Source organism: Astatotilapia calliptera, chromosome 12 (assembly GCF_900246225.1).
Source record: "Astatotilapia calliptera chromosome 12, fAstCal1.2, whole genome shotgun sequence".
Lineage (NCBI taxonomy): Eukaryota > Metazoa > Chordata > Actinopteri > Cichliformes > Cichlidae > Astatotilapia > Astatotilapia calliptera.
Window position 1 is genome coordinate 23516588 of NC_039313.1, and position 71713 is coordinate 23588300.

Below are 71713 nucleotides of genomic sequence, written 5' to 3' on the forward strand. Positions count from 1 at the left end.
CTGAAGTGAGATAGATAGAAGCACTGGTAGCACATTGTGTGATCTGACATGTCCTCCACACACTTTAACTGGTATTATTAAAGAACTTGACAGCGCGGGTTTGGCCTGGCAGGGCATGTTGGACACACTGCAGCAGATCAGATAGAAGACAGGGGAAATGCTTTAGCACCTCTGAAACAGTGAGGGGGGTGCGGTGGTGGTGGTGAAACAAAAACGTAATAAGGAGATGGGAATTACTGCTGAATTAAGCACCACTTTGATTGGGAACTGATTGACCGATGGTTGGCAAAACATGAAAGAATGACCTTGAATTCTCCAGCGCGAGTATGGATTGGCACACAGCATCTCTCCATCTCTCTCCCGCCTCCCCTGCTTTCCTCTCTCCACTCTCATGTCTGTCAAATACACACACACACGCACACGAACTACCACAAGTATAAGCCTACTCTGACAGAAGCGCATACATGTGTACACTACTGCTCCCTCTCGGCTTTTTCACACTCTCTTTAGTGAGAGTGGGGAGGGGGGGTTAAAAAAAATGAACACGCAGTCACGTACGACATGCCAGAGTCGAGAGAGCAACTTCAAAGTAAGGCAGATGCAGGGACAGCACCCTCTGAATAAATTTTCTGGCCACCAGTTGATCTGCCCCCGGGCTAAGATTGTGGCTGTTCGCATCTCTCCTGACCCCTCATCAGCTCTCAGTTAAAACCGATCCCGCTCCAACGAGGCAGTCGTACGGAGAAACGGGGATCCGTAGGTTAAAGTCAGAGAGATTAAATCTGCTTTCAGGTGCTGAGGGTGTGAAGAAATTAATTTTTATCAAAGCTGGATTGTTAGAATTTCGCAAAAAGGAAAAGAACAAAAAGAGAGATAGTGGTGAACAAATCAGCATGAAGGCCTTGGCACTATCACAAAACATATTAAAGATAGCTGACGTTTATCATCTTGCAAATATACTCGATGCTGTCCACAGTTTGACCGAGTGTGCTTTATTATCATGCTTGCTTCAACTATTGTGTGTGTCTGTGTGTGTGTGTGTGTGTGTGTGTGTGTGTGTGTGTGTGTGTGTGTGTGTGTGTGTGTAAGGTTGTCATTATTTAAGAGCTACTCCTGTTGGGCAACTGCTTATGCATGTCATTATTATTTTTCTGTGTTGACTTGTTTTAATATTTGATTTCTTTATTAATCATTCATAAGGCTATGGGGCACAAGTGTTGAATTATTGTAATTACACCTGCTGGGACATGCATAGTCTATTGCATCTTTGACACGTAATATCTTTAAGGGGGAGAAATCTGTATTTTTCCTCCACTTTAGGTTTTTTTTTTTGAGAAGGGGTATAGAAATATGCACACCAGAAACAAAGGGTGTGACTAAAAGGCTGCGAAACAGACTTCGGATAAACAAAATCATCAACTAACCGAAGCACAATTTGGAAAATTCACTCATACTTTTTTTCTGCATACTGTAGCCTCCTACATTTTCCACCCCTTTAAAAAAAAGCAAGGATCTGTAGCCCTGAGGGCAAATACTCACCTGTGTGTGTGTGTGTGTGTGTGTGTGTGTGTGTGTGTGTGTGTGTGTGTGTGTGTGTGTGTGTGTGCAAGTGCACTAGGTGCAGTATGCAACTACAGTATATGTTGCTTTTAACCGAATACAAATACACACACACACACACACACACACACACACACACACACACACACACACTGACAAGCACATACACAAACACTCAGTAGGAATCTGGGGATCTAATGAGGCCCGTGGAGACAACACTGCTGAATTGTCAGTCAGCCTTCAGCTTGCTGACACACAGTCAACAACATCAGTGACTGCTTTTCACAAGCAAGCGAAGAATGTCGAATTGCATCAGAAGTCAGGAAAAGTCTGAGGTCCGCTGGACTTGGAATAAGAAATGCCAAGATAACGTGAGGCATAAAGAAAGAAAAAGCTCCTGAAGAATGAAACCACTTTCCTAAGTGTGTTGCACCTCTGGATAACTTTAGCAACTCTCCATACTTTGCGAGAAAAACAAAACAAACTCAGCTCATTTCATTTGTCGTGGATTTAAAATTCATCCCCGTGTTTAAGATTTGTGAGGAGGTTACTTCATATCTTTTAAAAAAATGTAACCACTTCCCTTGTTCTTCCAAAGCTTGCAAAACCAGGCTCCAGTCCTGTTCCTCAAATCAACAATGGGGCAATGTGCTTGAGAGAGAGAGAGAGAGAGAGAGAGGGAGAGAGAGAGAGAGAGAGAGAGAGAAGTGAGCCAGGCATGTCACAGGAGGCCTGGATGTTCAGAGCCTTGTTGCCTCACTGTCATGCCTGGTAGCTGTGCCGTAATAGGCCGTGCTTTATCCCGGGTGTTATTGCGCTTTATTGTTTCAGGGCAGCGCAGACGTGCAATTTAAATAGAAGCGTGTAATTACGAGTTTGTCACTAAAAGCTGGCCTGTTATTTCCTCCTTCCCTGATGGAGGCGGCGTGGTCTCTGCTGCTTACCTGAACAATACTGGGAATATCATCTGGTCGCGTCACACGATAGACTGCTGCTGGTGTTTACTTAAACTATTAAAAGGCGATTAGGGTGACGCGCTGTTTGTGCTTTATTCGCATGTTTAAAACAAAGCGAGTCCACCTCGTAATTTGTCTATAATAATAATAATAATAATAATAATAATAATAATAATAATAATAATAATAATATATTGGGGTGGTGATTTATTTGTGGTCACGCAGCCCTCCAGTTAAAATGCCCCCCCTCATCACTTCATGGTCTGTATGGAGACTGCGCATTGGTGGCTTTAGGGTTAAGAATAGCTGATGTAGCCTACACGGCGGTGAATGAAGTGTCGGTTTTCAGCGCAAACTCCTCCTCTACGGACGGGCTTGCGCTTTTCTTCCACTTGAACAACCAAGTAGTTTTCAGAGCGCATTCCCCGGCAGCAATGTGGAGGGAAAGGGCGAGCACGTCCAGCTGAACCTTTTGTTTTTTTATACTTTTGCACGTCTTTTGTTATTTCTCTTTTTCTAGTTATGAACTTTGTTTACGTTGGGGGCCCACATAACAAATTGTCGGTTCTCGGGGAAAGCAAGCGAGTCCGAAGTGGAGAAAACTGCAGCCCGTGTCGTTGTTGTTTTTTTCCCCTTTTCTTTCCTCATTTTTTTCTTCTTTTTAAAAAAAAACTTGAGCAGTTCTCTTACGCATGGATATTAGGAGATGAAATCGGACGTGTTGCTCGTTCTTGAATAACCTCGCTGTCGCGCGTGCTGTAGTTTATGTGGTCTCCGGACTCTTGTAGGAGGAAAGAAAGTCCCATTCCTCAGCGGCACAAAAAGTAGAGACACACAGGGACCGTAAGTTGTCCACAACCTGCGAAGGAGACGAAACTTTGCCAAGTTTGCGGCGCATCCGGCCACCGACGCCAAGCTTTCATCGATTTTTTCTGTCGCTGTTGCAAACTTTTAATTGTGGATTATTAACTCAAGGCTCGACATGGCGCACGGGATCAAGTTCAGAGGATGAAAAAGGAGTTTTAAAATATGAACATTTTCTTGTAGTTTACTGCTCCAGTGGTTCGCTTGGACTACGCTGATCAGATAAAGAAAGAAAAAAAAAAGAAGAAAAGGTCAATTGTTGCGTTTGTTTTTCGTCCTCCTTGATACTCTCCACTCGTCTGCGAAAATGCCACAGTTAAACGGAGGTGGTGGGGACGATTTGGGGGCCAACGATGAAATGATATCGTTTAAAGACGAAGGGGAGCAGGAGGAAAAGATCTCCGAAAATGTGTCAGCGGAAAGGGATTTGGATGATGTGAAATCCTCCTTAGTGAACGAGTCGGAAAACAATAGCAGCTCATCAGACTCGGAGGTAAGTGCAGAGCACATTTTAAGTGCTCTCCGCGGGGCTCAGCATTAAAAGAAATGGGATTTAATAGCGCTGAAAGTTTCACTAGTTTCCCCCCTCCTCCTCCGTCTGTGTCTAATGTCCGTTGTAGCAAGCAGAGAGGCGCCCCCAAACCAGACCCGACTCAGAAAGTTATGAGAAAACAAGAGACTACTTCAGCGAAGGTAATGATAACAGTAATAATAATAATGATGATAATAATAAAAAGGAACTCTGGGTCTTTTGCATAGTGCAACTGGTAATTGTTGTGTCTTGCTTAACCATTTTCTTTATCCCTGCAGCACTGAGAAGACAGCAAGATGGTGGCTTTTTTAAGAGTCCACACTATCCTGGCTACCCGTTTCTCATGATCCCAGACCTCACCAATCCATACCTTTCTAATGGTTCGCTGTCTCCCAGTGCAAGAACAGTAAGTGTCTCTGCGGATGTGTTTCCCTCCCCTTGCTCTCTTTTCTTTGTTCCCTCTTACTCTGCAAAAAACTTTGGCCGTGCGTAAAAGTTCCTTGTGCACAACTCAGACCGCCATATTCCCTCCGAGTGGCCTCTCAAGGAGTACTAACTACTTCTTTGTTCTTTTTGGGGATATAAAATTCTCCCTACCACCCACCCCTCGCAAAGGCTCGCATATGAGAACTTCTTATTCAGATGGAAACCTCAGACACGTTGCTCAGTCTTTTTGAAAATAAGGAGCAACTTTGACAGTCCCTTACAAAAACTGTGCTGCAGCTTCACACTGGGTCTTCATTATATACTTAATAGTGGCCTCGCCTTACTAAAGCTGATGTTATCTAAAGTGCTGTTATTCCAGGGACTTGTATTTTGCAGTGCAGAGGCTAAAATGCCATTTTAGAATCGCAAGATATTCTCGTGTTGTTTTTACTTGCACCACATTTCTTTCTAATGTTTTTAGCTTCAGTGGCATTTCTTTTGATAGGCAGGCTAACTTCTTCTGTTGGCCTGCATATTAAAAGCTACTCTGCAAAAGGGGGGAAAAGGCTGTTGGTCAGGTCATATCCTACAGTAACAACAATGTAATACCTCACTCTGACACACACGGGAGGCATTTCACTGCACTGTGTCCCCCGACAGACGCTGTCCAGAGACTTTAAATGTCCAGATAAGGTTGACAGTCTTAAGCAAGTGTTGCTGATGCAGAGTTTGGAGTGTGTCATTTAACCTGTTGCATTGAGGCATTCCCAGCTTGTGAAGTTGTAAACATTTTATAGTGTTTAATACTGATTATTGGTTTGGTTGCTGCTTTTTTGTTGTTGTTGCAATTTTTCTTTTTTTGCAGTGCTTGGCTTCAAACATGACATTTTCACACAGCAGTGGGTAGCCAGTTAGTAATGCTGTGGACACTTAAGGTCAAACAGACACACATTTTAGGTAGTTTAATATTTGGAATCGGGAGACTGTTAAATGCAATGTAATTGGTGCTGCACAAACTTCCTTGAAATAATCTCTGCTTGTGAGCTCTGTTTTTCTTGAGATTGTCCATCCCCCAAGCCATGTCACCCCCCACCCCAAAAAAAGGAAAAAAAAAACAAAACAAGTACTTTCGTTAAGGCCTGGCAGGCATCTGACTGAAAAGACCCAGCCCCCCTTCCCTCCCCCTTTATCCTTTTCACTGTTCCTTGCCCACTCCCCTTGCCTCCCTGTACCTTCCATTCAATTAGAAAGGCGTTAGTTGACCATTGTTATTCTGAGCAGTCTTGATGGCTTCATTGGAGGTCTCCATTGGGGCTCATTAACTAAATGGCTACTCTCCTCACTCCATGTGATGCACGCTATCTTGTAGTTTGTCTATGTTGTTGGTTTTGGCCACCAGACTTTCCGAGGAGTGACGTCACAACCCAAGAGATAAACGTGCTCGAATAGAAGTGCATTAGAATACGTTTATTCCCCCCAAAGGAAACTGTGGTAGATGTATTTGGTGTAATTAAGAAACAAACCTAACGGCTTCAACTCTGTTATCTCGTCCCTTGCTTTGTTTTGTCATGCGTGTCTGGTATGAATGCCTCTCTCTTCCTGGTATTTTCTCTAGGAAAACAAGAGCGGAAAATTAATACAGCTTATTGCTTGTGGCAAAGTAACAAATAATTACAGGGGATTTTAAATTCTGAGGTATAATCCTCTATATTTGAAGAAAAAAAAAGAATGGGGTCAATAGGACAAAGTGGGCTGACTGTGTCAATCATCACTGTGGCAGAAAACAAGCAGGCAGACAATAGCTGGCATACTTAGCGGTCGTCTTAAGGTCTCCATATTGTACTGGGCTTTGGACTGGCTTCGTGGCTTAAATGTCGTGAATGTGATTGGGGAAAGGCTCAACATTTTTCTTTTTTTTTCACCTCTCATCGCGAGAGTCTGATTTATTTACACCTGTGGATCAAGTTTAGTGCAGATAGGTTTACAGAATAATATTTATCACACATGATGAGCTCTGCAGTAAAGCTTATCACGAATAATCATTCTGTGGAATATGCAGATAGGCTAGTGAGATTAAATTTCTTCCTACAGGGCAAATGAATTTGTTTTGTCACCTCTCCCGTCTTGACATAAAAACCATCCTGGTGCCCGCAAATACTTTTATGATCTTGTGCAGCTTGGAACGCCCTGCTGCTGGAACTGCCACATTTGTTTTACAAGCGCCCAGCAGTACGCGGTTGTACTTGTGCTGCATGAGACGCATTAAAGTTGCGTCTCTCACACAGATCGTGTGATTAGTGCCAGGCAACAAAATCCACCGTTTCCATTTCCTGGTGCAGACTAGGCAGCTTGATACCTTTGAGCGTAATGTAAATGTTTTTTTTTTTTTAGTTTTGTATGTATGCAAGACATTCATTTTCACATTTGCATGAAACTATTTATAACTCCTACTTGTGCTCTCCCAACCAGCTGCTTTTGTGTAGTAATGCTGCATGTGCATTCAGTGCATATAATAGACGTGAGGTGTTGCTCAAGAGTTGTCATGCAGTAATTTTACTCTGCAGTCTTGAAGGTTTTGAGCCCCTAACTTAAAAAAAAAAAAAAAATTGGGATGTGGCAACCCTATCATGAGCAATGAGAGACAGGCCTACATGGGATCAGCACAGAGTTCCCCTGAGGGCCAAGCATAACTGATTTAAAGCCTGCTCTGAGCTGACATTCCGCTGTAATCCACTGAGAGCTGAGGAGGAGGTTTTATGTTTGCAGAGATGTTCCACCAGACCTCTGCCTGCTGTGGGGCGCAGGACCGGAGCATTTGTTTTTTTAAATTTTTGTTTTGTTTTTTTACCCCTCTTTATCAAAGTTATCAGCACAAATCCAGCTAAATGTTTGCCAATTCACTGATTTGCATTGTGATCGAAGACTGTCAGATTTAACTTGGCGAAACACGCACTCCGCTCCACGCCACCGCCCCTTGTTGCCTTCATCAGCACTTTTAGATAACTCGGCCACTACATCACCATCATCCTCGCCGACGAGCGAAATGCCTCTTGTGTGTGAGAGGTGGCGAGAGAGTGTGAGCGAGGTTAGCCGCTCAAACATATCTTCATCAAATACACGGTGGGACACTCGAACTCCCGAGCATGATTGTTGAATAGAAAATGGTTTGAGATCGAGATATGAATGGAGAGCTTGTATAAGTCTGGACATGTCAGTGGCTACGATTGCATGCCGCATTGGCTCTCACCACCACCGCCACCCCCCCTCAATTCTTTCTGGTGCTTTTGGTGCTTAAAATGTGCAGACAAAGAAAAGTCAACACAGACATTGTCCCGCTGAATAAAAGGGCCTCTCCCTGCATAAGCAAAGCCTGTTTGTGTGGAGATGTCTTTTCATCAGGTGGCTCACTTGGCATTTCACTCACCTTGCTGCATGTGTGTGTGTGTGAATGAGCAAACATGCAACCATGCGTGCTGCACGTTTGTCTGTGCAGAGCCTGTGAGCGTCAGGAGGGTTGGGGGAGTGGGGGCGTTCAGGTGATGCTGTGTGGATATTTTGCAACAGAGGGAACAGTGTACGGGGCGCTCACATTCTCACAACGCTCAGTGTTGTATTCCTGAATGTTGGCGTGCAAATATTTTTATACCCAAGCGCTGTGTCAACACAGCTAACATTTTTGACTAGGTTTATAGTTTTTAAAGGATTTTTTTCCCTTCAAAGGCAAACACATCTACATCAATTTGGTGGCACTATCCAATTAGAAGGAGATCTCGATCGCCCGCAGAAATGCCATCACTGGCTGGGAGCTCTCGCCTGCAGTCATTTTGATAATGAACCCTCTGCTCGGACTTAAAGGAATTGAAAAACAATCATGATTTAGTTGCAGAAGAAGGGGAGAGATGTTTACATTCTCAGTTTCCACATAATGTGTGAATTGGTACATATGTCACGGCTGTATTTCTCAGCAATTAGCTTTTATATTGCACAGGGGTAATCAAGGTCAGTTCTAATTAGTGCAACACAAACCAGTGCAGCTAATAATATGTTGCAAATGTTCCAATTTACACAGAAACTAACCAACAAATCAGTAGATGTTATAACTTTATACCATCTCCAGCAGTGTCACATGCAAATCTTTTTTTTTGGGGGGGGGGGATGCATGCATCTGGCATTTGATTTTCAGCCCACGGATGCTTTCTTCCTACCATCCCTCACACACAACTGTGTGAAATGGTGTCAGTCCTGGTCTCTATCCTTCTCTCTCTAATCTCTGTGGAAAGCATGAGCTGGCGTCAATTCCTCCCGCTACCCCATAGCCTGCTGGTTCACTACCTAACCCACCCACTCGCCCGCCTGACATTAGAAATTCTGTTTATAGCGTTCTCTGGCTTCTCGAGCGCGGGGCCCATCAGGAGCATCTCAGCACCCTTTGAGGAAAGGATAACCAACATCTCCCCTCTCCAGCCGCAGACTCCCCATGTTCAGTGACATCAATGAATCCCTTTGATGTGCCAAGATGAATATGTGTGCGAGTGTTTTTTTTTTTTTTAAAAATCAATTTATGTGTTTTTCTCGTTTGCTGCGTTTGGCCAGAACTGCTGCTCAGTTTGGTACACTGCTTTTTCTCCTTTAAAAAGACCAAACAAAAAATGGGAGAACTTGTGTTTAAGTCGAGATACATTTGGCCAAACAGGTGAACACGTCTAGCGCTTCGGAGCGCACGCCGATGTCTCCGAAGCTCTAGTCTCGGAACACAAAACTCTTGTTGAAGAGTTAAATATAGGCGATAGGCGTTCCGGTGAACAAATAGAGAGTCATGTCTACACATGTCCTTACTTTGCGCTCAAACAATTGCAATGCTTAGCGGATAATCTCTGCATCATGAATCTATTGTGAGACTCAAATATAGTTTAGTTAGAAGCAATGGAAAACCAAAGCTTGCGTTCTTTGTCACTCATTTTTTTGGTTAAACTGTTACATATTAAAAAAAGCTGTTCTTAGTGCAAATTAAAGCTCGCATGAATCGTGTGCGTGTCTCTGTCCTCATAGAAACGGAGAAGGAGTTTTATTCTTAATACAGTTTGTCAGAGTTGGAGTCGGAGCAACTCTGTCGGATACCATTTTTAAATGACTAAATTACCTGTGCTAGACAAATGTCGGATGATATATCGGTCGGGCCTTAATTATGCCTGCATCTAACCATAATTATGTTTATGATCCAGCCAGTTGAATGAAGGTGGATTAACTGTGTAATCGCTTGTGTAATACGACAAAGAAAGGAGATGAACTTGTGATTTTTTTGTCTGGATTGGTTAAATTAGTCTTATCGGTTAACACCTCCAGTACACTGCTTCTCAGTGAAAACTGCAGATAAAATCATAATGATCCCTACCACAGCAGTCTAACTGGTAGATTAGGGTAGAGTGACTGTTTCTTTATATAAGTGTTTGTATGCCCATGCATACCCATAACCACTACTGTTTAGGTCGCATAAAGAAATGTTTTCCCTCTATAATTGTACCTTAAACTCCTCGCTAGTAAAATGTGATTGTACAGCAGGAAGACAAAAAAAAAAAGCTCTAAACAGGGTTTCATCAGTCTGGTATTCCAAGCAGCTGTTTTCAGTTTAAGCACTGCAGGCAGCAGCAGAGGGAGAGGGAGCAGGCATGAGGAGAGATTGTTGATGAGATGTGGTGGTAGAAGCATAAACTGGGGCAGATACGGGTGCTGCTATTCCTTTGCCTGTTATCCTGTGGTGGGCTGCCTTCCAGACCTTGAGGCACTCACTTATCTGAGGGATTCTGTCTCCCACAGAGCACAGCTTCTTCTTCGTAGACCACAATGCCTTACCATTACCTTACAGTCACAAGCCAGTCAACAACAGCAGGAGGATATCAGATCATGTGCATGTAGCATCAGTACTACTGAGATTTACACCAGGCCTCGCTTCGGTTCATATGCTGGGCACGGAAGTGCTCTGTGCGGCCCAATAAAGGCATGCGTATGCGTTGTACCAGTGAGGCTGTAGTGTCATACTAAATTAAGAAGTGGATGGACATCCTTCCAGAATGAGGTTAGTTGACTGCAAGCAGAGCAGCTGTTCTTCTGGTTGAGGTTATAAATCAGCAATGCCGCTTCCCACCGAGTTAAATGGTGGAGCAGGTTTAGGAGTGCTGTTGGAGCTCGTAGCCCACTGACAGATACATGTCACACATCCGCACGTTGCACCCGTACACAACCCGTGACCTGTTCCGCACTGACATTTTAAGAGTTGCTTTAACCCGTGCAGATTTTCACTTTACCCATAAAGCAAATGCATCTCTCACTTTGTCACGCATTTTAAGTTGCCGCATGATGATTTCTTGCACGTTGTTGTATTGAAATAGACCAAAACTTGCACGCGCTTGACTATAGAGCCATCGCTGTAACCGATAAGACTGACGCGCCATCTGCAAACTGAATTTAGCTCTGGTAGCTCGTAAGTAATGGATCGTATATGTAACTGTATAAATAAAGACGGAGAGCTAGTGTCACGTGTTTAATACATTTATTTAGACACACGCATATTAGCCTGGGGTAAATGTATGTCACAGAAGCATTATTTCACTCTGTTGTTTAAGCCATTATTGGAACATGTCCGTGTAAGCGTTAGTGGTTTACATTTTACCATTAAAAACTGTCTGCAACAGTACTTGTAAAAGAATTTATGCATTGCCACTTTATTGCAACAGTGTTTTTTAAGTGAAGTTCATAAAATGTTCATGAGAGCACGCCGATCTTAGATATCTAAAAAACAACAACCAGGAAACCCCATAAAGTTTGAATTTGAATTTGAATTTGTTTGTTAAATATCACACATTGACACTTTTCCCATGAGATCAGGCTGCCTGTCCTGATATTGGTATTACCGTAACTTAACCTTTGGGTGCCCCTCTCTTTCCCCGTTAGCCTCATAAACCAATTGTACTTGTTAAGAAGTCACAATGTTCTGCGGAGCAGCAAATTAGATTAAAGCCGAGCAAAGGCACAAGTCATCGAAAATGTGTAGCCTCCTTATCTCGGTCCAGACTTGTGGATCCTGTTAGAATAAACAGCAGGAGCAGCAGAAGCGTCTGATGGCCTGAGCTGTTTGCATCGCTCTCAGCCACAGGATATCCCTCTTCCCTGACCTTATCTGCTCAATTTAAAATTATGAGGTAATGTTCTTGATTAGTTATGAGTAAGGGATGTGATTGAGGGCCTTGTGCTCAGCAGACATAAGACACTCTTTACAGATAGCGGGATTCCCCTAACGCCTGCCCTCAGATAATCAGCATGATTAGGTTGCTTTGTGTTGAGAGTTTATCATTTGATATACTCAGCTTGGGTGCTTCTTTAAAGAAGTAAGTGTTGGCATGAGGTTGATCTTGTATCAGATGATAATCATGGATGTGGGGTAGGGTCAGGATCTCCATCGGAACAATTCACTACATATTTGACTGACTTATTTGCTTCAAATGTAGAGTAGCTACATTAGAAAAAAAAAAAAGATCTAATCAAGCCTATATGACATGGAATAGGCCAAGGAGCCCTTTTGTTTGATTTGTACATGGGTTAGAGGAGCTGGCTATTGGAAATCCCTGAAGCAGGCTTTAGGGGCAGGTCTGATTCTCGTGTGAAATGGGAAGGCTCTATAGCTCTCGGCTGACTTGACTGGGGCTGTATGGGTGTGTTGGCAGGGGGAGCGCCGGTCATGAATAGGGTCTTTGACTACCTCAGACTTGCCCTGAAAGGCAGGACAAAGACCCTAGGGCAACGGCTTAGAGCCTCACAGCTGAGCTACAGAATGCTTGGCCCAGTCTTCCTCCCTCCTTGCCTGATTTAAATACTACAGTGGCTTTCAGCATTCTGGCGACGGAGCGATCGCATTCACCGCAGCACATTTACCATCAACTTTTCCCTCTGTTTTTGTTTACAGTAAACCAATGCCAGAGTTGTTTACGTAATCCATTGTACAGAAATCCATCAGAGGTGCGGGTGAATATGCATCAGTGACTCTCTTTAAAACTGCCTGAAGACGGACTCATGCAGAATTTATTTTGCTGCAGACTAACTGTTGGCATATGTGTGTACCACTGCTAATCACAGCTCCACTCAGAGTTGTTAATTATGGCGCATTTTTGCCTATCCTCATGCAAGATGGAGATATTGGCAAGTAAACGGGATAAAACTCGCTGCGCACCTCTTAATCGCTCGATTATTTTTGACAGATCTGTGTGACTCTTCAGCTTTCGAAATTTGCAGATGGAGAATAAATAGCCATAAATCTTTTCTGCAGAGTTAATGGGGTTATTTGAGTCCTGTCCAGACACTCTCTCCCCACAGAGTGTCTAGTTTCAGATGTCACTCAGAGCTTTGTTTGCCCCCCTGGGTGAAGGGTTAGAGGTCAAGGTTCAGGGCCAGTTGGCTGAGTGGCCGCGAAAGCTCAGGCTTCCCCTCGGCATATCCGATCCCCTCCTCTACATCAGCCCAGCAGCCACAATGAAGGGATCAGTTTGCAGCATTTGTCTTTCCTTTTCATTACCCGAATGATTTTCGACTCATGTCAGAAGTGTAATTAAAAGAGTGCCTTTCACGGTTTTTGCAGTGAGTGGAAAACCATTCACTGCAATGTTACTGCGCTTGTTGTGAAGTTTCACTGCTTTTCCTGTTTTGTCCATTATTACCCCCCAAACCTCCCACCAATCTTTAACTGGGATTATTTGCATAATTTGAACATTTCTGTTAAGACCTTCTTAGCCTTTCTCAATTAAGAATCACACCTCAGCACAATCTCACCCGGCCTCAAATAATATTAATAATAATAATAATAAAAAAAACCTTCTCAGTTTCTTTGTTCAAAACACCTCAAAACTTTCAGCCTCCACCCACAATCTCAACTTTTCTCCCTGCCCCACCACCGCCACCACCCAAACATGTCCTCCAGCCAGGTTTATTATGCCGTTTCACGCAGACCAAAATTGCAGCTGCATGGAGAACAATCTGGAGCACATTAGCTCAGGCGCTGTGATTTATAAATTGTTTCTCAGGCCATAAATCCCTGCTGTAATTGTGCACAAGCACCCCCCCCCCCTCTCTCTCTCTCCAGTCACCCCCTCCTATTCTCTCCCTCTCTCTCTCTCTCTGAGCAGCTTACAGTCCTTGGGTTAACATTTAATTGTTTGCAGAAGTGTGCAGCTTGGATTGAGTGGAAGCTTGTTGCATTGTGGCACAGTATCGCAGAAACAGTTCTCCATGAAAGATAAACTTTCCTACTTTTTTAAAGGCTGTTTGTAAAACCCCCTTTTTTTCCCTGTCGCATGGTGTGAGCTAAACGTTCAGAATGGGATGTGAGCGTTTTTGTCTTCAGCTCCCTGTTACTGTGGTTCATGCTCTGCATTCCTGAATACTATGTAATTGTAAGGGGGCCTCTCCTCAACCCTGTCCCAGGGAATCTGATATTTACAGCAGCCCCTGATCATAATCACCTTGCCCCTCTCATTAGATTGCATTGAAAGTGAAAGATAGCAGCAGCTGTATTGTTTTAAGTAGCATGTCCAGCCTCGAGGTCTCAGTGGTCTGGTTAATGCCATGAAGATTTTTTTTTCTACAAAAAGTTGTGACAGCCTGTATGAATTAATATTAGTTGCTCAAAACTGGACATGTTTTCCCAAAATATGTAAAAAGTGATTTAGTCAATATTAAAATAAACTGATATTGGTTCTCTGCTCATGTTCCTGCTTCATTGTTTTGCTTTCAAGAGACCTGGTGAACCTTGAAGAGGTAAAGGACCTAATGACCCATCCTGCCTTGTGATTCCTCTATAGGCTTTTCTTTACACCGTGAACGTGTAGGTTTTGTCTGACGGGTTTCAAGCTTTTCAGAGTTTCAGAGATGTAAGAAGAGCCCTGCATGGGGACAAAGTTATAGACAAGCCTATTGCTAAATCGTGATTTAGCACTCAATATCAGCACGATGAAAATGAAGCTTGCAGACTGTAAGGAAATGACTTCTACAAATGTTTCAGGTATTAAAAAAAACAAAAAAAAAACCCGCTGGCAGTCTTCCAGACCTCCCTGCAGTCTGCTGACAGTACGCATAACTAATCCCGGGGAATGTCATGGCAATTTTGTGCTGTGTCACACATTGTGGAGGTTTGAGATTGCTTTTACTGTTCGATTCAAAAGCTACATTGTAGCACATGTAGCAAATTTCTTTCTTTTGTGCCAAACGATTTTTGAATATAGTTTGCATGACTGTTAGAGCTTAAAAACAGCGACATATAGATGGAAATGAATTGATTCCACGTCAAAGCGACTGATTCCACAGCTTTGCCACCTTAAATTATATGGCCTCAGTCCCTCTCTGAGTCCCCTGTGTTTGAGGACTGACTGTGGCTGAAACATACCTGTGGCATTTGAACGTGTGTGTGTGTGTGTGTGTGTGTGTGTGAGTAGGAGAGAGCCGGAGGAGAGTGGAGGGAGTGGAGTTTGCAGTGGGGTGATAGGGATGTCAGGTAGTAAAAACTGAGATGAGGCAGGGCCCAGAAGTCTGCGGGGCCTGGAGATTTGCGCTTTAGCACTCAAGAGAGCAAACACAGGAGGCATCTGCAGGCAGCTGTGTGTGTGTGTGTGTGTGTGTGTGTGTGTGTGTGTGTGTGTGTGTGTGTGTGTGTGTGTGTGTGTGTGTGTGTGTGTGTGTGTGTTTGGGGGGGTGGTTAGGGGCTGCTGCTGCTCAGGACAGGGGTTGGGGGAGTGGAGCTGGGTGGTGGTGAAGAGACAGAGGGGAGGGGGGTAGGACTTGCAGAGTGAACACAATCAGCCCTCTGTTTTCATAAGACTTGTGGTATGTGAGAGCAGAAACAAATGTGTTTAATTTAGGCTCTTTTTTTCCCCTCCTTCTCTCTCTCGCTCTCTCTCGCTTGCCTTCTCCACTACACCCACTTATGCCCACCTCAGTTTTTCAAAACTGACTGCCCCCCTTCACGACGCTTTGCTGCCTCTCCTCTAGCCCTGTCAGCTACTCTTGGGAAGTTAAAAAAAAAGAGAGAGAAAAACAATTGTGCTCTGTCAGTGAGAAAAAAAAGGTGCACTTTTAGACGTACGTGTGTTTACTCTCGGAGGCTGGGGGTAAATATTTATTTGCAATTTCTGGAAAAAGAAGAGAGGGGTTATTTTTATGTCTTCCCTGTGTATTTGGGAGTGATTACCACGCTGTGGTATTTGCCCCGTTCAGCGCGAGTGGGTGGGGGTGCATGCAGAACTTATTATTGCCTCCTAAACGCCTTGGCAAGAAAACGCAGCATTATATTGGTAACCCACGCTGTCTCCGGTCAATTTGTGTTTGGTCATAAATGAAAAATTCAGGTCTCACTTGTGTGTCATTGGCGTAGTGTTGACACACACACACACCTAGATTTGATTTCTAAGTCGAGCTTTACTGTAAACAACCAGCCGACTGCTGGTAACCACGTTGTGTTCTGGAGTTAATTATACAGACGTTTACAGCTGTGAATTTCAATGAAACGAGGCTACTCCCCAAACAATAAAAACGTTGCGTTCCTGCGCGACTGGACAAACAATGCCGCGGGTCGTTTAGCAGAAAGCATATCTTGGACATTAGAGGGCTAGCCTGTCTTGACATCGGATCATTGTGACATTAGCAGGGAGCCGTTTGTGACAATCGAAAGCAGATCTCCAAAGGTGCAGAAAACCACATAACTGACTTCACATAATTAACTTTGAATAGCTTTGCACCCTACTCTCTGTCTTTATGAGATGGCCTTGCTCTTACCAGATGTATAATTATTTTCTCCTGCGTCTAATTACACAGTGAGTTTTTATGTGACCTGCTGTTGTGCTCTGTAACAAAATTACTCACTTATTCCTGACTGTACCCTCACTTTAGCTTTAAACGGCTGATTAAAATTAGCTGAAATCCAAGGAGGAGAACAATGGCGGCTTCATTCTAACACACACATTGCAGTTAACGTTGGTTACACTCTAGATGCAGGAAGTAATAACTCAGGACCATGTCATGCTCAAGGAAGACAAAAAAAAAAAAAAAGAGTAGCCTCATGAAACAAATAATTGCTTGAGTTGCAAAAATGCAAACGCCTGCTTAAGTTGCAGCTCACTCACTGAGACAGAATGTTAAAGAAGCTTTTTATGGGGGTTTGTCTTGGCCTTGTATTCTGTTAATGCTGTTTTATTACTGAAACAGCAGTAAATTCACTCCAAGGACTTTTCAAATAAACCCGGTTTGCTGGTGAGTTTGGCCTTGTGCAGAATACACATGAGGTAGTCATATGACGGCATCGCTCATTGAGTAATTTAAAGCTGAGACCTTTTGAGAAAAGCGCAAACCCACGTATCTTGCCTGTTTTCGGAAGAGCACGTCATCGCTGCGTACGTCTGACATACAGTGCGTATCCTGCACGAACCGTCTTGGAAATGTCGGAAGAAGCTTGACGCTGCGCTGTCAGGACCTCCCCGGCGCTGCCTCCCTTCATCGCTTCTCGCTCCCCTTTTTTTGCACTAATAGTTCTTTTGTGTACAAGAGCATGTTAAGAGGCCAATGAGCCTGGCCTTAATAGGCCACGTCGTCATAGAAACCACAGCACTCTGGATGTCTGACCTTTGACCCAGTTTTTCTACTGGCTGTGAATAAGAGTGCAGGACGACCAACCGGGTCACAATAGAAGCCTGGCAAACTGAGGGAGTGCCCCTGTCATAGTCACTTAACTTCATTCCTCTGTGGGCTAATGGACACTTCAAATGTGGTAGCCATTAGCAGCATGCTATTTCCAGTGCAGCAACACGGGCTTCTCACGGTTAATGTAGTATAAACCAAGACGACAGGCTTCAACCCCAAAAGTTTTTTATGGGTGCCTAATGTAACTGTATTTATACTCCATGTATTCTGCAATAGAAATATCACCATAACTTACACTCTCACCAAACTAGGTTTTTTAAATCTTCCTCTAATTAACAACCTCCCTACCACCGCTACTAATGCATACTTACCTCATAGTGGACCAGTTGAAAAGTCCACATTCAGTGCAGGCAGTAGCCTCATTCGCAGACGGTATTGCGGGTATTACCAGCTGAGCCGCTTGTCATTTCCCCATCAATTACACGCTAATTAGCACAATGACTTCCAAGGTTTGCTTAACAATTGTCTGCGTAATTGTCCTTAATGTCGACAAACAATGGCGCTTAATGCAAACTCTGAGACAAAGGCGGGTGCTACCTATCACACTTTCCTTTGTGCCTTAAAGTCTTTAATTGTGTTTCATGCATAGATCAGGTTTAGGTGTCAATAGCCCCGCGTGGAGCAGGTGATATCAGCAGAGAAAACCTGGGAGGGACTGTTCCTGCCGGGAGTCTGACAGGGTTATTGTCTGAAGTTGCTGTTCATATGGGCCGGGGGGACGGTAATTAACACCTCAGCCAAACAGCAAGCTGTGTGGCCCATTTGTTTTCTGTTGGGGAGGAGGGTTAAAAGAAAACAATGGGGAGGAGTTCTCCACACAGTAGGTGATTGACATTATCTGCCGGGGTGATCCATGGAGGCATTCCTGCTGCTCGGCTATTCACCGCAAGTTGGGCGAAGCCGCTTTTACAAGCACCAGGCCGCGTCTGAGCTGCCACTTTATGCATATTCGCTCCTTTATTTGTTGCCTGTCTGACTGTTTTTCTGTTGATTTGAGTGAGTTAATCCAATTGAGCATATCATGCTAAATGGTAAATGGAATTGTGCTCATATAATTCTTTCCTACTCCAGCTGACCACTCAAAGCGCTTTTTGCCACAAGCCACATTTGCCCATTCGCGCACATTCAAACAGCGCTTCATTTTATGCCCTTTATAACTAAGTAACATTTGGTGGGGGTCCATGTATTGAGCCACTTCCTGATCCACCGCCACCAATACATATGCAAAATCCTGCAATCCGTTTTAGATAATATAGCAAAATTAACATTACCTAGATTTACGCTTAACACGACTCCTCAGTGCGACCTTTAAGTTAACAGATAGTTGTTAGCAAAAGTTTGGATTTTTTTTTCTGTCCCTTTGGCAGACTCTCTGACTTAGTTTGACAGCAAATGTCCAGACATCTGTCTCTTCTCCGTGCTCCGCTGTTGGCCTGGAGTATGGCAGCGCACACTTCAGAGATGACAAAGACTCTTGGCTGTGTTTTCCTCTGCTCTGTGAGAGCAATGTAACAATTAGAACCCAGCTCTGGCAGGCCACATGCCCCCGAGCATATGTTGTATTCTCTGTGTTCAAAAACCCAAACGCCTCCAGTGCAGCTTTTTTGGAAAATTTCAGTGGCATCACTGCCACCTTTGTTGCATCTGGGTCCTGTAAAAGTAGCACATTCTACTGATGTCTATTCTGAGTGTTGGAGGCAGCAGGGAAGGCTGGAAGACAATTAGAGAGTTACGAAAATGGATCAGCTAAACTTCACTTTAGTTACACACTTCTTTCAGTACTCTGTCCGAGTGTGCTTACCAGAGCTTCCAGCCCCCATGCTGAAATAGGCATTGCTATGAGACCTCAACCATATGGCTGCGTTTGTTTCTAATAAAATAAGGGCGCGTGTAAAGCATTTCCAAATGTCTTGCAGTTTAATTTATATTAGGTTATCTCCTGTTTCACTGTTTTACAAACATCTAGTACCGCTTAAGCCACGGCATTTGAATCAGCCACTTAAAAAAATGCTGGCTCCTATTCTGCAGTGCAAACTTTCTTCTGACACTTTACCTGTTTTTTTTTTCTCTTTCCTTCTGCACTGCAACACAGAGAAAGTTTTTGCTAAGCAGCATGGCCCCCAATTCCTCACCTTTTGTTTCCAGAAGCAACTCACAGACTCGAGCACCCTCCCTCTCTCCCTCTCATGTATGAGTGAGCGGTGTGTAGCTCAAAGTGTGGACTGGAGCTAATGTGACAGTGTGCGGCTGGCATTACCTGGCTGGATGTTTCGGGGAGTGTGTGAACAGTTGCTACATAGGGCACACTGGCAATTAAAAGAAAAGTAGGTGCTCAGAAAAAAGTGCCCGGGGGCATGTTCCTCAGTCCTGGCAGAAGCTGTCAAATAAGGGATGGATTGGGTGGGAGAGCTGGAGTGGGCACGGCCGGGCCAGACCAAACGCTCACAATAGCGCTCGTTTCATTTGTGGAAGGATTCATGATTGACATAGATTAGACAGAGAAAACTGCATTGTTTTGGATTTTCTCTCCGGAGAGTAGCATTCATTAGGCACTATGCACACAGCAGAGTAAAGTTTCAATAGGGAGCTAGCAGCCTTTAAAAGCAACTGCCTCCTGACAGTTGTATGGACTTGGGCCCATTAGTTGGAACCTACGATTCAGCCTTGAGCAGTATAGTGAAAATGAAGAGGGCTGATGTCAACTCCAAGAATTTCCCCCCTTTTCGAAGGGGAAAAAAAAGGTCCCCTCCCCCTACCTTAGTGCTCTGTTGGACCCCAGCTGTCAGGAAACAATACCCTCTGCCTGCTCCGACAAACTAATTCCTGAAAATGTTTTTTTTTTCTTCCCTCCTCTCCCTTTTCCCTCTCCTGCCATAATGTCTTTTCCATTTTTAACCCACAGCCATCCAAGCTTCCTTCCTCCTTACAAACCCGGAGTGATGAATGGAGTTTTAAAAATCAAAACCTGAATGCATGACTCCTCTAGTTTGCCTCTTTGTCATCATTTATCCTGCACCGACTTTCAGAAAATGGACAAAGCTTTGCATATAGTCTTTAGCTGATTTTGTCCAGCTTTAAAAAATTTATTTTTTAAATGTTTTTAAGCGACGGGTACTATTAATGACCTTCTTTATTAGCAAGATGTTTCCAGTGGGCGGACTTTTTTTTGCACTGGAAGTCATACATGGAGTCTTATTTATAAAACAATGCTAGTTCACTGCAGACTGATAACAGTGGATGCATGGGGAAATTGCGCAACAACATGTGACAGAATTTATAACGCTACCGAAACAATGACTTGCGAAGGCTTTATGTGTCAACTCGACATGGGCATGAATGAAAAACAAACAACACTACCTATAAAATAAAACTCTTGATTATTTTTAAATTGTACCAGGGAGAAAATCCACATGCATGACAAGCTGCTGTATCCGGTATTTAAGCTGATTCATAAACCAGATGGTTGGAGCTCTCGGGCTTCATGCTATCTTCATTGCTGTGGGACAAAAACAAAATGCTCAGTTTGTTGCATCGAGCAGTAAAACCTCTTCTTGAGCGCATTTCTCACAAAGGGAGAGAAGAACAGTAATAATCTGACAAGCAGTTGCAGATTTCTGTCTAGCAAATGCCAGAAAAAAAGAGTATGATTACTTTCATATTTGAAAAAAGTGTGGAGAAGAAAGAAACGAGCAGGGGCTGCGATCAGGTCAAAGGGCCATACGGATTGAGGTGGGTAGTCAGGAGTCTTTTGCTGATCTTTAGATGGTTCTTCCTCTTCCTTCCAGCTGTCTCTTCCCACCCGCTCAGCGATGGGCGCCCACAGCTGGCCTCTTGTTTTTCCCTGACAAACGGCAATTTCACAGTCCTCCACCAGTCCGTTGTGTTCACATCGCTCTTCCTACTCTCCGCTGTGCCAGAACTCACTGTCAGACTCCAGCAGCACTGCGGGTCTCGTACAGGTGTCTGCTGGAGATCTCTGTGGGTTTGACACCATTTTATGCCACTTTTGCACTGTGCGGAAAAAAAGATTGGTCTGCCTACACTCACATTAGAGAGTGACTTTTGCACACGAGACTCTATTTTTGAATGCGTTTTGTTAAATCCATATATTTTATTTTCAGTTTTTTGGTTGTTTTTTGTAACCCCCTTTCCCTGTAGTGTGTACTTGCTGTGGTTCAACGCTGCTTCTTTTTTTTTTCTCACTTGCAGTACTTGCAGATGAAATGGCCACTTCTAGATGTCCCCGGATCTGCAGGACTAAAGGATTCTCGCTCTCCGACACCTGGCCATTTAGTAAGTAAATCTCAAAACAGAACAAAATTCAACCCAAACAACGATAAGATGTGCAAGCGGGGTTCGACTCCGAATTCTTGGCATTACCGATCACTGACAAACACTTTGGATTGCTGCACGTGCACGCTGCAAGTGTCGGACGTCTTCCGCAGGTTTGCTTCAGTGCGTGCGTCAGAAAGATTGTGGAATAAGTTAAGTGCTTGCTTGACAAGCAGCAGAACAGCTTGCATGAGGGAAGAAATAAACACGGAGTAGAATTTCACACACTGCACAACTCAGCTCAGCAAATCCATTAATGTGCACACCAGCAGAGTCCCACTATTTACCCTCCCTTATTTTTGTGGCGCTAATAAGATGCTTCCTCCCGGCTGCATCCTACAAGACATTAACCCAATTATCAGACAAATCATATAAATGTATTGAGGGAATCAATTTACTGCAAGCCGTATAAATGCTTTAATCAGACCATGAGCGTAATGCGATTATTCACGATAATGAAGTTATCGTGTGCATGCAAATCTGCCGGTTCCCACCCATCCATGTGCAGCTTCCCACCACAGCCTGCAACACCCGCAGTCCAGCTGCTCAGCAGCCTGTCTGTCTTTACCACAATAACTCAGTCTGCAGCATAAATCTCTCAAGTTTGATCCTCCCTGCCATTCCTCAACTTTCCCACACAGGTGTGAGCTAATCATGATGGTGTCTCACTCGGGTTAGACAATGCGGGGTCTCAGCAGACCTGTTTGGTTTGTGGCTTCACTGAGGGATGTGTGTGTTTTTTCAGATGGAAAACACAAGATAACGTGGAGCCTGAAGTTTACTATCTAGCATCTCACCTGCATGATTGTATCAGGGCGTTTTCTGGTTCAGGAAGCCAATTTTTAAACAGTGCAGAGAGTAGGAAGCCATTGTCACTGCTCTGTAGTCGAAAACAGTCGCCGTGACTCAGCCCCCTTGACCTTAAATCCTGACTAGACATGCTTGCTGTGTTTGCGGTTGATCCTCTGAATCCTGTAATTGCACTGATGCATTTGACAAAGTCCTCATTGAGAGCAATTAATGGGAAATTGTGAAGAAAACAGAGTTTGCTCATGGGACTGCAGTCCTGACTTTATGTCTCAATTAAAGATATTCTATTAGGAAAAATGCTGACCTATCAGTGACCCTTTTTGGTTTTCTTTTAGACTCTAAGCAGCTGCTTGGTGAAGTTTTGCTGTTTAGCCAGTACTGAACACTATAAAATTGTCTGAATCCCCATTGTAGTGAGCAATAATTCACAGAAATGAATGCGATGATGGCAGTTGGATTAAAGGAAATTAAAGAACGTTGACTGAGGTTTAGTTCTGCGGTTGGATTGTTTCTGTTCTGTCCTTCAGTAGCTGTTGCTACTTTTTATGTGACTCTATTGTGTCTTGTGGCCTTCATGTCTTTGAATGTCATTAAACCAGAAAAGCTAGTACAGAAAGAAACAATGTAGAAGTCTGAGAATGCGAGGGATCGTTTTCTGGCAAAAACTGTCTGAATACAAAGTATCATTTGTTTTTGTGTATTTCTCTTTGGAAGTTTGGAACATGTGTTCTCTTTTCTTATGTATTTAAATGTTTAAAAAATGTTTCTGTATATGCACAGCAGAACTTGGAAATTGCCTTTAAATTCAACATCTGTACAAGCTCTGTACTGGTGTTGGCGTTGTTAATGCTAATACTGTTAAGACGGCTGTAATGCACGGGCGGTGCGCTGTCAAATGTCACGTATGAAACACTTGTGGAAAAAATAATTATGCTTTTTTTTGCGCTAAATCAGTGTCAGTGATGGGGAAGTTCACTGAAAGTGTAACTGCTTTCATTTTGTCATCTAGATGAGCAAGTCGCTACGCTCTATCTTGTGACCTGGGACCACAGGGTTATTTGATGTGGGGTGGGTAGATCGAACGCTGGGTACGGCGCACTGTGGGCACTGAGGATAAAAAGTGAAACACCCCGCTGTGCCCTTACCACCCCCCCCCCCCCCCCCCCCCTTCTGGGCCAGGTGCCCACATACTCCTCTGGTGTGCTGCTGCTGACAGGGAGCCAGGCTGATTATGTGCTCATTACTCCAGCCGAGGAGAGAGAAGGAGAGTGGGAGGGGAGCAGCAGGCTGGCTCCCCAGGCCTGCAGGCTCCCTAGGCCCCAACACTGCACTAATGAGAGCAGGGGGAGCGGATGGGCACACACGGGGGGCCAGGGATTACTGCCCAGGGCCAAGAGGAGCCAGAGAGAGAGACCCAAGGAGACGCTGAGGAGACCCCAGCAGGGACTCCTGAAGCGGACCTGTTCCCTGCGTGTGTTAGATTTGCTTCTTTTTTTATGTGAAGATGGACCGCCACAGTTTGGATTATCTGCTGGGGCCTGCTTATAGGGATATGCGTATTCATGCATTTTAAAAGCATGTCGACAACTGGGTTCACTGATAAGGTTTTTGCAGTCTGTTATGGAGAGGCCTGCTCAGTCAGGCTCTTCTGCACATTAATAACTTTTAGCCAGTTGCCACATGTTGATATGTGAAACTTTTTTTGGGGGGGGGGGGGGGGGGACAATGCACTTTCAAATTTCTACCAATCGGTGTTGCCAGAGCAAAATTGCTTTGACATTTCTGACGATTCTGTTGGCGTGAATGAAACAAGAAAAGATGTTGGTGAATAGAAATTGTGTTCGGTGGGTCCGGGGAAAGACCATCTTGCCACAGATTGGGTCCATAAGGCCTGTATGCTAATCGGAAGCCTGCTCTTGCCCGAGATCCTCAATTATTCAACAGACAGGTTTGTTTAGCATTCAGTTGGTATTGCTTTTGGTAGTAATGATGATGCTGGGGTTGGAGGACTGGGAAGAAGGGAACAAGCTTTTTTTTCATGAACATACCACAGCGTGTCTTTCGTGCACACACACACACATGCACACTCGAGTGAACCCCAAAAACCCCCATTTCAGCTCCTGTGTTCAGAGGCTTGCCTCATGAATAACGCATCAAAGGCGCTGCAGGGCCAGGTGATGCAGTATGGAGAACTTGTCAGCCCATCAGTAGTGACCCAGCTGGAGGAGAGGAGAGGAATCTTCTATAATATATCGATTCCCACTTTGCTAATAGTGATCACAAGCCTTGCCGTACTTACTTGCAGTAATTCATTCATTAGACCTGTTGTCTGTCTCATTACTGAATAGTTTTGTTAATCTGTTTTACAGAGAAGCTGTGACTCGTTAATCAGACAGAACTGGCTGTCTGTCCCTCAGATGCTTACTGGATTACAGCACACTCAGTCGTCAAATATGGGCCGATCTGCGCTTGACAGAATCGCCCTCTTTGTTTCAACATGGTATGGAGTAATCACGGCACCAAGGGGCCTGATCCTGTCAGCGTATCACAAGCTACTTAGTCACCGAATTGTTTAAATGAATCAAAGTGGCATGGTAGAGAGCAAGATTCCAGAGATGCCTTTTTGTCTTCCCACATGCGTCTGGTGTAATTTCTACATCTATGGGCTCTTAAAACATTTTAAGAAGAAATATTAAATAAAAACGATACATTTTTTTCCCTCCCCAAAGCGATACACATATTTGCCTTCGACCTATATTCCTTTAACAGACCTTTCACTGGGAGTCCGGTGAGATTTTCTCGTTTTGCATTAGGCAGCGAACAACCGAGATCCATGAAATCAAAGGCTTTGGGAGGACTGTACTGAATACTGATCTAAGGTCTGCAGTCCTGCTGGGCCACTGCAGAGACAGGATCCTCTTCAGAAATGTGATGAGGAACCAGTGCTTTGATTCCAGTCGAACTCTTTAGAGGAGCGTACTCAGATCGAGTGCGGCAGACTGAGTGAAAAGATACTGTTTATTAGTGGCCGATTCACCAGAAAGTAATGTTACTGTCTGATAATTTACAAATATTTATCGCTGGTTAGGCTCCAGAGAGATCTGTCCGTGTTTACAGCCATATTTATGGTGCTGACTTTGCTAGCTCTCTTCATTTATTTAATGACTGCTGAGGATGTTCACTCCAGTAATCTGATGCCGTATTATTCTAACCTAGAATTATAATGCCGTTGACCTTGTCAGAGGCGATGACCAGTCGCAAAGGCGCGCACTGCCTGTGATGAATGGCATACTTTTTGGAGTGGCTGATTTTAAAGACACACAACCGTACGACACGGTCAGTCCCCTTTCACGTCCGCTTCCTGTTGGCGTTGACAAACAAGGCTCGGATTTCTCAGCATGCCAGGCATTCTTTTCACGGCGTCTTTCCTCGAGTTTTGAAAGGCCTCTGAGCCTCCCACCCAGAATCGCCGAGCATAAAGACACACAAAGCTGCGGGGTTATTCAGTTTGTTCTAAGCTCTCTTCCCCATCGGCTGTTTGCCTAGTAATTCAATTCAGATGTGCAGGATCCAAAAACATGTTTGCTTGAATGAAATCCACTCCTCCACCCACACTGACCAAGGACTGTGCTTTTCTTAGCACCGTTCCAAGTTGGACAGCCAGGCTAGGTGCTGCCACCTCGGCCTTTTTAGCTTTAAGCCCTCTTCAGAGACAGACATCTTTTCTCTGCACCGGCTTTTTTGTTTTTTGTTTTCCCCCCATCTCTCTCTCTCTTAAACCTTCCTGTTGCTATTTCAGATGAGCAGCTCCGAGTGTTTTTACTTGGATAGATGAGGGTTATGCACCATTGCAGGCATGTTTGGAACAAGCACATCGATGTAAAGATTTGTATCTTTCTGGCGTAGACAGCGTCTGTATGTGTTGTTTGTATTTAAAACGTGGCTCATGACTCCTGCGGTTTTCCTCTTACACTTGGCTTGTGGATAATAATACTACGCCTATGATGGTTTTCACGGGCTTGAGGAATATTACCCCGGACATAAAGCGAGCCAAAAAAGGCACTGATAAACAAGTTGTTTGGTTTTGAGTTATGATGTCTGAGTTCTGGGGAATTTAATTAATTTAAACTAGCTTACAATTATGCTGATTTCTATTCATTTAATTAAAAATATATGTCGAAATAAAAAAGGAATTTGCTAGCTCAAGTATCCATTTTCATCTCTAACAGAGAAGCTCTAACAGGTAGCATGTAGGTCAGAATAGTTTTGCGTCCATGGAAGCTGCACACGGCATTTCTCTCTGCATTTTGTCAGGCTGGAAGCAGCCTGGATTTGAAACTAGTGCCTTCAAACTTAGAAATATGTTTGGAGCGCCCGATTCATGTATTCCAAGATATGAATTATTAATGTGTATCATTTCAAATTCTCACTGAACTGCTTCCCAAAATGTGTTGGCACCCAGGTCTAGAGGTCTCAAACAGCTCTCACAATATAGGGAAATTCATAAGTCGGCATATTGTACATGAAGTGGAACAACAAAGCACAACTCAAATATACATGACATGTGGGACCGAGGATTTTAACCTACTAAGTCAACACCATCTCTACCACGATCCAAAGCCCTCCGTTCTCCGTATGCATTTACCTCGCGTCCTCCAAGTCTGGAGACATTTTAAAAAAAGAGAACTCTTGTGGAAAGTGATCTTAATATAGCCATGTTTAACACCAGTAAATATTTTCCCCACTCCATCTGGCATTACCTGAATCAAAGCCTGCTTTAAACAGGAGAAACCACTTTGCTAAAGACTTTTTTTTTTTAAAGAGGAAAAGGTTGGACCTTCCTTTTTCTTAAAAAAAAAAGATGCAGAGAAAAAGCTAACATTTGGAACAATTCTTAGCAGCGTGAAGCAAGAGAGCATACAGGACTCTCAATGCAAACCTTGTTCCCTGGCAGACCACGTTAGAGAGAGAGACAGAGGTTGGGAAGGGGGTGGGGAGGGATATTGAAGAAAGGTTAGCCTGGAGGAACAAGACTTCTTTCTCCCCTCCCACCCCTTGACCCTCCCTTGTGACAAGTTGAGCCAACAAGTGCTCTATTCAGCCCTGCAGCCAGGGGAAATGACTGCTAGGCTGAGTGCTGCCTAATGAAAGTAGAGACGCTGGTTATTATTATTGTCTTCATCATCCCTTTCTTAATGCTGGTCAGATCTCACAGAGGATGTGTGCTTTCTTGTTTTTTCACAGTGTGTGAAGCATTGTGGAAATAAGGGAAAGACATACTCTGCGTGTTGCTGGCCTTTCTGCTCGTCACCACTTATCTGAAGTTATACAGAATTTTAAGTGGTTTTCCAACATTAGCAGCATTTGTAATCCGCCCGTGGTGGTTGCTGTCAGACGGAGTGGGAGATGATGGCTCCACATGTTTATGGTCGTTTCGTTTACCTTAGCCCCATTGTGTTTATTTGCGGCTTGCTGGTGCGACTTTTGGACTCGGTGGCACCGTTGTTTTTTCTTCTTGGACTGAACAAACAGTTCTCTCCTCAGCTAAATGGCCGTAATGATCTTGGCATGTGTCCGCGAGGCCTTTTTACTGCTTCTTGGTGCCGGTCCAGATTGCATCACAGGGCCAGTCACACGCATAAACTGTGATGTTTACCATGGAGGGCATTCACAAATTATGGCCTATTTATGGCGTGCATTTCTGTTGTACAATAGCCAGCGTGAATCATGCACTTATGGGAGACAAAATGTTTGCTTCAGATACAAATATAAATAATTCTTTGATGTGTAAATAAAACACTAGTACAGAAAAACACATTAGTGTCACTCTCTTCAATCATGATGTCAGGCACTTGTTGCTCACCTTCAGCTCTCTGTGTCTCCTTCAGTCCAATAAAGTCCCAGTGGTACAGCATGCTCACCATGTCCACCCGCTGACGCCCCTCATCACCTACAGCAATGAACACTTCTCCCCTGGCACGCCGCCATCGCACCTCTCCCCAGAGATCCTTGACCCAAAGACAGGTAAAGCATCTGATGGATGGACTAACCTTCACATGGAATCTTTTTGCAAGGAAAAGTGGCGATAAAACTACAGTTGTTGTGTTATAATAATATGAAATTAAGCACTGAAATGTGCACGGATAAGTGCACATCTTATTGGCTTGAAAGTTTCGCGCCTTAAAAACAATTTGGCATATATTGTGGAAGTTTGATAGACTTTTTTTTTTTCTATTAAACTGATCTTTCTGTGGCCTCCGTAGGTATTCCTCGGACACCTCACCCATCAGAACTGTCTCCATACTACCCCCTGTCTCCTGGTGCAGTCGGTTCCATTGCACACCCTCTCAGCTGGCTCATGCCACAGTACGTTCCTTTCATTGTGATCTGTTTGCATAGCCAGATGTATTACTTAGTTATTTATACATATCATATCTCTTTTAACTGGCTGCAGTTACATGTGCTCGCCTAAAAAATAGATTTTTTTTTGACGACCATCTTGCGTCACGTTCTTGGAATGAGTTCGCTTTGTGGGCGCGTCCACCTGCTGTGATGATGCATATTAACAGACCACCAGAGATGTTAGCTAATTAGCTGCGCTGGCTTAGTGGCCAACTTTCGACCGCTTCTCCCTGATCTAAAATTTTAAAAAGCGCAATAAATGATTTATAAAATTCAAGTCAAGCAAGGAAAAAAATTGTATTTCTTGTCCAGAAAGTTTTTGATTGCTACACCCAGGTTTTAAGGCAGCATAGAACTATATCATGACAGTATCACGACAAGAGGAATTTATGAGCATTTATTGGTTTTGCCATGGGTCCTGTAATCAATTGCAGCGGTGCTGTTCCACAAGCAGGGGATTTGAGTTGATGAGGGGAGGATTAGTGCTGATGGGTTAGCTGTCAGCTGTGTTTGATCCACCTCACTTTGCAGCCTTCGCTCACTCCGTGTACCTCTGTCTCCCAGGCAGGGCCAGCACATGTACTCCATCCCTCCAGGGGGATTCCGTCACCCCTATCCAGCGCTAGCAATGAATCCATCCATGTCCAGGTGAGTGGATCACGTTCAGTAACACCCCAGCCCTCCCGAAGGGAGACATCTAATATCTGTTGCCTCTGTGGCATGCTCTGTTCACATTTTTCCTGCAGTATTAACTTCAGTGGTTAATACTGTAAATGTTATTTGGAGTGGATGTTGCTTTATTTATAGGAATGTAAAGAAAAAATGCAGTATATCCGCTTGGAGAAAACACTGTGAGACGGTGGACAGGCAGTGGTGTCAGGACTACAAAGGGATGTAAGGTCTAAGTCTATTGGAGACAGGTTCAGCTTCTTAAATAGAGCAAATGCATTATTGGCATTCAGGGCTTCTCTCCTGTCTTTTCTTTGAGAGCTAAACTTCTGTGGTCAGGCCAGTGTTTTGAGCCACTCCACATGTGTGCGCACACACACACACACACACACACACACACACACACACACACACACACACACACACACACTGAAGAGATGAAAGGGCTGAGAATCGATTAGGACAAATCAAAGCTCATCTGAGCCAACACGTCCCTTCAGACTAAACTCTCTGACCCTCTGTCAAAATTGGAAAGATTTGTAGGGAGCCTTCCGGTGTTAGTATGAGATGAAATATTCAGAGGGTTCTCTGTGATCAATAGCATGTGTAACTCCATCCTGAAATGAACTCGCAACAATCAAAGCACGCCTCACACAAGGTTATTTAATGCACCAGACGCACTGTGTGCCAAATATTGTGCCAAAATTTCTGCTATCATGGAGATTTGAAATAAACTCGCGGTGAGGCTCTCTGACCCAGGAAGAAACCCGCTGAAACGAAGACGTTACACGAAACACTTTCGACAGTATCAGTAAGATATAAGTTTAAAGCGTAAGTGTAAAGCGTGAATAAAAATTTATGGCAACAATGATGAACACTAATGGAAGCAATATCTTCAAAATACGGAGCTTGACTGCATGCCATCACTCGGAGCAGCTTGAGTTATTCACTGGGGAATAAGTAGGATGTTTACAAGGATAGCTGGTAAAGGTTTATTACCAGGGGAGTCATAAGGGTCCTGTTTGTTTATGCAGTATAAATTATTAAGAATATCAAAGACGAGGGGGAAAAAAAGGAAAATAACACATGAACTGAGAATTAGCTCCTGTTTACTGAGTTGTTTTTAGACTTTTTATAAGACAAGAAGTTTGGTTTGAACACATGTCGCTGAGTGTGACGGTTAGAAATCATCACATATGTAGGTTAATAAGGCACATATATAATACATATGTGTGGTGTCACTAACGACAGCCTGTGTAACATGCTAAAACACTTAAAAGAGGTGAATGTTCCAGTCTTAACATTAACTAGAGTGACTGATCCTGGCCTGTGGAGTTTAATTCCCCCTCTTGTCTGTTACAATGCTCCTTTGTATTAACTACTGGAAATTGAGAGAGACACTTTGTAAAGGTGTTCTGTGTGGACGGCTGTCAGAGCGCTCTCCGCGGTCTGGGACGTGGTAAGGAAAGAGGTTTCAGGTGTCACAGCCCTGCCGTTGCCATGGTAACAACACACTCCACTTTTCTTCAGCCTTTGGTGAATAAAAGGCCTTTTGAAAACGTCTTTATTTGAACAAAAAAGAAAGCATGTTACTCATTGTGTGTATGAATTTAGTCTAGACGGAGGCAGTAGGCACAGTGAATTTCACCCCGAGGGTGAGGCAGGGCGGTTATGTGCCAGGTTAGCTGAACTTTTTTTTTTATGCCATGTCAAGCTGACAGAGGTACGCTGTTACATCCCGCTGTTAAAACGTTGCCCCCTTTTTGCCCTCCCAGCTTGGTGTCCAGCCGTTTCTCCCCTCACATGGTCACCCCACCTCCGCACAGCCTCCACCAGACCGGCATTCCTCATCCGGCCATAGTTTCCCCGGCCATCAAGCAGGAGCCCAGCGGTGACATCAGCCCCTCGATGCACGCGTAAGACGATTCAGCAAAACCTGCCTTCATTGCTGCTCCTCGTTATGCTAAAATCTACTCGTGCTTACTCGGTCATTCACACGGCTACTTTCATTCTTGTTTTGGATTAGCAGAAAGTCCCCCGTTCCTGCCAAGAAAGAAGAGGACAAGAAGCCTCATATCAAGAAGCCTCTGAATGCTTTTATGCTGTATATGAAGGAGATGAGAGCCAAAGTGGTGGCAGAGTGCACTCTGAAAGAGAGCGCGGCCATCAACCAGATCCTTGGAAGACGGGTAAGCAGTGCAGACAAAGGCGTTGGAGTTTACACATACATATATGTGTGTGTGTGTGAGAGTGTTTAAATGTCCTTTGATATACTCTGTCCACAGTGGCATTCCCTGTCAAGAGAGGAGCAAGCCAAATACTATGAGCTGGCCAGGAAAGAGAGGCAACTTCACTCCCAGCTCTATCCGGGATGGTCAGCACGAGATAACTATGTGAGTGGCACATTTCTGTTCTCAGGTTTCATATCGTGACTGGATGATGTTTAAATTCATTTCCCTTTAAAGTTCAGTCCAGCTATGACTATAGAAACTGCCCTTTTAATCTTTGAAGTGAAGTCGGTGAATTTTGTTTGCTTTCACTATGAAAAAAACTGTTTTTAACAGCATTGTTTCATGTGTGCAGGGAAAGCGGAAAAAGAGGAAGAGAGAGAATAAACCAGACTCAAAACCAGAGGGTAAGGGGCCATTTTCTTCCTGACTGGCTTTATTTGGTTTTTTTTCCCCTCTCACATTAGAGAAGAAAGAAAAATTGTAGGAACTAACAGCGAGGGCTTTATTTTTCTTGCAGAGCTCAAGCCCAACCTGACACTGCACATTTCTTCTGTTATTTTCTTTCCCCCTTTTTTTTTATTTCTGCGTGAATTTTGTCCTTCGCTGGCTCTAACTAACTCCTTTCCCTGCTTTTATACTTTGACAAGCAGCTTATGAGGTTCATTGCTAATAGTGGTAGGTATGTCTGCTATTGTGCAATCAAGTTACCACGGCAAATTGGCCAAAAAAGGGAGCTTTTCACTCTTTAGTGCACATTTTGTGTACATTTTGTGTTGTTCCTCTTTTGATCCATGCACACATACCATTCGTATTATGCTGTGAACATCCTGTTTCAGTCTTCTTGTTGTCAGTTTAAAAAAAGGTCTTGTTTCTAACTTTAACATCGTGCTTCATTGCTTAAATAATCACTCATTCACTTCTGTCGGACGTGGCATAAAGGGACTTGCACCAGATTTGAAGTCAGCGGCGGATCCATAATTCAGTTTGCTCACTTTTCCTCGTTTCCCCGCAGACTTCTCGATAAGAAGCAAGAAGCAGTGCGTGCAGTACCTGACCTCGGAGAAGATGTGCGACAGCCCCGCGTCGTCACACGGAAGCATGCTGGACTCACCGGCCACTCCCTCCGCAGCCTTGGCCTCCCCCGCCGCCCCCGCTGCCACTCACTCTGAACAGGCCCAGCCGCTATCGCTCACCACCAAACCGGAGGGGCGCATGCAACACCACTTCTCGATACCCGGGAAAGCTTCCGGGTCCACATCCTCCTCTTCCTCATCCTCCTCTTCCTCCACCCCTTCCTCTTCCTCCTCCCAACCCACCATGTCCATCCCCGTTGGTACTTCAGGTAGCCAGTCAAACACACCCATCCTCACCCGGCCAATCCCCTTCACCTCTCTGCACCCCTCCATGCTGTCTCCCCCTTCGCCCTTCCACCAGGCCCTTCATTCCCATCATGCCCTGTTCCAGTCGCAGCCCCTCTCCTTGGTTACCAAACCAACTGAATGAATTCACAAAGGCAATTTTTCTTTCCTCCCCATTTATTGTGCTGTATATTGATTGCTTTTCTTTTAAAAAAAAATAGTTATTAGAACAACTTTTTTTTCTAAATAATGAAAAGGATGAAATATTATTGGTCAATATTTGACCGTCTCCTTTTCTACATCTCTCAATGAAAACAAAAATGTATTTTTTGTAAAGTTTACTGCAGAACTGGTTTCTTTTTTTTGTTTTGGTTTGTTTTTTTGTTTTTGTTTTTGATGCATTTATCCAATGAACCTCTTGTATAAATGAACCTATGTACATAGTTTCTTTTATAAAAGCAAAAAAGAAACAAAAAACACACTTTTACTTTAGCCAAAACCTGATTAATGTTAGTATGAAGTTTAAGTCTTAGTACTGGCCAATAATTGCAACCCCCTTCTCCCCCCCAACCCCTCTTTTTTTTTTTTTAATTCACGAGTGTGTGCCCCTTCTCTGACATGTTAAATAAACATTTGAAATTGTTTCTTAAAAGAAATATCTCAAGTCTGTCTTTTCAATGCTGTTTCTGTTCGTTTAACAAGGAGAAATTGCTTTAACGAGGTGATGTGGTTTGGATTAGCGTTCCTATAAAAAGTGACCACAGGGCATGACACTGTAGGTGTAGAAAATCACATTTAAAGACAAGTATGATTTTATCAGGGCTGCATTTAAACTGGAGGGGGCAGCCAAACAAAAAACAAACACAGCTGTCATTTTTTTATGCCTGCATTATCCTTCAGCGCTAACGTGAGAACGTCTTCAGCAAAACCCTCCTGACGGTGGCAAAGACTTTAATGTTTAATAAAGCAGAATTAGGCTAACCACACTGGAAAATGAGTGCCTGAGCCAGGGTAATGGAAATTTCAAGCCCGGTATAGACGCAAATAAAAAAATAATAGCCATCTGCTCATTCTTGGAATGTGGCATCCCTCAACAATGACTAAAAAAAAAAAAAGCAGGTCAACCCTCCATCCCAGTGCACCGTACCCTACTCGGGCTCCCCTTTTTTCCTTTTGCACTTTTGCTGCATCTTTATTCACCGTTTGGCACACTGCTTAGGCTTTAATTAACTCAGAGGTAATGGGATGGAGCCCTTGGGACCTCATTAGGCATTTCAATTAGTGAAAAAATACACAAGGTAGGTTACAGTTTTTGGTGGCTTTGGAGATGAGTAGTAGTGCCAGGGATGGACCAATTATGTGGGAGCAGAGGGGGGGAGGCCGGCCAGGACGAGATAACTTGCAACCCCTCTATCTACCAATTTAACTTAAGCAAGATGTTACCTGCTGCAGGGAGCTGGGAAATGTTACTTTTTCACATGCATTTACATATAAAGAAGACTTAACGATAACACAGAGAACGATCTGTCTGTCTTAGCTGATTTTCTACATTCAGATGAAACATAAATAATCAATGACATTGTCACAGAAGCATCATCCATTTGCCGCCAGCAAAAAAAAAGGTGACCTGTGTCATATATATTTTTAAAATTCACTTTAAACATTGTTGTAAAACTGCAGAGCGGCGGGACTGAGGATGCGTTTCTGTTTGGGGCCTTATATAGTAGAGGCACCAAACTGTCAAGTGTGCCCTGCTGTTTTAAGCAATCATTAGGCACAATAAGCATTTGCTTGTTTGCCATTCTATCTTACATCATTCCAGACACAAACTGCTCATGCTCTGATGCCACGGCTGCCTGCTCTGAGCCACCTCACCAATCCATCAGTGAAATTACAGGTAATGAGTTGTCAAAACAGTCAGCAAATCTGTCTCCTCGAGGCCATGCATGCAGCCCGGCGTTCAATTCTCCAAAGACAGTACCCCTATTATGAAGCCCAGTCTCTAAGTGAATAAGTTCATATGTGCAGGTAAATACATTTCCATACCCGTGCCTGCTTATTATTGTTATTTTTTAAATGTTAAATTGGTCTTGCTATATTGAAAGAAATATTTTTATTTAATCACACCATCCACTTGAAACCAAACAGAGGCTATCTTGCAGTCAGCATGTAACACACGGCTGTTTATCTCGAGTAACGTGTCTGGATGCTGCTCTGCTCAACATCTGCCATGTAAAGCACGAGGTCAGATTTAATACATGTTAATTTTTGCTCATTAAATTCCTCCAATCTCTTGCCAAGGTTCCTTTTTTGGGCCTTCCTTTGATCTTAAATTTATTCCAGGTTAACCGTTTGATACTTTACTTGCGTAATGCTGCCTCTAGATCTCTTATCTGAGAAGTCACTTAAACTGTGAGCTGCAGCACATTTAAGGCAAGGCCAGTGTTTATGCATGAGCATAATCAGGAAAAAAAAGCTGAACCTATATCTGCCATTGACTCTGTGACCTTATATTCCTACTAATTACAGGATGCTTCACATGCGGTTTCCCAAAGTGATATTAATTGATTGTTTCTGTAGCATTCACTGAGCTGAGCAAGCCTCAGCTGGCTCGTTTGTGAAGACAGGTATGGCTGGCTGTGAGCTTAAGAACCTCCGTAATGTATTATTCATACCCATTTGACCTTAAAGATGGAAATGCAAATGGATGTCAAGAATGAGAGGGATCATCGGACTTTTCAAATGTCAAATAGCCTGCCACAATTAAGACAAATTCATTACAAGAGCCTGAAGGTCTCCTGCACCCAACTGAGATGTAAAACACCTCTAATTAACATTTATATCATTATCTCAGAAACTGCTGAACATGTTCAGCTCCAAGGCCAGCGATATTGGTATTGTCATGGCTTTGTTTTGTGGTGTTTTATTTTGGCCATTGCTTACTAGAAGAAATGCTTTTCAATACCCTTTAAGCAAAGTTAACCTACATAGATAATGGCACAAGTAAAGTGTTTGTTTTTTTTAAATTGCACTACATGCCAATACTGCCATCTGCTGATAAGGTGAAATGACACGCATGAAGGAAAAATATCAACAATGCCTACACTTAACCCGTGTGTGGCAGTATAACACAAACGAGACCCCCATCTCTTCTTCTATGGTGGATAAAAGACATTGAGAATAATAAACACAACTTTTTTTTCATGAGGTCAAATAGGCGTGCCCTAAATTTGTGTAATGTGTGTAATTTTAGTGGTTTCCACATAGCTTTTAAATTAAACCAAGTCGAGTAAAGACAGAGCTGCCTCGAACATCCCTGTCTTTATACATATATGGAATTAAATACAGTAATACCTGCAGGCATATTTGGAGGAAACGGGGGGATTTTCCTTTTCTCTGTTACAACAATGGTGAGACACTATGACTGGGAGCAGAACATGAAAAACTGTCCCTTAACCTATAGTGACACGTCTTTATCATAATTTAAGCACCAAAGATATTATAATTGATTATAAGTAAGCTGAAAAAAAAAAGCTATAAGTAAATAAAAATAATAAATATAAAATAACTGTATCTTGTATGGTCACCACTGTTAGCCACAGGTCCTGTGAAGCCTTTCTTTACAGAGTTTGCACGTTATCTACATCCCGGTACTCTGGCTTCCCCTAACAGTCTAAAGACATGCATGTGATTAGGTTAATTGGTCATTTAAAATTGCCCATAGGTGTGAATGTGAATGCTTTTCTGTGCCTGTGTTAGCCATACAAAAGATTGGCCCCGCCCACCCTGCGACCCTGAACTCGATAAGTGGAAGAAAATAGACGGATTGACTTAAAAAAGAGAGAGAAATACAGATTAGTGTTAGTGTCTGTTAATATGGCTTTCCAACAAAAGAAGCAAGGCGAGGTGCACATGTTTGATGACACTGAAAGGTTTTTCTATTGTAACACCTCATTTGAACGTGTCAAATCTCGCCCCACAACTACCCCACCCCCGCAAAAACAAACAAACAAAAAACAAAACAAAAGCAAACCCAACTTAAACAAGCAGATCCACTTTGGTAGTGAGCTGAGACGAAATAAAATCATAATATTGAATCAAAAAATACAAAAGTATAATGATTTCGTGCCGTATACTACCATAGATGGGCTCTAGAGATTCAGCGGTGTCACAGGCTGAGCTGGGCAGCTGAAATGATAAAACTGCACAATAAGAAGGACGTGAAAGTAATGAAACCACAATCGCCACGCTTTCTCCGTCAGCACGTTCTTGTTATAAAAGCATGTAGCCTCTAGGTGGCACTAAACTTCACTCACGTGTTTACAATCGCAGAAGAAGAGAAATGCCAGCTCGTACACGGAAGCAGGCCGGATCTGTCAAACCTCTTGAATCTGTCGGCCTGCGTTTGTCAGCTCGGATTGCGTCGTGAGCTCTGAGAAGACGCAGCTGAAATTAGACGGATTCGGGTCGCGTTTCTTTGGCGTGTGGACACAGCCGACACGATGAGGACGGCTTTGCTGCTGCTCACTATATCTGCAATATTCCTGTGTTTCAGCTCCATCGGAGGTGAGTCGAGTTTTGTTTTTGCGTTTTTATTTGGCTTTAGGCCTGCGTTGGTTGAGCACTTATGGAATTCCCCACAATCCCTGATAAAGATGATAGGCGATATATGTCAAAACAGTCCTTTTTTTTAAATGGAGAAAGGAGAATAGACTGATTTACACCACTGTAGAAATAAATAAAAAAAAAGAATAATAAAACAATAAAATGAGTAATAAAAACTCGTATATATTGCCACGTTAATGTGTTGACATTTTTTAAAACTGTAAATTTTAATGTTTTATTTTTATTTTTAATTGCATAATAGGTGCTATTTATTCTGTTTAGTTTTTTATTTGAGCTTTTTCTGTTATTTTAATAATCTTGACTTTTTCCTCATCCTCCTTGAGCAGTCGGTCCGGTTTAACAGGTTGGCTCACAGGTGTTACGTGAATAGGATATCCTTCTGCTTCTTAAGAGCTTGGGAGGGATTGCGCTCATCCAGTCTCCTTTCCTTCACCGCTTCACTTTTGCGATATAATTAACTTATTGTGATCTCTTGCAGGGGAATGTGTACTTGTGCTGTACTCTACTATACACATCTGTGCATAATATTCCCTGTCTTTACAGTGAATATAGCAAAATATGGATTCACATACAAGGTTTTCACCGTAATCTGGCGTAATTCCTCCCAACTGGAGGCCAACTGACACAGGCGATATATCCATACCAATATTTGGTTATGATTCAAAAACCCCGACAATATTCGGATATATTGGCCAATATATATAGTTTATTTTTCAGACACATGAAACTTAAAGAGATTTACCTGACATTTGTTATGCACTTATTTGGTATTAGTATTTATTTATTTATTGTCATTGTCAAGAACAATGAAATTGCGTTTGGGGCTTCCATACAACCCAAAAAAAAGAAGAAAATAATAAATACCCCTTTGTTTACTCGCCTAAGCTCTGCCTGACGTTGCTTGTTGATTTTGTGGTACCTGTTGCCAACAGGGAAGTTGTAGACTGCCCTTTAGTTGGCAAACAATGCAACATTAAGACTCCTAACATGATTAAAGGGTGTTTCTACCTTTTTCTTCTTTACTTTCTTTAATCAACCTTTATAACAGGATAGGTGGAGTGCCAGTATCGGCTGATAATATTGACCCACCAATAAATCAGTTGGTCTCTACTACATATATTTCCAAACCCGCTGGATAAAACTGTGGACACTGTTGGATCATTTTGTCCGTAGCATAATGTTAAGAAAATTACTCATGAATTATAACTTATTGTACAGATCTACATTCTTTTAGTAAAAAAAATCTCAGCATTATTTATCTGTTAATCATGGTCTGCACCACTGATCCACACAAGTCATGTGACCAAATACTAATGGCATATAGTGTTCACTCTGCTGATTATTGGCCCAGTTGAAAATCAGGATGATAAAAAATACTGGATTCCTAGTGCGTGTTGCTTATATCTTTGTGTTTTTGTATGATTTTGTAGTCAACCTAACAAATTAATGAGGTCAGCTGACATATTGTAGCCCACTGACCTTTTGCTTTGCATAGTGGGTAATCCAGCCTTGATAACTGGTGTATTAGTCCTATAGTAGTAGGTCTACGCAGTATGTCACATATGTAAGCAAATGTACTCAAAGTGTCAGTGGTCACTGTCACAGTCTAGTATTATCCACGTCTGCTATATTGTCCTTTGATTTCTGGAATGTTTTGCTGCCAATCTTTTTCATGGCAGACATGATTCAATTATGTAATTGAGTAATCCCATTTAATGTAATCACTTGGAGGAAGCTGACAAGAAAAATGTTACGAAGATATCGGGAGAGAAGAGAAAAATAGATTAAATAATATTTCAGAGGTTTGCACTGGAAGAAATAAGTAGTGAGGATAAACAAGCAGATGTGCATGTAATGTAATAAATAGTTAATTCAAAATCCCAGTTAACACATTTAACATTCCATTAATACTGAGGCTCTTGTTTTTGTATTCAGCACAGGGTGAAGTCTCCCCAGATGCAAAAAGCCCACCAGTAAAAGATACAAATGGAACAGATCAATCTCAGTCAAGCGTGTCTGGTAACCACACCGAAAAGGCGGCTAACGTATCAAAACCTGAAGAGTCACTAAGCTCACCTACGAAGGGTGTGAGTACATCAGCTGAACAGCCCAAGCCGGTCGAGAAAAATCCGGAAAGCGCAGGAATTGAAACAGATACACAGAATCAAACTGAAAAACAACAGGAGGATGGAAATGATGAGCACGATGGAAAACAGGATTCTGGTCCGCAAACCCAAGGGAAAAACAAGCTGCCCAATAAGACAGATGGGCAAACCAACCAAGCGGAGCCTGAAACCAAAGACAAAGAAGAAGTAAGTCCACAAGCCCAAGCTCCTACAGAAAACGATTCTAAAAAAAAGCCAATTGAAAGCACATCCACAGAGAAACTTAAAGATGAATTGAGCACCATGGAGGAATTCCAAGGAGGTGATGTAGACGAGGACGATGGGATAGATGACAATGAGGAAACACCAAACCATGCTAATGGCGAAGAGCAAGGAAAGGATGGTGTGGAGCAGACTAAAAGAAAAGAGGTGAAAGTTCCATACGACCCATCCAAAACGATGGAAAACGGGGAAAGCAGCCATTTCTTTGCCTACCTCGTTTCTGCAGCTGTGCTGGTGGCAGTGCTCTACATCACTTACCACAACAAGCGCAAGGTACTTTTGCTGTTAGACCGGCTTGATGTCCCAAGTCTTGTACCCAAATACACACATAGAAAAAGATTTTTTTTTTAAATTTAACTTTAAAGTTTGACTCTGGTGTTTAAACTAACATAAACTGCACCTTGAACCTTGAACTTTGAGCCTAAAATATATTTGGCACCTGTGGTTGCCTTTTGAGGCGCAGGTCATTTCCTGTGTAGAACACACACAACAATTACGTTGAGAGTTGTGTAAATTTCTCCACTGAGCTTAAGGAAAGAAACACATTTCCCAGCTGTTCTGGTTTAATGCTGAAAACCACTTTTACATTAGCTAAAGCTTTTTTTTTTTTTTTTTTTCCATTAATGTGTAGCACACTCAGTTCTAACATTGGCTAGCTTAACTATCCTTATTTTGAAAATCAGACATCTTACAGCAGTCCAAACCAGACTTGCCTGATCTTTTTTTTCGCCACCAGATAATCGCCTTTGTTTTGGAAGGAAAGCAATCCAGAGCCGCACGTCGACCTAAGTCCACAGAATACCAAAAATTGCAACAGCAGGTGAGTGACTTTTATAAAGAAATACATTTCTCTGCGGCTCTTTTCAAGAAATGTTGTAACTTTTCGATTCTTTCTTTTCTTTCAGATTTGATCTCAAGCCAGCTGTTGGCTGTTTGAAATGAAGGAGTGCAGATACCGGTGTTCGATATATTACTGAAGTACTCTGGGTTATACCTCGGGTTAAATGAACATTCTTCTATTTTGGACCTTTTTAGATGTTTATTGCATGACTATGCAGGTGACACGATTTGCCTTATTGAGGGAATGGGGGAAGTGCAATGAAGGTAAAATAGGCATGCCGTTTTTGCACTTGTGTCATTATTTCACTTGTAGTTTGGCCTGACAAAGGTCCTTGCTCAGGATGTTGAAGTAGCAAATTCCAGCCTTACTCCTAAATAAGCCATCTGAATCGTTGTAAAATACTGTAATGTGCTTTTTATTTGCGGTTGTTAAAAATGTCTTTTAGAGTTTAAAAAATACATCAAGATTTCATTAAGATGTAAAAGTGTCATATTGGAGGTCAGACTCTGCAGTGTAGGCCATGTGAATGTTGTAACAACCGTAATCCAGAAGGAGGTAATGGCTTAAATATAACCATGGAAGAAGGAAAAGTCACTGCTCTCATATCTGCATGCTAAATACAGCCACAGCCTGGCACAAATATCGGAAAGCACATCTTTGCTTTTAAGGTGGAATGTAGAATCAATGAGGACTACAAAGTTAGTGTGTGGTGATTGTGTAAACAGTGTTTTATAGCAGTTTCCCAAATATAACTTCATTACCAGACTTGTTATTAGAGGTTGCTCCTTATTAAACTGTTCTACCTACGCTAAATCACCCTATGTGGGCAGCAGCTCATTGATGCACCGGTACAATATTACAATGTTTATGATAAACTGATTGCAGAACAGAATCTGACATTTGAAAGTTAAAAAAGACACTTTGATGGTTAATTTAAAAAAAAAAAAAAAAAAAAAATTAAAACCATCTTTTTTTTTTCGTTTTTGTTTGTAAGACTTTCTAAGCGGGCGTTCGCGTGAACTTTTTTCCATTTGTTCAAGACTACTTAAGTGCACGATTAGCGATGCGCTGCTTAAGGCTGGAATCTATATTTATTAACACTAAGCTGGCTGTAGGTTTGTGTTGGATGCAGAGATGAACGTACTGTCAATGCTGTGATGCAAACTCGTGGCATAAAGGGAGCAACCGTATGATGGCCGACTACTCCTTTTTAAAAATTGAGACTTGTCTTAGGTTTACTGGGTGCGCATGCTAATCTCTTATTTCAGACAGTATGTCGAGACGACCAGTCTTTTTCAAAGTGGTGTTTAAAGATCTGAAATCTATCCATCATGTCTGTGGTTTAGAAGAATATTTTTACGTTGTACCACTACATGTGTGTCTCGGGGATGACCACTTAAATATAAAGATTTCACATTTACTCTGTAACAGATGTGTGTTTATGTTTAAAAGAAATGACAGACTTGTGCCAAGTTGTGAATGAGTTTTACTGTGATCCGTGGCGTCGCTCAGATATTGTACCCGTATTTCCTCAGTTTCCTCGCTGTTCGTTGCAGGTGGCGGGCACGTAAAGCTAATTGTGTAAGAAATAGAGCTGTTTTCTTTTGACTTAAGGAATCCCATATTATGGTATGAAAATGTATATTTTTATTAAAGAATTAAGTGAAATTATCTTTTTTTTTGTTTTTGTTTAATGAAGCACTGTAATTAGCTAGAAAACATCATGGCCATGTAGACTTTATTTCTCTGTTGTAAGGAGTGACTGTCCATTTAAAAAATAAAAACACAAAGAACAATAAAAAGAAGCTTTCTTGCTCATTAGGGTGAGAGGTGAGCCAGCTCAGTTGTATGCTTATTGGAAAAGAAATGCTTTTTCTACTGTCTTGTCTCAGTTGAGTCGGACTTGTTAACAGCCTTCAGTGTCACAGCTCTTATTTTGACTTTGAGAGTAAAAAGTATCAAAGCATTAATGTTAAATAGTTCAGTTAGCAACGCTGTGAATGCAGGACTTTAACTTTTATCTAAATGTACAATTGATCCACATAAAAAGTATACAAAGAGTTTATTGGAGTTTCTGAATATTTTTAAAAGCAAAGTGAGTGTTGAATCAGAGCTTCCACCTGAGCCCTCAGAGTCAGCTGACTTTGTTTTTCATGCATAAACTTTCTAGATTATTGTTATTATGAACATTCTGAGTTACAGGGTCTCAAAGTACATAATCTGATATCTGACATGAGTCTCCCAGCACTTTTGATCCCTCCCCTTTACATACATGAGATGGCCACATTAAACTTTCAGAGTTGAAAAACGTATTTAAGCTCAGATCCAAGACCACAAACAAACTATTTTCAAATCAGTGACGCAGAATAACAGAAACAAGAACCGATAACCTGGATGTTTTTCTGATGACTCATCTCTCCCCCCCCAAAAGTACAATGTGTAAACTTTACATTTTAATAATAATAATAATGCATTTATATAGCGCTTTTCGGGGCCCTCAAAGCGCTTTACAATACCACTATTCATTCACTCACTGGTGGAGGCAAGCTACAGTTGTAGCCACAGCTGCCCTGGGGCAGACTGACAAGCGAGGCTGCCATATCGCGCCATCGGCCCCTCTGGCCAACACCAGTAGGCGGTAGGTGAAGTGTCTTGCCCAAGGACACGACGACCGAGACAGTCTGAGCTGGGACTCAAACCGGCAACCTTCCGGTTACAAGACAAACTGCCAACTCTTTGAGCCACGATTTTGATACTAGGATCATCTTCCAGCAATGATTCCTTATGACTCAAGAGAATTTCATGGCTGCCATTTTTCTTCGATCAGTATCATCTGAACTTAAGATGATACTATTTGCCTTATTGAGGGATTTGGTTAATTTTATGTGGAATAACTCAATGAGAATAGCAATCACTCATTTATTCTGTTGTATTTTATAAGCTTTGAATCCTTTAATATGACATCCTGTAATTTTTCAGATAAATGTTGTGGTAAAACAACATACCACAACATTTATCATTAACAGACAGTGGAGCAGCATTTAGTCACATTGAGTAGAAGCCTACTACAAGCCTATCTTTAGAGCTCCCATTCATGACAAACGTGTTGTGGTAAATCTCACTCTCACTGGATGTTTGAGCATTTTGCAGAATGATGGAGGGTTTATATCTGCAAGCGGTTCCTGAGCTCACCAAAAATCTCACATAATCAAGCAAGAGGTGGCCAAATGCACCATGGGAAAACCACGGCAGGCATAAATTATACAGTAGCTCACTGTTACTCTGCACAACTGCCCATTATTATGAGGGCCTGGAGGGAACGCATTCACTGTTTATGCTTCCTTTCAAGGCTGCACAGGATTTTACAGTTAAGGCCAGCACACTGCAGATCATTGTGAAATTATGTCCCACTTTCCCACCACACACAAAGAAGCGTGCTTCCCTCACAGTGGCATCATATTCCTGGCCTCCTCTTCATAAATGTCAGGTATCTCTCCCATGGATGAGGACACCATGCGGACAGAGTTGCAACCACGAAGCCCGCCCTCATACTGGATGAGCTGTTTCCAGAACCCGTTATTGGGTCTCACGACAGGGCGACAGGTCCTGACCCAGCCGTGGGCCTCTAGGAGGCTCACGCCGCGGTGCTTCATTAGGTAAGCCATGCACAGGGCTGCGGAGCGGCTCACCCCGGCGTTGCAGTGCACCAGCGTGCGGCCGCTGCTCTCCGCTGTAACCTGGATTTTATCCGCCACCTCGTCAAAGTGATCGCTGAGTCGAGAGACCGGGGTATCAGAGACCGGGATGTGGAAGTACTCCACCCCTGGAGGGGGCGAGACGCTGCCCTTTTTCTCAGTGACGTTGATGATGCAGGTTATCCCGCAGCCAGTCACCTGGCGGGGATCACCGGCCGCTCGGGCATTACTCAGGTAAAGACAGTCGGTGACTCGGCACAGACCCGAGAGAGCCGACGGAGCTGGCTGATGCATGGATAACGTCACATTCAGCGATGCTTCACAGTTTGTTCCTTTCCATGATACTAATCGCGCCAGCGCGCGCACGGCTGGGGCAGCGAGGTACATGCAGTGGTACGGCGACTCAGGAAGGCCAAACATCTGTGAGCGCGCAAGCTGGCGCCTCCAGCTGGATGGGGGTTTTATCAAGTGGATACCAAGGTCGAATTAATGAAATGTAAATACCCTTTCTTAGTGACGTACTAGGCAGCTTTATACTGACAGCTATGCAGTGGGTTTAAAGTGAGATCACAATTCAAATAACCTACACTGTGAAAACAAACAAACAAACGTTAAACATCCCAGTTTTAATGAATCATCAACGTTATGATTATCATGTAAATGACTTTTTAAAAAAATCAAGATTTGCTGTGTGGCCTCAGTAATTGAACCCAAAGTGCAGGACTGGGAACAAAAGGCATAAAACTGAAAAAACAGCTTTATTGCTACACTCCAACAAAAGCACAAAGATAAGCAGGCACCCAGGACACAGCTCAGAGAGGACTGAGACAACATATGCTCACAAAGGATAACAAGGGTACAAGCAACAGGTAAGAGGACAGCTCAAACTAATAACAGATAATAAGTGTGTGGGAGTAGAATCAAAGCGAAAGCACACGACGAGAGACTATCAAAATAAGACAGGAAATAACCAGCACTGAGACCAGGACTGAGACATGAATTTGACAAAGAGATAGAAGATAAACGAGAATGGGAATGCAAAATGGAGATTAATAAACCTTTCACCAACTAAAGCAATCAGGGAACTAAAGGCACAGAAAACAACTGGACTTTAAGTTTCATGAAGATGTTTCATCTCTCATGAAACTTAAAGTCCAAGAAGCTCTTGGATGAGAGATGAAACATTTTCACGAAACGTAAAGAAGTCCAGTGAGTTCCCCCCCCCCCCCAAGCTCCTTAGCCTACCATGACCTGGAAAACTGAGACATACAGAGCAGAAAACAGGATCATCACCCCCCCCCCCACACACACACACACACACAAAGCAAACATGAAAACTCTAAATTTAAAGATAATGTAATTTTAAGTTTATTTAAATGCTTAAGTGACTGCTGTGGTTTTGAAAGCAACTCATTCTTGCTTCTTGTCAGGTCTCTCAGACTAATCTTCCTCCTCAGTAAGTGGAATGCAGCCCAGTTGAACTGAGATCAGCTGATTAACTCAGCCAGTCAAGAATGTTCCAGGTCCTGATCCAGAAAAGCAGCATTTTATTTAGTTGGCAGGAAAATCAAGAGTAAAAGCCAGTGTCCCGCTTCCACCGGCAGCCCAGGAGATCCAACCCCTGGCAGAACCACATTCTTTGGGTCAGGATCTTTGTCCCCGTCTACATATGTTCCTCTTTCTAAAGCTTTTCTCTTTGATAGACACTATTTGTTTCATCCGTTTACCACTTCACCGGTTTTGTTCTTCTTGTTTTATGGAAACTTTTCATTTCTTTTTCTGAGAATTATCGGAGGTTAACAGCTTGTATCGGATTCTCTTTTATGCTCATGATTGATAACACACAGCCTAATGTTGTTCCAGTTTGAGATTTTTACAACTTGTTTCCATTTTTCCCATTGATTTGCTCTGAAATAATTAAGCCCTTTAATTAATAATACCTGAAAATTAAGGCTAAATTAAACTACGTTTGTGGCAATTTCTCGCTTAAATCTGATTAATGTGAGCTCTTTTGCTCATGAACTAAAATCAAGATAATAGCTAGGTGTCTGAAAAAGTATTTAGTTGGCAATTGTCCAGTTTTTTTTTAAGAGCTTTTATTATTTGCTGAGATTTACTGGTAAACTTGGCATTTTTAGTCGAGTACCCGCTATTTGAAATTGAATGTGTTGAATCACAGCACAGAGAAGATAAGAAATATTGTTCAAACACCAGTTTGGATGAGTGAATGAAAAGCAGGCGAAAGAAGAGGTGTGAGATTATGCGTGTGTACGTGTAGAAAGCACCTAACAATGAAGAAACATCAACCACTGGTTATGTTACAGTAAGCAGAATCACAGCACTGTAGTGTGCCTTGATTTGAGGTGGTTGCATGCAGGCCTTGCTGGTGGTGCCTGCAGGCAGTCCTCTCGTTGCCCGGGAAACACAGATGGTGGATGAAGGGGGCGCATACAAAAGACCATAAACCTGTGGCAGCAGCTGGAGACCGAGACCAGCGATTAATTCAGGTCTGCGCGCTGAGTGAAAGAAGTTACTGTTCTCATTAATACCCTCCGCTCATGTTCTTTGTCCCGAGGCTTCCGACTCCACTTTATCCTATTTTCCGTGGACTGGACTCCCGTCAGTGCGCAGCTGTTGTTGGCACTCCCACATCTGCTTCTCTCCGCTCGGCAGCCATATAGAGAGGACGCACAGCCGCGGTTCGTGTTAGTAGCGTGCTGCCACTCGATCCAACCAGCCTTTCAGTGCGGGCGTAATCACTGCGCACACACACGACGCCTGTTTTCCCGTCTGATCGGCTTGCGGTCAGCCTGGTAGAGGAAGACGAAGAAAGCAGAAAAAAAGGCGAAGGAGCGATCTTTTCTTATCGTTTGGTGACAGGTGGACGTGGATCCCGGAGATCACTGGTAGGAAAAAAAAATAGATAATTTATTTCCAATTATTCTGCTCTTTCGTTGCATTCAACTTTTACCCCCCTCTATCCCTCCCAATCCTTTAATAAGATCTATGTTTTTAGGCAAACACTAACTCCTTTAATCCCTCCAGTTGAGGGCCTAGATTATAGAGAATATGTCTTGTAGGTTGTAGGGTGTATACTCGTTTACCATAGAATATGAAAAATAATCTTGTAGTTATTTTTAATCTCAATACATCTCTCAATACAGCAGGATGCAACCTACCCTATATGTCTTTAATCTGCAGAGAACAAGCTGTAGTCATTATTTTTGCACTGATTTGCCAAGAGCAATGTCAAATAGTCCCAGCCTTAACTTAGATCTTCTAATATTAGAGTCACATCTAATATGAAGTATATATGAAGTATATACATAGTATATAGTATATAGACAAGTCCATTTGACTCAGTATTTTGCCTTTTAGGTACTCCCTGTGGATTATCCACAGCGCTGCAGACAGAGACACACAGGATGCTGGGAGGATCCAGAAGGGAACCAACAGCAGGACAGGTTATGTGTACAGACTGGATTGTCGTCATTATCATCTCTAGGGAGGTCACACGGAAATTTAATAGCATTACTCAGTCATTTAGATAACTGATATTACTGACTCCTATCCTAAGTGACTCATATGTTTTTACAGTGGGTGTTTTTCAGTCCACCGTGTCTGATACTAAATATAAAGCAGTAAAAAGAAACAAAAAAAAAAAAGATGAAAGAACAACCAGTACCTGGGGGATCTTGTGAGGACAGTTGGGTTGTGTCCCACTTTTTTCTGCTGCTTTGTGTTGTGTGCTCTTCTCCAGTTACATCGATGGAAAAAGCAGATTGTTGGGGGGGCTCGACAGGACTTCATTGTACTCCCGGTGGCTTCGCTCCATTGCCCTCTACTGTGCTGCGTATGGACTGGTACAGGATCTAGCCACAGATTTATACCACTGACTTTTATTCCTCCACATTCACTTTTATGTTGTACACAGTGACTTCTTATATAAGTGCCGATGAATATAAAATACAGAGCCAGTTTTTTATGGACTCAGTCATGCTTTTGTGTGAGTGTGTGTCTCTGTGTGTTTGTGTTAAGCCTCTATGCTGGCACAGAGGACAGATAAATGAAGACCAGATAGAACGTGGGAGATCAGTTATGTGCTTAATCACTGACATTTATTATTATTATTATTATTATTATGCTTGCTATATGGTACTTTTCTCATGATTATGGTTAAGAGGTGAGATAAACCACAAATTGGATCATGTGACCAAATCATATTAGCATAATCTGCCCCTCGGGTGATTTTATTCAAGATTTTTGTAGAAAAGGAAATATTTGTCAATATTTTTCAAACCAGTACAAAACTATATCTTTGTAATCATGCCATCATTCGCTATATCTATATTATTTTATACTACACTATACCATCCTAATTCCCTTTATTGTGACTTGTCTTGCAGCGATGACCACATGGTGCCATTTTCCCTGCCCTGCACCTTCAGAAGAGCGAGTCCGTGTTCCAGTGTTTCCCTACTGAGAGATGACTTCTGCTTTTGCAAATCAGTGAAAACAGTAGTTCACTTGTTGCTTCGTGGTCAACATCAGTGTGCTCAGATTTAGCAGGGAGATATTTCATGGGTGTTGTACAGAATAATTTGATACAGTTTTTTTTTCTTTTGTAAGTAATAAGCGCGTCCTGGCCCGTTCTCTGACTTTATTTTGCTGTTCAAAAACAGTGATGCGTGCGGTGACCTCTACTCTTTCTAACCCTCTGATGGTTTCTTCCTATATAAGATACTTCAGTCAAAGCGAGCAGTGTTTCACCAAGACTCTATTTTGTGTCTTTTCATAGCTGGAGTTTACTCTGACAGATTTGTGCAAAGCTCTGATATTTGAAAAAAAAAAAAAAAAGCTGCTAAATTGTGTGAAAATGACAAGTTCCCAATGTGCCATTCACACAGTATGTTTTTGTTTGTGTGGAAACCTCTAAAGTTGATCACACTTGTGTGTGTGTGTGTGTGTGTTACGGGAGTGTCTACGTGAGTGCACGTGTTTCTTTGCATGTACCCTGTACGTATGTCTGCATGTGTCTCTTATCAGTCAGATGAAATGTATTTGTAACGGGCCTGAAGCTAAAAGCTGCTTTACTGTGGTTTTTGTTTTCACAGCTGCACACTCAATAACAGGCCTATATTCTTTTAGCCACTGGATGTACCAGATAAGGGATAAAACAACATTTACAAATGGTTCTTAGCATTTGTTACAACCTCACTGAAGTAGCAGTTATTATGCTGATTTAGATCACAAGGATGCCATTGGAAATTAATGGTCTGTAGTTTTCTAAACGATGCCCGCTGGCATTAATTAAGTTGTCCCGATGCCTGCAGTCCTATCATTTCACACTGAAGCCAATTTCAGCAAATGCTAATAATTATGCGTAAATAGATTTTTACCCACATCTGGGTTGTACTAACAGTATCTCACTAATCTCTAACAGTACTAATATATGTGCTAACAGTTGGAGGATTACTAACCTGTATTGAGAATGCTGTTGGCTGGCATTTCTAACCCTAACTTGACTAACCCTCTGCTTTCTGCCCGCGGTCTGCAGCGCATATACTTCCTTTGCATGATTTTGCATCCCTTCTTTTAGAAGTTTAAATAAATCGTTAAAGTCGGGAAAAATGTTGCACTGAGCATGTCAAGAAGGGTTTCGGGACTTGGAAAGGGAAAGAAAGCGATTAAGCTCAAGGTGAAAAGACAAGCGGGAACAGCTGCTGACATCAAACTGGGTTGACCACACACTTACGAGCAATCATCGCAAAAACGATTGTGATCAGATTCAGAGAGGTCAGCCTTTACATTTGTACGTGCTCAGTGCGGTCAACCTGCAGGTGAGTGCCTGGCTTGTTGTCAGCTCGGGCGGTGATGTCAGACAGAAACTGAGCACACCTCAGTGCTAACTCCTGATTGGTGCTGATACTAACAGTCCTGATCCTGTAAATGTCCATCTTACTAATGTCTTTGTTTGCTGTTCTTTGCTAAACTTTGAGTAAATCAAAGCATGCCCAGCAATACCACTGGACAGACCTACTATGAACAACAGTCATCAAAACAATTCACTAACCCAAAAGAAGAGTGTTGAACAGCTCTCCACAAACTAACAAACTAACCTACTAATGAACACATAACCTAACAAAAATTAACTAGAATCAATAACTCTCTGCTCAGAATTGTTGAAGCGCCCCAGCATCGAGGGGATGCGTCACTTACTAACAGAATGAAATTCAACAACGTGCTTGAATGTGTGTGAGAGGGAGAGAAGAGCAAGTGTGTACAAGAGGTGTATTTGTGTGGAAATGCAAACAAGTTGCAAACTGGCAGTGAGCACTGCGAAAACCTCCAAATACTCTTGCAGCCTAAATCTAATCCTTGAACCTCTCAGTTTATGTATTATGTGGAAGCAGCATGTTAATTAATGTTTACACTGACATAAATCATGTTTTGAAAAGAACAAAAAAGCAATACAAGCAAAATGTCCATAAGAACAGCAGGAGGTCTAAGAAAATGTGTTAATAAAGTTTAAAAACAATAATTTGATAGTGATTGTATCGTTTACTGTTTCATGAACAATTTCTGAATATTTTTGTAATGTTGTAACTTTTGTTTCTAAAACTTTGTATCCAGTTAATAAATTTTTTTGCAACATAGCGTTTCGTCATAAGTCTGTGGGCCCGTGTTTCCTGTCCTGTTTCGGTCACAGACGGCGTGGAGTTAGTTTTAAGCAACAAGCGCAGATTAGCAATGACACTCAAGGTTACACATTGCTTTAAAATGTGAAGACAATGGCCATCAGAACACAATTGGTATTGCATCTTATAAGCTCCAATTCAATATAAAATACTATGTATAAACCATAAAGTAGACAATATTGCATCAAAAATAATGAAAATAATATTGCTAGTGATTTGTAACATTATTTATTATTAATTCACAATCAGCAATAAATATATATGCATAATATATGTATATGTGCATGTATATTCTGTAAATACGTACATAAATAATATTAGCAATGAGTATAGAAAAAAATGACCAGATTGCTTCATATTTTACATAAAGTAAATAGCTACTAGTTCATTTTGTTGGGAGCTGAAGGAGTGTTAGTGTAACGATATGTGTTTACGACCCATAAACACTGCAACACACTCATTGTGTCAGTGCCTCAACAACCTTTAAGAATTCAAGAACCTTTTTTTAACCTGATAACAGGGATGACATCATTCAACATTTATCTTTTGTATTTGTTTCTGACAGCTGCTCAGGTATAAAAAAAGGATCTGGTTAAGGTCAAATGATGAAGCTCTGGTTATCTTGAAATGCTTACATACCTGTAGTACTTTATCTCTCAAAGAAATGTCATGGATCCTTAAATCATCATTAATGGCAGAGAAGCGCTGGCATCAAAGTGGGAAGTGGTTGTATTACTAAACTAACTTAAATATTATGCATGTGTCTGGCTGATCAGTCAGATCACCATGTTCCTCCTGTGAATTCATACATACAAACTGTCTAAAATAACTGCATTGTTTTCATGGATGCAAACTTCCAGCAGGGGGCAGCAACTCATCATGTTGGGAGATAAAAACGATGTAAATTCTAGCACAGGTTTCTTCTTATATTTAAGTCAAGCGGACACATATTTGTGATGGGGCAATGTTTCAAACTATTCTGTTGATACTCCTTCACATTTACATCAGGCCTGCTTCAAACACTGCATTTAAGATTCCTTTTAAACCACATTTTCAGCAATGTTGATTTTACAAATACACAAAGTGTGTTACAACTCAAAGGTGAAACAAAAATGGTTAGTAATGTTAGTAGGATATGAGTGTATTGCTTTAAAACTCGCTTGTAATGTGTGCATTAGATCCATCACGTCATACAGGTTTGTGTGTCTGCGCCAGAGACAGAAAGAGCGAAACACACACCGCAGTGGACCTTCATTCCAGCATCCTCCTGATCTGCATGGGTCAGACACACTGGGTTCTGCTCTGCCCCCCATTTGAGCCCAATGTGATCCAGATGACAGGGGGGTTTCCACAGGCAGAAGCTGGGGGGCCCGGGGTCTTCATGGGTCAGCGGTAATTCACCGCAGAGCTCTGAAAGCAGAGTCTTAACACACACAAAACCCCGCGCAGAAAAGTGAGGCTCCACTTAAAGTCTTAAATATCACACAAACCTCAGTTCAAAGGCAGGTATGTTTGCATGAAAAGCCTTAATCGGCTTAATGATGTCCTCTAGCGCATGGTTAGTTTTGAAAACACACTAATGCTCAAGTTTATACAGGCTTGGATACCACAGAGACATTTATGTCCCAAAGACAGAGAGAGGCAGAGACCGAGAGCTTGTGTGCATGTGTGTGTTGATGTAAGCAATCAGTAATTTCCACAATTATCTAATTGTGTCAGAATTTCTGCAAGTTTTTACCAATTATCCATTTCCGTTTTCTTCTTTGTTTGAATAAAATAAGGAATGTCTTAGCACACTGCTCATGTGTGCGTGCGTAATTATGTGTGCGATCCAGAAGCAGCCCTCTGTAACCAGAGCCTCCATCATATGGAGGATGCCTGCTGAAATAACAGCTCCGCTACTTCCAGCGGAATGTGTGTGTAGGCTGTAAAAGATGGCGAGGAAGAAGAAGAAGAAAACCTAAGCCCGGGAAGTATTTCTCTTTGTGGCACTGTAATCAGCAGTGCTCTGCCCTGTAGAGCTTAAAATAGTAAAACCACTGAAAGACAGTTCAAGGACTGAAAAGAGATCGCTCTCGCTGCAAGTGTGTATTTTTACGTGTCGCTGCTTCCTGAATGAAGACGTGAATCTAGTTACAATATTCTTCAGGTTTTCTATTTTTTAGGGGGAAAAGTGATTTCCAGGCCTGCTGTATGTGCGCTGTTGTCGTGTTGTAGAACCTTTACAACCTGTGTCCTGTTTCCACATACATTTGCAAAAATGTATGTGGAAATTAATGGAGACTTCCTATTCAGTTCAGTCTGGATAAGAAGCAGACAAGTTACACATGTAAAGAAGAGGAACAAGCAGAAGGAAGAGGGAGTTCCTTTTCCATCGGGTAGAGAGCAGCTAAAAAAAAGGAGTGCTCGTAGCAGTAAAGCAAACCCAGGGCATTAAAGAAACAACGAGAACTAAAACTGAAACCAGGCTAGAAGTCCAACTTATACATTATATGTACAGGTGCAACAGTCTTGAATCAAATGGTCTCGCACCAACCATCAGAAATCAGTCTTTTCAGCGGTTGTGTCTTGCTGGGAAACGCTGAGTCCAATTCTTCCACCATATCCGGCAACAGTTCCACAGACAATTCCAAGGCCACTCTCCTTGGCATCTGTCTGCACTAGTCATCCTGTTGCTTCCCTGCTGGAGCAATACAGCAGAGCAAGTACAAGTGCTGAAGACAGGGGTACTAAATTGTGGCTCTGGGGTTGTTGGTCTTTCAGCGCACAACATAGGTTTTGACACATGAACTGGGGGGAGTTCATAAAATATTTTTGTGCTGGAACGTTTATGATCTAGCTGATCTCTATTAAGCTTCACTTTAAACTAGAATGCAGGTTGTTCAAAAGTGTCGGTAGACTGGCATTTCTGATAACCAGCGCCAACTATTTTCAGATTTTTGGAAAGCAGAGATTGTTTTGTTTTGATGCTAAAATGATTGCACATTTTCTGCAAAATGTTTGCACATTATACAGTGCCATCACAGCATCACAGTCACCTTCCATTGAGCAACTCACCTTATGGACAGCTTCTATTAAACCCTATGACACATGATCTACTTGGTCTCCTCGCTTCTGTGTCTTCCTTCCAAACACTAAGTCTAGTTAATAATGTAAAAAAAAAAAATGGTGATATTAAGTGGAAGACCTGGTGCTTCCTAAACGTCTTTCTTTTCCACACCTCCACCCAACTCGGAGACCAGATAAGCGGACAGCTGGAGAAGACCAATCTGTCCTGCTGCCTGGTGAATGATGGACAGTAATTAAAAGTTAGCTAATAACCTCTTCACACCTGACATTTCAACAGGGAGGTCCTGGACACCATTATCTACATATAGATTAAACAGCGTAATTGGCAGAGAGATAGGGTTAGGGGGATCGTGAAAGAAAAAGGAGGGGGAAAAAAAGAAAAGGGGCCAGGCCATCGCCAAACCATTAAGCAGAATATCTGAGTGACACTCTGATTTTGCTCCTCTTGCTAATGCGACAGGAATTGAGCTGAACTAAAACGCTAAATGAATGAAGCCTATCTCGGTGTGGTTATTACCGGGGCAAACATCGGCCGTGGAAAATAGCTTTAATTTCATAATAATTGCTAGAAGGACGTGACTCGTTAGAGACACAATATGAGAGTGAAAGGAGAGAGGGAGGGGACGAAGGAAGGAAGGAAGGACAGGAGAAACTCCTTTGAGGAGGAATGCTGTTAGTTGAGCTGCAGCACTTGTTCTCCCACACACTGCCATTTACACAAACTCACTGATAAGTGATACTGTGGACTGATAAGATGAATTGATAGTGGGGAGGGGGTGATGGTGGGGTAGCTGGACTGTCATTAGCGCTGGAATAGGAAATATTTCATTTTAAAGCTAAAATATTCCTGAATGATTTTCCTCGCAGGTCACAGGTTCCCACAGTATCCGCTGCTTTGTAATCAACTCTAATAGGCTATTACACATTCACTGCACCATAAAATAAAAAATAATAACAATAATTCTAATAGCTTTATAAATGAATGTGATATTTAGCTTAAAAGCACCCCACTTTCACTACCTGTGCAAACTGTTAAGCTTTTAGTCCACCAGTTTTGTAATTTGACATGTTGAAAAGCACAATTTGACTGTTTTTTGTTTGTTTGCAAAATAGATAAAATTGGACTTAAATCAATTCAGGTTTTCAATTCAAACTACAAGAAAAAAATAGTCCAAGGTGCTTTGTACTGTGAACACGCTACAGTATTTTAAAGAAAACCCCAACCATCCGACAACCCCAATGAGTAAGCACAAACTCATTTTTACCAGGAAGAAACCACTATCAGGTATCTGATGGTGACGAGATAGTGAAGACTAACACCACTCATTTATCTTTACGCTAAATATAAACCTAAAAACAGCAGCTGGTAAGCTTGAGGAAAAAAAATCTTGGCTGGCCTCTAAAGCTCACGAGACCCTTATTTACTCATTATATCCTGTTTGTGCATACAAAAAAGCCAGGTGTGAAGGCAGTAGGCAGCAGGACTCGATGCTGAAGCCAAAGAGGAATCACCTTTAAGCACAATGTTGCACACAGCGGCGAGCTCTACACTCACATTTCATCTTCTCTATCAACTTTCTTCAGCTTTTCATTTTTGTCTTAGATGCAAAATTTGGGCCCTCTGCAAAGAGCTGATGGTCATTTTGGAAATGTGTGTTACATTTATACTTATTCGAATTCTTACTGGAGACTTTTTATATCTTCTGCGTGGGGAGTGATTGAACGCCTGCTCTCCCGCTGGTTTCCCACTCCTTAATTCTCCCTGTCTCTGATTTTTTGGAGCTTCTATTTAAAGAACAAGTCACAGTTTGACTCCAGACAATTGCGCTGGGTTTGTTGTTAAGAAGTTACCCCAAAGACGCACACAATTCAAATTTAAGCTTTTGTGCAAGCGCACACTCTGCTGAAAGTTTTACGACACATGATGATGTAGAAGTTCACAGGCCGAATAATGACTTAGTCTTAGCCCACTTTGGCCATTTCTTTATAAAACTCCCCAAAGACCCAAAGATATAATCGACTCTTCAACAGATTCCTTGAAATGCATTTTTATAAATTTTGGCATGTTTGGGCATGTCAGTGCAGCTGCTGCATTATTATTTTGAACTGGACATTTACCCTGTGAAGGAATCTGAATAAGGCTTTGTGCTGCTGATAAGTATTCCAAAATAAAAGTATCACAAGCCAAACAGGGAATAGATTTTGCATAAAAGGATGAGTGTGACAGACAATGCCACAGACACCTACATTTCCCGAAACACTGAAAGCGAGCCTGTCCACACCTCAGAGTGAAGCCCTGATGTGCTGTTTGCAGCTCGCCTCATCTGTGTCAGTGGTGTAAAACTGTAGCCGAGAAGAACTAGCTGAAAAACAGCCATCTGCCATGAAAAGAGCTTTATTTCCTTCTCCAGAAAAGGAAAAAAGAAAAGAAAAGCGAGCGAGCCGACAGTGAACAAGAATGACAAAAGCATGCAGCTACACGCGGGTCGATACTCGACTGCCCTGAAGCTATCAAACTGCTAATGGTTACCTTCTAATCTGCCAGGTCACAGCGCTGTGTTTTTCTGACTATTATTATTATTCTGACTATAAATACCTTCCCAAGCTATAGGAGGGTAATTTAGTCAAAATTTGGATGGCTCTTTATTTTTTTGCCCATTATTTTCACTGCCTGAAAATGGGCAATTAGCCGACCGCTTGAGTCAATAGCTTTTACCTAAAAGTTACTTTTTCAGGGTTTTTTTCACATGAGCCATCCATTCAGGAACAATAAAATAAACACACATAAAAGTTGCCTTTCAGAGGAAGACTGTGGCAACTTGGTGGCTTTAACAATTCTTCTCTGTATCTCATTAAATGTCTCTTTGCTGAGGGATCGTCTCTGTGGCAAAGGTAGGTGAGGAATGTGGTTGACTTGTGCCGTAACCGAATGTAAAAACTTAAGAAAGAAATGAACACAGCAGCTGTTTTCATTCATAAATAAACCTGTTTTTTTAATATATCGTCCTTTGCTATGACAAAACTGACATCTACTCCTTTAATCAACAATAAAATGTAGACAAAATACTCAGATATGCAGCCTACTTAATGTTGTGTACACATTTTAAACAATTTCAAGGGTTATGTTTATAAATGAAGATTTTAATTTTGATTTGTTGCCTCTAACTTTTTAATTGCACCTGTCACATATCAATGAAAACAGACAGATGCCTTTCAAAGATGTTTCAAGCTAAAGCTGCTTTGATAAAATCAGTGCACGTTCCAAATGCACGTTGAGAGCGTTGGGGAAGTTACGCTCTGTGCCACTAGATGTCCCTGTTGCTTTACTGTAAAGGCTGCTGCAGTGCTGTTGGAGTTTGCATCTGAGCCATCTGTCCATGACTTGTCTCTCCAGACCCTGGGTTCATCCATCATGTCCAGAGGTGCTAGTCTCTTTAAAATCAAACAAGAAAACATTTCTTTATCCCCACTGCTTCATCTGCTCTTTCCTCTTTTTCCTGTCCCATTCTCTGCATTCTCTTCCTACCTCAATCCCACCGTCTGTCTCTTTCTGTCCCTCTGCCTTCAATGAGTGGATCACTTTACTGTTTATACAAGGGGATTGGTGTTGTTAACAGGTGTAGGGTAATGGGATACCGTTACTGGCAGGCGAGCGCAGGAAAGGGTCGCACCCCTCCTCTTCCTCCTTGCGCTCATTCTAACTCTAGCTATACTCTGATTCTGATGGATTGCACCCACCATTCATCTAAATTATGCCACTGGCAATGAGCTATCAGCTCAGTCTGGCTCAAACGAAGCACAGGGTTTGTTTCTGTTGACACTTCCTCAGCACTCACTTCTTCTCCTGATTACTGTCAGGCCCTGTAGAGCCGGGCTTGGGGCTTTGCTACACTCTGTTGGTGTTTGTGGTCTGTGCTCTTTGCCATTTTATAGCTGTTAGGAAGCGGCTATCAAGCGGGTAGTTTGGCATTTGTCACCAGCTGCATATGACACGAACCCCCCGATTTGCCGTAAACGTGGTACTTATTATGTTAAACTTTGCTCAAGGTGCAAATGACCTCATTTTTCCAGAGAAGGTCAGCATGTGAAGTCTAATTCTCCACTAGATTCCAGTTAATCATGGCAGAGACATCAGAGCTGTATGACATGCAAGTTCAAACTGGGTAAATAGAAAGGTGTTCTTTACTCCAGCCATTTTAATCCAGTCCAGCCATGTTGGATCCCGTGTTTGTCTTCTCTTCCAGCTTTCCCAGAGATCCCCCCACCTCCCCCTTTCTTGTGTTTAATTCCTTTTTCTCCCGGTGTCCCTTAGAAATACTCCCAGCTGCAAAACAGATGTTGAATACGTTCCTACTTTCCTTGTTTCTTTTTTGCTTTCTTTCTTGATGATGACTACATTTGTAATTCTCTTCACGTAGTAATAATAGCCACAGTAATAGCCACACATAATCCCCACAACAGGTAAGGCAACATCATTTACATTTGATACAGCTGTTTTTTTTAAATAATTTTTTCTGTCTTCAAACCTTCCCAATTGGCAGTAAGTCTTGAGGAATTCCACCCTCCTCCAGCCATTGCTTTTGGCGAGACTAGTGATGGGGGGGCCGCAGCGAAAGTGAGCGGGTGCAAACTGTGAAAGTCTCCCCTTCCTCCCTTCATTGACTAAAATTATTCCAGGGATAAAGTTGGACTGGTTAAGCATCCTCCCGAAGCTGATTATTTGACCATTGCACTCATGTGGGTAAATTCATTCAACCGTGACGGTGTGAGGTAAAAATCTTCCTCTTTTCCTGATGGCTAACAAACAGCTATTGGTTGAGCCTTTTTAATAGCTGAGCTGGGGGGGAGGGGGGGGGGGCAGCGAATAAGCAGAAACTGAGATAAGAGAAAAAGAGTGCACCAGCATTACGTTGCTTTCGTGATTCGCTGCTTAATTGAGCCTATCTAACATGTTTTTAGCTTGTTATTTCAGATAAATAACCCAATAAATGTTCCCCAGATTATATTATTACAGTTATAAAATGTACCCAGGGAATCAGTTCCTCCCCCATGCTCATTGTTTTTTATTGAGTTCCTCACCCACAGGAGCCAAATATAGAGCTGAAGATGTGATAGAAATAATGTGCAATACTCGGTTTGAGTCTACCCTTCCAAACATTTTAAAATGCACATTTTACCCATGCCTGACAGCGAGTTCACAAGACTTACAAAAGAAAGCCCTTTCATAACATTTGCGTCATTCCTTTGATGTCTAGACATTATATGTTTTTCTTTTCTTCTTCTTCTTCTTCTTCTTTTTTTCTGAGAAACTAAAAACCCTACATCTGACGGACTAGTATGTCATCTCCTAAGAGAGAGGTACTTGACTGAAGTCACTGTGTAGACAGTACAAAGCTTCCACATTGGTCCATATTCATGAAGGTGGAGCTATTACTGACATATTTTCTTATGGGAACAAATCACCAGTTGGGTGTAAAGATGCAGCAGCGTAGACTACAATCTCCGGAGCTTTGTCGCATTCAGCTGATCTCAGTCCAGTGTGTGGTGCCTGTTGTCTGGGAAAGTTCTCATGGATGGGACAGTTTCTGGGCCCACTCCCCAATATCAGAATCTGTGGGTGGATGGTAAGACGGAGGGCTGGCAGGAGATGAGATGTGCAGTGGAGATCAAGGTTTTAAAAGCAAAGTTAAAGGGAGCTAAAAGAGACAGAATGTGAGAGCATCTGTTGTGCCTGGTGTGCTCATTTGGTTTCAGCCTCCACTTTTTCAGGATTCAATCAGAAGCTGATTATCTATTTCTGAGAAGGGTGGAAAAGTCAAATTATGGTATGTGATAAGCAGACAGACCTCCTCTTTGCACTAAACGAAGCTAAATGTCCCTCAAGCAGCTGTAAAAACTAAAATGGTCACAGCATCAGGACAAGTATGTTACATCAGAAAACCTCCAGAGAGGGAGAGCAGATCTGCACTACAGAGCTGCTGTGCACATGCAGGATTTGCTTTGGACCAAGTTGTTCACACTTTGCATTCCAGCTGAAAACAAAAGGGCAGAAAGTTTCTTTCTTATGACAACAATTACTAAAAAGGTCTGTTTCACTTTTAAGTGTTTTATATTTGAAGCCAACTCACAAACGCAAAGAACGAATGCCATTTTTTCTCCTGTGTGTTCTTATGACAACATTTCTGTCTCTCTGCTTGCGTTCCTCCTCCTTTTGATAGCGCTGGAGTGAGGGTTAGCAACAAGTCAATAACCACAACACAGCAGAGCAATGAAGGTTATGGGTGATTGTATGCATGTAGACTGCTAAATGTGTGTCTACCTGTGTGCGTTAGTGCGTTTGCATGGAAAAAATAGAAGCTTCTGTAGTGTGTTACGAGGCCTCGGTATTCCTCCTCTACCTCATTAGTGCTGATTTACGCCACAGCTAGGTGAAAGAAGGCAGCGTGGACCTCCCTCCCCCCACCCTTCCCTCCACCCTCTCCATTTACACACACACACACACACTGCCCTGCAATCCCACCTATCTCTTCTCTCCCTCTTCTCCTATCTCTCTCCTTCTCATTCTCCTGCCGCGCGCAGACAATGGGGCCCTGGAGAATACCGGCTTGTGCTGAATTATTCAAATCAGCAGTGGCAGCAAGCCGGAGAGCAAAGGAGAGGCAAGGAAGTAGTGGAGAGAGAGGGTGAGAGAGCTAAAACAGTAAGAGAATGCAGGATGATGGGAGGAGGATTTGGAGGGAGAGAGAAGCAGACAGAGACAGAGGAGAGAGAGAGAGAGAGAGAGAGAGAGAGAGAGAGAGAGAGAGAGAGAGAGAGAGAGAGAGAGAGGCATTGTAGAAGCGGTGAATCTCGTCTCTGCATGCAAATCGCCTCTTGCTCCTCTTTCACTCCCTCGCTCTCTCCCTCTCTATGAGTCACCCCCTGCCCTTCACTGCTTCATTAATACACATCTGTAACCTGGCCCTCCCCTCCGCCTCCTTCCTCCGCTCACTCCTAAAGAGGAGGAAGAGAGAAACAGAGGAGTGGGGGTGGAGGTGGTGGTAGAAGTGATGGTGTGTGTGTGTGTGTGTGTGGGGGGGGGGGGGGGGGGGTTTCGACAGCAGCGGCACGCTGCTGGCAGGAGGAGAATGTGCCGGTAATTAGCCAGCACCAGTACAAACGAAAAACCCAAGAAGGAGAAAAGAGAGAAGTAAAAAAAAAAAAAAGAGCAAAGCTCTAAAAACAAGCCTCCTGCCAGGCTGAACTCCCCAGAGGCAAGACCTGGACATGACGGTGTGCAGTCTGGGAACAAAGGAAGGAGAGGCGAGCTGGGAGGAAAGATGGGAGGCTGAAGAGTGGGCCCATGACAGCACCTGCAGAGATGGAGAATCTGATTTTGTGTGTGTGTGTGTGTGTGTGTATGTGCATGTGCATGTGCTTACGTGTGTGTGTGCGTGCGGGCATGTAGGCATTATTTTCTTGTGATTGTGTGCGCCTCTCAGTGAAGGATGCCTTTAGATGTACAGATACGAGATTCATCACCAGTGTCTGCCTCAGACTGCAGAACAGCTATGTTTATTTGCATTATATTCAAAATAATCTTCTTCAAAGTTACAAGACTTCTGCCAAGACAAAGTTCCTGTAACGCTGATTGGCTGTCTAAATCCACTTTCATACTTATTGCTTTGAGGCTGCACAGCATTAGATATTTGGACAAAAACGCTAACAACGAGCCAAATTTTTTCATGTTTCCAGGCAGATCACGAAGCATAATAGCAACAAGAGTAATTGATAATAACAACAGAGGTTTGTTAAAATGACAGGGATATTTTTTATAGCAGCCTCGAACATCAAAACATGTAACAATCCATTTTTATACTTGATGGGATTATAAAAAAAGCAGATGGAGTCGTCTATGATTTCCTTCAACAATATCATAAAAGTGGCTCCTCATCATTCAGGTGTCATTGAAGGTTAATGAACTTGAGTCAAATGAACACACTCTGACCTGTCCTTGCTAATTAACTAAGAGCCTTTAAATTTTGTATCCCCACATTTTTAATAGAGCTTCAAAAGAGAGTGTAAATGGGAACTGTGTGCGTGTCTGTGTGTGTGTATGTGTGTGTGTGTGAGAGAGAGAGAGACAGAAAACTTGACCCTTGAGTCCTTTACTAGCCTCATTAGTGAGAGGACTGGGTTCATTAAATGATGTGAGTGAGTGGCGTGGGCTAAGCGCAGCTCACACACTGAGAAGCGGCCCAAATGCTGGTCTCACACACCTCGGCATGGAATATGACATTGCAAACTGGGTTCATTTTTCACACCTGAGTAAAAAATATATTTGCAGGTATGCAATGAAGGGTATTTTAGCGAGTCACCATGTGGATGTATGTTTTGCATTGCCATAAGTGGGACTAAACATTCGGTTTTATGCATGTAATACAAAAAAAGGTGGAATTTCTTCTCTGTTGCAAGGTTGGACCAAACGCAGGATATTGATTTTTAGCTAAAATACATTTATATTTTAGCTGAACTTTAAAGATACAACCAGCATCTTCAACCTCTGAGTTCTTTAGAAAATAAAAGTATGAAGCACGTATGGAATTTAAAAACTGACACCTTAAAGGCAGCAAGCACACTGGGCTATTCTCCTTTCTTTCTCCCTATCATTGACGCTGGATAGCCTCTCATGACTTGGCTGTGGATCGATGCATCCCCCTGTGTCTGAAAACGTCAGGCCTGTCCAGCCGTGCAGAACCCCCGGAGAGACTGGCTGTGGTTTGACATGCTCCATGCTTTCTTCCAGCACAGCAGCAGCAGCCAGCCAGGCTGCCCAGCTTCCCCGCACACCTTTTGGCGTGTCAGCCCCGGTGTGCTCTGTGGGAGCTGGGCTTGGCAGTCCTAGTTACAGGACTCAGATGGACTGCTGATGGTGCCTTCTGCCCATCAGCCCCACGAGGGCAGGTAGAAAGGGTGAGGGAGACAGGTGTTTTTATGTTCCACTTGTTGCCCCCACCTCCTCACCCGCCTCTGCACACACACATGCCCTGGCATTGATTTCTGCAGAAAACTGGAGAAAATCAGAAAAGGGGAAAGAAAAACAAACCACGGAGGGTATGGCTTGGAGGGCAATAAAGGGCCATGATGATGTGATGGAATGAAAACTAGTTTAATAAAATCTGCTCAATAAAAATCGATAGGAGAGTCCTGTAGGATGCAGTTTGTGACAGAGGCTTTCCTTTTGTGTATATGCCTGTGCATACGGTTTCCTATGCTAACATATTCCCACCCTGAGGCAAGAAACACACTTCCAGGAAATCTATTTTTCTCAAAACTCCCCGGGCAGTCTTGAGTAGTCCCTTCACAGTCATCAGAGCCTTTTTGCAAAATTATATGAATATTACACTAGGAGCAGGCATTATGCAGGGTGTCTAGGTTGACGACTGAAGCGGAGTCAGGTCGTTTGGCCCAGCAGGTTGCAAGGCTCTGAGTAATCAGGGTTTGGGGATTCTAATTAGGACAATTAAGTCCTAATTACAATGTAAACACATACTGCTGCCAAAACCCTAGACCCCTAGAGTGAGGCCTTTGTACCGTAACCTCCCATTCTGCTCTGCTGTCTAAAGAACAGCATGGACCCCATATTGTACAGTTTTAACATGGATAGATTAAAACTGCTTTAAGTGGCAGTAGAATATTACTTTTAAAAAATGCCATTTTTTAACCTTTGACCATTAACAGCAAGCTCACCTATCAGGTAATGTTTTAATCATTTATTTTCCATGTTTTATCCACATATTCATTTTCTTTGTTGCTTGTTGAAATATGGCTACAGCAAAGTCAGTGGAGGCTTTTGAAATGTATAACATCTGAGACATCTTTCATGTGCTAGATTTCCACTGCAATCACAGTTTATGTTAAAAGAGCAGGCCATCGCTGAACTGCAGCACTGGATTCCTTCTAGACTTCCTGCAACATGACTTTATGCGAGTAGCAGCCAATGTAGCCTCAAGCCACTTGCCTCAAGCAGCGACGAGTAGGGGAGGCTAAACTGGTCTAGTATGCTTGCTTGTTACCAACTCCACTACTACTACTTTTCTCTTCATAATGGGTTTGTGCTCCACAGAGGCTGTAAAAAGACTTTACTGTTTCATCTCACCAGATTTCCATAAAGTTATTAATTTAAATGAAATAAACTAAGATATTTAAAGCACCTCTTTAAAAAAAACAAAAAAACAACAACAATGGGAAGAAACAGCACAGCAATAATTGGGTTATTAGTTCTTTTTGATTAATTCTAATATAACTTTAATAATATTTCTTTTTTTCTGATATTAAGAATAACAACATGAATGATTCATACACGTCTGTGCCATACATAAGTAAATCAGGTTTTTGCTAGTAGCTAAAATGGTGGCTACTCATTAGTTACAGTTTCTACTCAGGGGAGCCACTGTGAGATGAACTTTGGTGTAAGGAGGAAGAAGAATTACCCTTCTGGTCACAAAACAGGTAAAATACAACGAGGTTGGCTCACAGGAACAGCAGTCTGGTAAACGTATCCTTCTAGTTTGATGTCATCAAATGTTAGCTTAATGTGCTATTCTTGCACTCTTTGCCTAGCTTACTTAGTGGGTAAGTGGCGTGCAACACTCAGTGTGTCATTTTGCTTGCAGCCACTTCCAGGTATTTATTGTTTAGAGACTTTAGTTATGAATTAATCACAAATTATTAGGAATTAATACAATTATTAGAAGTATTTTCAAACTGAAGCTAGAAAACTTGTTCATGCTCTCCAGCTAGCTCCCCAGCAGCTATATGGAGGCCAGTCCAGAGACTTTATTAACTGTAATCTGCTGTTTCTTTCGACTAAATTATACATGATTCATTTTATTTTTAATATTTTTTTCTTTCTTTACTTTTCAGTTTCTTCTGATTCCCACAGATTCAAAACATGGATTGATATTATGGCTGTATTATTCTGAGACTCACCCATAGAGGAGACGGTTTTACAGGAGTGAGGATTACAGTGAGACGACTGGGCTATCATGTGTAACTGTGAGGCAGCGGCAAATGGTTTACATGGCTCACAGGTCAGGTAGGAGGGCCCCTTAGCAGAATATTGCTTAGGCCCCCAGGAGGGTCAGGACCAGCTCTGGAACTAGTTAATTCAATCTCTTTTTAAAGAAACTGGCTGCCTGGTGCTGATTTTCAGATTTATTGAGTGTACCACTGGTAGAGTGGTGGGATGGCCACAGGGTAAGGCACTAGAAATTTTCTCATATTTTCTAATCTTGGTGTTGACAGATATACTTCAGTTATACTTATAATGTAGATATATGCATATGACTATACTTTCAGACCATTGTAGTGGAGCTGACTGTGGACAGAAATTCAGTGAAATGATGCAGGACAGCATGTAGCAAAAAATACGTTGTATGCAGATGATGGTTTAGAGTAGTACTGTGACTGTTTAAGTAATTATGGATGGTAAGATGTGGGTCTAAGTTATCGATGACTAAATAGCAAAGTCAAGTGAAATTTAACTGAGACTGAAGGAGGTACACATGCAATCGATCCTTACTTGCTGAAGCAGAAAAAGAATAGCACTTTGTTTGGTGATTGTTAAGGTTGTAGAAAGACTTCTGGTCCTATAGAAATATACAGAAAAACAGTTTTCTGTCCTGACTTCTGTAACCAGTTTCCATATTAATGATCAAAGAACTGACCTCACAGCCCATTGTTCATTCAGTGGGCTAGGTTCAGTTACTGTGCGAATGAACCTTTTATAAGGTTGGGGAAACCTGCCTGCCAGCTGAGACTGAAGAAGTCACTTGGATGAGTGACGAAGCGTTTCTCCCACTTAAAACGCTACATCTAGATGAACAGAATCAACCTTTTGGGACCTCTGTAACCACTTTTCTGCTGAGTTTATGGGCTTAATCGCTGGTTTTGGTCATGACAAATAGTAAAATTAAGTCTATTTTGTACATCTTTATCACACCATGTTCCCAAAGGAAGGATTATCTGTGGATGCAGCAGAACTTTTTGAAAGCAAGGAGCAGGTTTAGATGGGCCACAGCTGTGTGGTATTGGTTTCTAAGGCAAACAGAGATTTGCAAGGAAGCAGATGTTATCTGTCCAAGCCGCTGTACGTGATGTCAAGTAGTTTACCTTGTTCAAAAACAGCTATTTGCACATTAAGTGAAACAAAAGTTTACTTGATAAAATAAACTTGGAGAATACTTAATGCAAAAGTACATCTATCTCCTTTAATAAATTAAATTAGTATCTGTAAAAGCACTAAAGGATACTGTAAAAGGATGTGACGCTAGAGAGGATCTCGTCATCATTCTTTATTTTATTCTGGATTTACTGAGACATTGCCTGGAGTTTGGTAAATGTTATTTGCTTTCATCTGATCATGTTTGAACTATTGTAATTGGGTCCCAGTCACAAGTCTATCTCATGCCTCCAACTCATTCAAAACTTAGCTACTATAACAAGCAAAACCACATCACCCCCAGCCTCACTACACTGCACTGGCTATTTGTCAAATCGAATCAGAATTGATTTTCAACTTTTATTCATTAATTCTAAAGCCTTAATAGATTTGCTTGTACCTACATTATAGATTTAGTCATGGCTAATGAATGAAGGTGATGCCTGCGCTCCACAGGTCAGAAGCTCATAATTGTTCCCACAGTTTGCTTCATTACAAAAGGAAATCTGGAATTTATTTTTCAATCTTTTAACATAGAAAAGCAAATAAAGATTAACACATATGAAATGTTCCAGTGAACAATCAAGAAGAGAGAAACTGTGTTAAAACTAATTCCAACTTTTGCAAGGCTGCAAATTTTGTAGTCATTCAGATTTATTGTAGGCATCTCTCTGAGCAAAAGGACAGATTTTCCTGATGAATGGCTAATGTCCAGTTTTTCACTTGGTTTCACTTGGAGGTGAGTCTTGGGCCATTCTGGTAGAACGTTTGTTGTAAAATGAAGTTTTTTCTCTGAATAATCACTTATTTCAGTGAATAATTTGGTTCTTCACAATTGGAATAGCATGGAAATATTAGAGCCGAAGCAGAATTAATGAAACTGAATAAATGAAATTAATTAAATGAGTCAACACTCATTTTTAAATAACCATCTAATCTGTTCAAAGCAGTAATACCAGAACAGACACGTTGGTTGTTTTCTCAAGAGCTCTAGATGTTGAACCTACGAGACCAAATTTGTACCGCAGAATTTGAATTTTAATGGAATCATGAAGAGATTATGTAAAAATAAATCACAGAACCAGTAACATTACCAAAGCAAAAACCTCATCTGCTGTATTGTGTTTCATAAGTTTGGTCTGCAGACAGATCTTTTACTCTAAAAATTGACTGGATTCTGTGCCAGTCCTCCATCTGACTTCCTGACCTTCTCATATACTATCTCATGTACATCTTATTCCCTTTGTAAAAAAAAAGGCTTAATTTTAAGGGATGATTCCTTGGAAGCGTTGCTCAAGTGATCATGTTGGAACCAGTGATTTTTCCACAGCAGATGTGAATAATCTGGCTTTGACAAAAACTCCATGTTGACACATTCTTAAGTTTATCGCACAAATAATTTCTGCAAGGAATAGAGGGGGAAAATTGTTAACCTTGATCAACATTATCCATGAATCTCCTAGTCCCCTAAAACAGAAACATTGGTAATGCTTCTGACCCTGTTCGAGTTTGGATGAGCTGAAACAGAACTGTTTGGAAACAAATACCAAGAAACCCATCAGTCATCAGTCACAGTAAATAAAACTAAAGGTGTAAAGCCTAAAGGTGTAGACTCACATACCTTTATTAGAAGAGTCTTAATCTCAGTAACAGTTTAACTCTATTGTCTGTTCAGACAAACAAGAAACTACTTACATTCTTATTCAGCTATTTTTTTTGCCTTGAAATAAATACATATTCTTACTTGTCTGCCATCGTCTGATAGGACGGTGGTGGTAATACACCTACAGACTGTTTGCCAACCAGTATTGAAAAACAAAATTAGAAAAAGGTTTTAATAATAACCGGGCACTGGGCTGCTAAAATGTAGAGTGGTAAAGTTCAGATGTCTCCATGCAAACATGAAAACCATGCAAGTGCCAAGAACTACCTGCATAGGAGAAATTTAGTAAAACTACAAATTAAAATGAAGCCAGGGCAAAGCTAGCAAGTTGTAAGTTTACATTTGACTGAAGTTCAGATTTTTTTAAACAGAAGCAACTTTTATGTAACATTTTAATCTAGATAAACAACCTTTTTGAGATTTTCTACTTTAGACTGAGTGATGGAGTTTATTCATTTGCTATTTTAAGCAATTTGTTCCAAATGTTGTTAGTTACCCGTCATAGCAGTCTGTAGTACAGCAGACTGCATTTCCACACCCAGCCCACCTTCAGTACCACATAAGCTTCCTAATTGTCACGCCACTTCCCATTACACATGTCATTCCTCATGCCATGCTCCCATGCCCATGTGCTGCACACAAGGAAGGGAACGTGAAGCAAGGGCAAGTGTTTATATTGGTGTCACTCAAACTTTAGCCATTAAAAAAATAAAATAAAAATAATTTGATGAACTATTCTTCCTCACCAGACTAAAAACATAAAGAAAATCTCTGGAGAAACGAGCAAACATTGTAAATAATCATTTTAATGATAATAATTTTATCACTCTATCCACTCTCTGTTTAATAAAGCAAGTATTTGTCTGTCCAGATGCATTAAAAATGTTATTTTTAAGTTACAGTTTGCGGTATTCTAGCCATGTTAGTATAAGTGTCCTTATATTTTATAAAGGAGGGTGTTGTCATTTTAATGCAACTTCACAAACAGCAAAATTGCCAACGTTACTCAGAGAAGAAAACTATAATCACTGTGAGTTTTCATGCAGCCTCTGGGCAGGAACATCTGGAAAAAGCAGTGTTAAGTACACGAGGAATGCATTAGAACAGCTTGATATTACACAGCTTTTGTTCTGTCTCATTACCTCAGCAAATGTAATCTAGGACTGAGAAAAATATTCTTCTGAGCACATCACATAGTATTTCCCAGGTACACTCTTTCCTTTTTTAGAGCTGTTGCACCTGACAACTCCTCCACCCCAACCTGCCACCATTTGAACAAAAGCAGAAACTATATTTAGCGACTGAGTCAGGGAGCTGAGGCCACATGGTTGACTGGTCCTAAGGTGAAGGCTTTGTCCAGGGGAGTAGGGAGGAGGAACCTGAAGCATTTGAAGCAAATGAGACAGTTTCACAGTAGTGATGATCTCACTTCCTGCATGGCAGGTCTTGTGGAGCGACCTGTGATGGTGTTGCTGAGAGGCTGGCCTGAAGCCACTGTAGGAGGAGGGCTGTGCACTGAAATGTGGGGGCAGAAATTCATACAGGCACACATGACACACATTAATCACCGTGAGAAGGAAAGGGAGAGTGAGAAATAATAGAATTCCTCAAACCTTTTTATTTCCACGAGCCATTTTCAATATCCTTCATGGGAAACATACAGTGGGGAGGGGGGCATTTAACCTGACCAACAAGTCAGCATCCTAAATCATTTTCACAATGAGTATTTGTGCGCGCGTGCTTCTGCTTTGGTTTAATGCAACAATTGTTTTCTAGCAGCTTCGAAACTAGTGAGACAGTTTAATGAAAAAAAGAGCAGTTAACAGCGACAGTTACAATTATAACAGCGCCTGTTTAATTCAAGCTCGTTCAGTAATAACTGACAAACATTAGAAAATAATGAACAGTAGGAGTTTACTGGCTTTTTTCAGGGGGATAAAATCTTAAATTGGATGGGAGCAAACTGATCATTTTATCTTGCAGATTTTCTTGTTTTTAAAAATTTCTGAACTTATGTTAAACAGCTGCTAATGATTATTTCAGAAATCCAGCTCTTTAATTTGGCTTTTGGAAAAGTTATGTGATTTGTTCTTACTGCTTTCATGAGCACTGCTTTAGCTGCAGAAGGCAGTTCCTTAAAGTGCAAACTGCAATACTTAGCATCAAATAGCAGATGGGTGAAGTTGGCACCTAGCTACTAAGCGTAACAGAAAAATGCTACACGTATTCACAATGTGTTTACATGAAATGACTTAACAGTAACAAGTCCTCCAATCACAGTTCCAGAAATCTGCAGCTATAGTTTACATCAAAGGTAAAGCTCTTTAGCTCACACTTAAAAACAAATGTACTGGACCATTACCCAATGTAAGGTTTATGCCACAGCTGAGCTAAATAAACCTAAATAAGTAATAATTACCACAATCCTTGTTTCTGTAATGGTTAATCCACCTGCATGCACAAACTGTTTAATCAGAGTTATATCACTGATGCTAAAAAACACAGGGTTTGTCAAAAAGAATCATCAGATTTAAAATTACTATACTATTTAAAAAAAAAAGGGCATTGGAGTTTGCATCACATTTAAAAATAAATGGCTGATTTGGCCATATAAAAAAATAAAACTGAAATGAATATAATGTTTTACAATAAAAACTTACAATGTTCACGAGTGCTCAGTGTGTCCCCCTCTGGACACGTGGCATATGTCTACACTTGTCCCATAGTTTTTCAAGCATGTCTTGAGTCACTGCAGCCACTGTTGTTGCTATGCTACGATTTTAACAACCTTGTATTTACTGTATTAAAGATGAATTTTCAAATTTACTGTTTTGCAAAAAATGAACGAAAAAAATAGTAAAGCACACCTTTACTATTGTAATTTGAAATGACAGTTATTTACTTGTATTCTTGATCAGAAAAATCAGTTTTAGTGGTTGAATGTTATGCTTGATCGTATAGGTTCTCAGTAGAGATGGCACGATACCACTTTTTTATGTCCGATACCGATACCGATATCATAAATTTGGATATCTGCCGATACCGATATGAATCCGATATAGTGTTTTTTAATCAACAAAACTGTTTTTTAAATATCTTGCTGCATTTTGTATAAGTTCATACTCAAGTTTAAAACAACAACTACACTAAAGCTATTCTGTTATACCTGTATGCAAAAAATGTTTCATAGTTCAGCAATACTGATCAATCTAATAAACTTAAACCTACACCATCCTCCCTATTCTGGTATTTTAAAGAGTACTTAGCATAAATATTAAGCAACCTAACTAATAGGGTTCCAACTCCCAGCAACAACAAAAATAAATAAATAAAAAATAGGGAACCACCCCTCACGCTCCACCTCATGATGCTTAATCGACGTAATCAACCTTAATTTGATGCAGTGTGAAAAAAATGCACAGAAATCAATTATTTTTCAAGAAATATTAAATAGATTCAACATCTTTCTTCAACAAAATTGCAGACTGCACAGATGGTACCTTCCCAAAGGAAAAAGTACTATAGCTTACTAGGGTATATATATTAGACTTAATAGTTACTATATACAGTAATGGACTTCTATTCATTTTGCATCAAATTAAAACTTTGGGTGTCAGATAATTATTTATTAAAAGCTTGACATTTTAAATGAGAATAAGA

The 71713-nt window shown here is 41.9% G+C and overlaps 3 protein-coding genes across 5 annotated transcripts; 2 read left to right on the forward strand and 1 right to left on the reverse strand.

Annotated features, from left to right (window-relative positions):
- Positions 1-2854: 2854 nt before the first annotated feature.
- tcf7l1b (transcription factor 7 like 1b) lies at positions 2855-33081 on the forward strand. Of its 3 annotated transcripts, XM_026187232.1 has the most exons (13): positions 2855-3873; positions 4001-4073; positions 4191-4318; positions 21280-21363; positions 28101-28236; positions 28476-28578; positions 29179-29262; positions 31059-31199; positions 31310-31472; positions 31569-31676; positions 31867-31918; positions 32165-32189; positions 32527-32579. In XM_026187232.1, exons 1-12 carry the CDS (start codon positions 3688-3690, stop codon positions 32182-32184), a joined length of 1278 nt encoding a protein of 425 aa, XP_026043017.1. In that variant the 5' UTR covers positions 2855-3687; the 3' UTR covers positions 32185-32189; positions 32527-32579. The 3 variants fall into 3 exon arrangements, with proteins under 3 accessions (XP_026043017.1, XP_026043015.1, XP_026043016.1); XM_026187230.1 differs by lacking the exon at positions 32165-32189 and having other exon boundaries at positions 2857-3873; positions 32527-33081; XM_026187231.1 differs by lacking the exon at positions 32165-32189 and having other exon boundaries at positions 2858-3873; positions 31313-31472; positions 32527-33081.
- A 4110-nt stretch (positions 33082-37191) lies between these two features.
- On the forward strand, positions 37192-42397 carry tgoln2 (trans-golgi network protein 2). Its single transcript, XM_026188198.1, has 4 exons — positions 37192-37438; positions 39434-40158; positions 40622-40705; positions 40791-42397. The coding sequence occupies exons 1-4, from the start codon at positions 37375-37377 to the stop codon at positions 40794-40796; spliced, it is 879 nt and encodes a 292-aa protein (XP_026043983.1). The 5' UTR covers positions 37192-37374; the 3' UTR covers positions 40797-42397.
- A 1259-nt stretch (positions 42398-43656) lies between these two features.
- LOC113034051 (dual specificity protein phosphatase 18-like) lies at positions 43657-45510 on the reverse strand. The gene has a single exon (XM_026188339.1). It carries the CDS (start codon positions 44839-44841, stop codon positions 44170-44172), a length of 672 nt encoding a protein of 223 aa, XP_026044124.1. The 5' UTR covers positions 44842-45510; the 3' UTR covers positions 43657-44169.
- Between the last annotated feature and the right edge of the window lie 26203 nt (positions 45511-71713).

What these genes read in the sequence shown, in the direction of transcription:
- LOC113034051 (XM_026188339.1), bottom strand. Translation starts at nt 44,841, where the DNA reads ATGTTTGGCCTTCCTGAGTCGCCGTACCACTGCATGTACCTCGCTGCC.
- tcf7l1b (XM_026187230.1), top strand. Translation starts at nt 3,688, where the DNA reads ATGCCACAGTTAAACGGAGGTGGTGGGGACGATTTGGGGGCCAACGAT. An exon ending in CTCCGACACCTGGCCATTTA is followed by an intron (nt 21,364 to 28,100) that starts GTAAGTAAATCT and finishes TGTCTCCTTCAG; the next exon opens with TCCAATAAAGTCCCAGTGGT. An exon ending in ACCAGACTCAAAACCAGAGG is followed by an intron (nt 31,919 to 32,526) that starts GTAAGGGGCCAT and finishes GTTTCCCCGCAG; the next exon opens with ACTTCTCGATAAGAAGCAAG.
- tgoln2 (XM_026188198.1), top strand. Translation starts at nt 37,375, where the DNA reads ATGAGGACGGCTTTGCTGCTGCTCACTATATCTGCAATATTCCTGTGT. An exon ending in GTGTTTCAGCTCCATCGGAG is followed by an intron (nt 37,439 to 39,433) that starts GTGAGTCGAGTT and finishes TTTTGTATTCAG; the next exon opens with CACAGGGTGAAGTCTCCCCA. An exon ending in CTTACCACAACAAGCGCAAG is followed by an intron (nt 40,159 to 40,621) that starts GTACTTTTGCTG and finishes TTTCGCCACCAG; the next exon opens with ATAATCGCCTTTGTTTTGGA.